The 72,089-nt window shown below is 34.7% G+C and overlaps 3 protein-coding genes across 3 annotated transcripts in view; all 3 read right to left on the bottom strand.

Moving 5' to 3' along the window:
* Positions 1 to 24,376, bottom strand: part of LOC148956330 (cell adhesion molecule Dscam2-like) — a gene marked incomplete at its 3' end in the record, with an annotated part of 359,181 nt that extends 334,805 nt beyond the window's left edge. Inside the window, exons 1-4 of the mRNA XM_089090400.1 lie at positions 24,308 to 24,376; positions 20,658 to 20,709; positions 15,691 to 15,868; positions 11,782 to 11,903 (exon numbers count right to left, since the gene is read on the bottom strand). Of these exons, the coding sequence (XP_088946526.1) occupies positions 11,782 to 11,903; positions 15,691 to 15,868; positions 20,658 to 20,709; positions 24,308 to 24,310 (355 nt within the window). The remainder of the gene's footprint in view (positions 1 to 11,781; positions 11,904 to 15,690; positions 15,869 to 20,657; positions 20,710 to 24,307) is intronic.
* An 8,115-nt stretch (positions 24,377 to 32,491) lies between these two features.
* On the bottom strand, positions 32,492 to 63,988 carry mRpL12 (mitochondrial ribosomal protein L12). Its single transcript, XM_089104573.1, has 4 exons — positions 63,883 to 63,988; positions 45,244 to 45,457; positions 38,886 to 39,014; positions 32,492 to 33,038 (listed from the first exon to the last, which is right to left on the bottom strand). The coding sequence occupies exons 1-4, from the start codon at positions 63,921 to 63,923 to the stop codon at positions 32,922 to 32,924; spliced, it is 501 nt and encodes a 166-aa protein (XP_088960699.1). The 5' UTR covers positions 63,924 to 63,988; the 3' UTR covers positions 32,492 to 32,921.
* A 7,973-nt stretch (positions 63,989 to 71,961) lies between these two features.
* LOC148956328 (uncharacterized) overlaps positions 71,962 to 72,089 on the bottom strand; it is a 7,014-nt gene continuing 6,886 nt past the window's right edge. The window contains exon 3 of the mRNA XM_089094968.1: positions 71,962 to 72,089. This exon is cut by the window's right edge and continues 86 nt beyond it. Coding sequence (XP_088951094.1) covers positions 72,015 to 72,089 — 75 coding nt within the window. The 3' untranslated portion in view covers positions 71,962 to 72,014.

Here is a 72,089-nt window from a genome sequence, read left to right as displayed (position 1 = left end):
TCGAACTGTTATAAGTTCAAGAAACAGATGGTATTTAGATAAAGGCTTTAAATTAGATAAAAAAGATCGTTAACCAAGCGAATATGCCAATAATTTGCGATCCTAGGTTAAAAATGCTAGCTAATTAAGGACACTTCATCGAAATAAAGCTAGAAAAATGGAATAATGGCTCTCGTTTTCCTGCGAGTCATTTCAAGATGTATTTAAAAAATATGCACTCTAAAGGGCTGTTAGCATCCCCCTCCCCATTTTACATAATCCCCCCCCCGTCCTTTTACAAAATGTCCTAAATATATTTGTTAGGTATTAATTTTGGAAATAACTCGTTTACCTCTTCCATACAACATAGAATTTCAGAAAGCCTGTAACCTTACAAGCTTAATCAACTTCAATGTCTTTCTGCGTAAAACTGTTTTTAATTTGACGGGGGAAAAGTATCATTTTTTTCAGCGGGAGCTTTGCTATCAAAATTCTTAAGGATTTAGCAAAGCCGGGTGCACTTTATAGGGGTCAATAGTTACACTTGTTTAAATCTTTCCGGAAATGCTCAAGTCAAGTTAGTGGCATAAATGGAAACAGTATATTAAGGGTTGACAGAAAGTTGACTGTCACTTTTAGATAGGATACAAAAGAATAAATTTATCAAAAAACAGAATTATTTCCAATGAAAGAATTAAAGTCGTAAACGGGAGGGGGGTTTACATGGTAAAAAAGAGTGTATTTTACGCTTTCTATTGACTATAAACAACACATAGTGGAGTATGTATTGTGGGGAAGGTGTATACCCTGAATTTGAATCTACTGGAGTGGGTCTACGTAAAATGATTTTATTTTGAAATAAACTAAGAAAATTTACTAAACAAAACTCACATTTTAAATCAATGTAGCCAAAGTTTCCAACTCATCAATAATCAATGCTTTATCCATGATGTCTTAAAACTTTATGATAGTTTAACCACAACGCATGTCCGTTATATACAAAATCTCAAGGGCAAATTGTAATGTAATGGGGAACCTTACGTAACTTTCCCGATTGGCTTAGAAAGAGACACGTGATCCTGTTCCCGTTAGCGCATCAATAATTCTCCGCAGATTATGTAATCAATTTCTCTGAAATCTACTTCCCCTCGAGTGGATCAATACATTGCCCCGTTCGAATTCAATGCGCATTTGCAAACTTCGTCCCGAGTCATTACGCCTGGAAACAACAAATGCCTCTACCTAGAAAAGGAGGCCACTGACCCGTTAGTGGAGATATATTCTTTTGATAACTGAATTATGTATATCTCGGAGTCGAAAGGAGTTCCCTACTCATTTGTACTCTTTCATAAAGTTTTATTTTCCATGCGTTGTGATGCTAACGTCGCTAGGTGCTGGTTGGGGTTTTACCAATATTACTTCATTTACTACAGTCTTAAGCAAACATAATAGTTATGTTTTTGATTACTTTTTTTCTTGTATTATTATTTGAAATTAAAAGAAAATATTATCTAAAAAAACCACTCATCCGTTTGGTAGAACTTAAATAAGTTTTGCACGTTACTAATTATAAGATAACGCATTGGGCCATGGTTAAAATTAAATATAAAAAAAAGTTGTTTTCAACTGAAAGTAAGGAGCAACATTAAAACTTAAAACGAACAGAAATTATTACGTATATGAGGGGGTTTGCCCTATAGTCAATACCCTGCTCTTTACGCTAAAGTTCGAATTTTGTTCCAATTCTTTAAGAATGACCCTTGAATCACAAAGGCCGTTTAGTTATAATAGGTAGTTCTTTTGAAGTACTAAAAAAAACTTTAGCGTAAAGAGTGAGGTACTGACTAGGGGGCAAACCTCCTCATAATTGTAGTAATTTCTGTTCGTTTTAAGTTTTAATGTTGCTCCTTACTTTCAGTTGGAAAAACTTTTTTGTATCTAATTTCTGATCGTTTATTAAATAATGCTTGGAAATCCGGCGCCACTTCATAAAAATGTCCCTTCCTTCATGAAAATATCCTCCATGGAAAGGTCCTCCCGCGTAATCCCCTCCACCCAACCCCCCGTCCCCGCACTAGAAAAATCCTTCCTAGAAACCTCTGTATACTTTCCAATTATCAATACTATATGTAAAAAATGGGCAGAGATCAGAGAAACAATGGGCAGAGATCCCCCGTACAGCATCTTCAAAGACACAATTATTAGATTTTCGACTATGCTGAACCGAACGGATATCTCAAAATTTTGATCGGGTGACTTTGAGAAAACCAGAGCCTGGGAGGGGGCCTAGTTGCCCTCCTTTTTTGGTCACTTAAAAAGAACACTAGAACTATTAATTTCCGTTCGAATGAGTCCTCTCGCAATATTCTAGGATCACTGGATCGATACGATCACCCCTGGAAAAAAAATAAATAAACACGCATCCGTGATGTTTCTTCTGGCGAAAATTACAAAATTCGACATTTTTGCAGATAGGAGCTTAAAACTTCTACAGTAGGATTTTCTGATACGCTGAATCTGATGGAATAATTTTCATTAAGATTCCATCAATTTTAAGGGGTGTTTCCTCCTTTTTCAAAAATAGGGCAAATATTTTCAGGCTTGTAACTTTTGATGGGTAATACTAAACTTGATGAAACTTATATATTTGAAATTGTTTTTTTTAGTTTATTTACTATTGAGCCGGGTCGCTCCTTACTTACAAAACGTTACCACGAACTGTTTGAAAAAAATACAACAGTCTAGCTACTAGTTAGTTTTTATACAGCCCCCTTCAACTGTATATCATGTCAACTTATATTTAATTTTTAATAAGCCTCAGCTCTAGCAATAAAGAGTTAAAGTTTTCAAACACATAATTTGACTCAAAATGCAAAACAGTTTTTTCTTAACTTTTTAGAGTTATAAACACTTCTATTTGTAGTGAAATTAAATTTTAAAAACAAGTTTTTTAACTGAAAGTAAGGAGCGACATTAAAATTAAAACGAACAGAAATTATTCCTTACATGAAAGGGGCTGTCACCTCCTCATTCCCCACTCTTTATACTAAAGATTGCCTCTTTTTCACAACTCTACTTTTTAAAGTAATAAAAAACTTTAGCACAAAGAGCGGGGCGTTGAGGAAAGGCAGCCCCTTCCATATACGAAATAATTTCTGTTCTTTTTAAGTTTTAATGTCGCTCCTTACTTTCAGTTAAACAAAACTTTGTTTATTCAATTTCTCAACGTTTTTCAACTAATGCAGGTCCGAATTTGGCTCACCGCATATGAAAAATTAAAACTGAATTTGCATATTAATTTGGCAAAGTTTTCCCAGGTGTAAAATTTCCTCTGGTAAGTTCACCTCCAAAAACTACCCTCCCAGTGTGAAAATTTCACTCTACAAAACCAAAGTTATTTATTATGCAAATGAGGGGGTTGTCCCCTCACCAGGAAAATTCCATTCAGAAAATTTTATTCTAGCTAAAAAAATTACCTCTGGAAAATTTCTTGCGGACGATTCCGGCTGAAAGTATTTCTTGGCCCACTTTTATTTAAAAAAGACTATAATTTCTGATTGTTTTTAAAATCATGCCAGAAATCATCTTCCGTGGAAAATACTTCTTGCAAATACCCACCGCCCCCATTAGAAATTTACTCCCGCAAAAAAAAATCCTCTGGAGAATTTATCCTGTGTAAAACTTCCCCATAGAAAATGTCTCCCGTGGAAAATCCCTCCGCCTACGGAAAGTTATTCTAGACAATTTTAACCTGATAAATATTTTCCCCGGACAATTCCCCTTAATATCTCCACGTGTAAAATTGATTCGGCAAAGATTAAGTAAGACAAATAAAAAGAATTGAGTATAGGAATCTTGGCAAAATCCCCTAGTGTCAAAATTCTCTTGGAAAGTTTACCCCCCGAGCTCTTCCCTCCCTACGGAAAATTTTCCCCCTCGAAAATATCCCAAGAAGAAGATCTCCCCCCTCCCTTCCCGGAAAATGTCCATATACTTCCCAATAAAAAATACTATACGTAAACAATGTGCAAATTTCCTGACTTACAAATTTTTTCACAAGAGCTGTGGGGTTATCCTCAAAGACATATTTACTTGTCTTTTCAACTATACTGAACAAAATGAATGTCTCAGAATTTTGATCAGATGACTTTTAGGAAAAATGATGGGTGGGAGGGGGCCAGTTGCTTTCCAATCTTTTACATCACTTAAAAAGGGCATTAGAACTTTTAATTTCCGGTCGAATGAGCCCTTTCTCGATATTCTAGTACTTTTGGCAAAAAATACAAATTCCACATTTTTGCAGATGGAAGCTTGAAACTTCTACATCAGTTTTTTCGGATACGCTGAATCTAAATGATTTGATTTTCATTAAGATTCCTTGACTTTTTGGGGATGTATCAGGCAAATTTTCTCAAGCTCGTTGCTTTTCATACGTAACACTAAACTTAGTGAATTTTATATATTCGGAATCAACATAACAAGCCGATCCTATTGATACTAAAATTTAGCTTTTTAGAGTTTCGGTTACTATTGAGCCGCATCGGTCCTTACTTAAAGTTCGTTACCACAAACTGTTTGATCTCAGGCTAAAATGTTGACTGCTATTTCTCCATTCACCGTTGTTCTGCGAACGTTAAGAAAGACTGAAAAAAGTTCCATATTATGCTTTGGCATTTTGAGGGGATGTGTTTATGTTATTTTTTTTTTAGTAATTGATATTAAAATAAGTGATTACTTACATAAAAACATAAGGCAATAGGTTACTTGAAACGCTCTTGCATCTTTCTTAAATGATCTCCCAATTCATAGCTCTATATCGGTATTAAAGTTTTTCAATCCACTTTCATTTTTACGATAAGTTGCGGTAATAGATTTAAAAAAATGTAATTGTAAAAAGAAAAAAAAAAAAAAAAAAAAAAACAAGAAAAAAAAAGCAGGAAACCTTATCACCAGTCTATCGCATGTCGGTCATGTAGAGAAACAAAAGAAGAGGATTTCAAGTGTTCTTCCAGCAACAAAAGGAAATGAATATAGATTTTTAAGATATTCCCCACATATATCATATCTATTCAAAAAAGTATAAAACTAAAGATAAGGAATACGTAGGAGACTTAAGGGGACTTACTTATTGTTCTAAGGTTTACAAAGAACAATATAACAATATTATGCTTCCTTTTTAACCATAGGTGTTGTTACAAAGAAGTGGATAGGGACCTAAGCTTAGCTTAAGAAGTTTTTTACTTATTATTTGACGAATGATAAACGCATAAATGAAGAAGCATTAGACACGTAATAACAGACATATAATGATTCAAATTTAAAATAAATATAACTTACTATCAAAGAATAAATGAAACCACATAAAGATAACAAATAATGCTTTAGAAGATTGGACAAAGTCCATACTGTACCTTCTCGACGCTAGCGTGTCATTTTTTGATCAGTATGTATTTATTCGCTATAACATCAATAACTACACAACCAAAAACTAATATCATATGGATAACCAAGCTTTAAAAACTAGTCCTACCCACTCTCTCTCTCTCTCTCTCTCTCTCTCTGTCATATATATATATATATATATATATATATATATATATATATATATATATATATATATATATATATATATATATATATATATATATATATATATATATATATATATATATATATATATATATATATATATATATATATATATATATATATATATATATATATATATATATATATATATATATATATATATATATATATATATATATATATATATATATATATATATATATATATATATATATATATATATATATATATATATATATATATATATACATATATATATATATATATATATATATATATATATATATATATATATATATATATATATATATATATATATATATATATATATATATATATATATATATAGCGGCAATGAGAATCCATATATATATAGAAGCCTGCTGAGTGCCAAATGCCGGTTGCCGCTTGTCTTCTAAACGCAGACAATTTGAGCCTTTTCTTAAAGTCATCACGTCCAAATAGACCTTAAATTAAAAGAAGCGCCTTTGTAAAATAATTTTTTTTTTTTTAATTGACCTTTAACTTTTGCCTTAGCTTGTCGTTTGTCATTATGAAAGACCTATTTCCGAACCTTTGTTTCTTTTGATTGTTCAGATGGACAAAAACTTCTTTTGCTTCCAACGAATTATCTAATCCAGGTTTTTGATTTTCAAAAGTATGGTAGGCATTGATGACCTTATCCATGTCAAAATTCAAAACCCAATCATCATTGCTATCATTTTCAATTTGTTTTGTTTTACCTTGACTTGTCTTTCGTCAATACGAAATACATATCGCCAAACCTTTGTTTTATTAACAAAAGTAAGGTAGGCATGTCTTGAGTGTCACCTGCATTTTATTGAAAAGGGATATGTATTTGGATAGTGTTATTTTTATATTTCAAAAACCCAAGAAAAAAAGAACACTTTGACCAAGACTATTGGAAAGAAGTAATGAAGTCAGGTTTAATGTTTAAAATATAATGATACTAATACCAGGAAGTCTCGGCTTCAATTTTTTTGTTGTTGTAATTAACTAAAAAAAACTTTTTACAAAAACAAACAGTTTTTCAGAGAATGTAAAAAATTATCATAAACCAATACGAGCGGAAATAAATCTATATAGTAATTTGAACTTAAAACTATCAATGAATAAATGAGACCCAAAGTAACCGAATTTAAAATGAATAATAAAGTCAAACTTAGAACTAACAGAGATAAACATAAATGTGAGTAGGGATAGCGCGCTCTATTTCTTTTAAAGGCCAAAGTGTTACTTGCACTATATTAGCAAAATTTTTTTGTTTTGAGCAACTTGTGATTTTCATAACATCAGCAGCAAAAAAAAAAGTACATCTCAAGGCTTCCAACTAATCAAGGGTTACAACTAAGAGTGGTGCTACCTGTCCCCGTCCCTCTTTCTGGAAACTTTTAAGCGGCTTCAATGTCATTTGCATTCTAATAAAAAAAAGATTTGCGCATTGAGCGCAATGGTTCTTATTTGACGAAACATTAGCAACAACAACAACAAAATAAAGAAAGAAAATCACCATTATAGCTAACATTACTAAAAAGTATTCATGAAAGTAGTCTTATCGTTTAATAAGTAATTATATTTTCTGGAATTCTCGGCAGTTTTGGATTTGTGACCTAAATAAGAGAAAAATATTTAAAATGTATTTTGTTTTGGGTAAAGCGCATATGCCGTTCTGGAGGCGTTGGCCATTCACCTGGTTGTGGTAATTTCGATTAAGTTTGACTTGACTATTCACTGTAATTTCTGTTCTTTTTGCGTCTCATTTATTGAATGATAATAATTTCGGCTCATTTGAACTTTCTATTTGCTCGTCTTCGAGTTCCTCACACTTCTTAGAAAAACTTCTTTTTTTTAATTAATATCCGTTCATTTTTTAAACTGTCTTTTACTCATTAATAGAAGAAATATTTTGAAAGCGTTTTTTTTTTTAATTATCTGCTTAAGAATAAATATCTTGGCTTGCTACACTTCGGGAAAAAAAAATTTAAACAAATTATTAAAACGGTTTTGCTATGCTCGTAGAGTTTTGATAGATGAGAAGGGGGAATATTATTCAAACGGATTGAAAATCTGCGTAGTTTTTGGTCTTCTATAGGGCTGAAGCTATCCTGACCCCCTAGAGGCGTAGCCTATTACAACGTTGAATATAAACCCACATTGACAGGCCATCTTTTAATAAGAATTGTACTGTATTAAATTTTGTTTTAGCTTGTTTTTAAATAAATGTTTTTCGACCGCATTTGTAAGAAAAAAGTTCAGTTTTTTTTAAACGAAAACAGGACGTTAACATCAATGCAACCAGATTTGCTTGCTCATAGAGGTTTCTTTGGTTCTAAAATTTGAATTAAGGTTTCTTCGTGACCTGAAATTTTAAAGCAGGTCAGCATTAGAAATAACATATTTCGCACTAAGAGTTTATAGAAACAAATTTCTATTCAAAATTGTATTGTCCTTGATATGCTCCCCTTAATCCCCTGAACTCAAAATTTAAATCTATTTGACTCCCTCCGTCCAATGTTCCTTCAAAGTTTCCACTGAGACAGACCCAAAAATTTATCCCTTGGGCTGTGGGGGTCATGTCATTCCTGGGAAATATTTGTCGAGTCTTTTGAATTATTTGAAGGGAAATTCAATCTCAAAATTTTGAATGGATGTATTTTTGTTATGGAGGGCTGGTAGGGAAGAAAGGCACAGCAGGGAGCCTGGTTGCCATCCAATTCTTTTTGACCCTTATAAATGAGACTAGAACTTTCAACCTCCCATTTTAATGACCAAATATCCTTCTGGGAATAATGCAGATATCCCGAAATATTGTCTTTTATTGAGACACTAAAGTTTCAACTTAATACCCTTAGCCGTCCAAGAGGTGCAGCCAGGGGGAAAGCTCTAACATTTTTATTGGGGGGGGGGGCTAGAGGTGTCTATATCTGGATAGTCAAGAGGCACGGGCTATATAATAATTTTTTCTCTAAGCTATAGGGGGCAACTTCCCCTCTCGTCCCCCCCGCCTAAACAATGACGCCCCTGGCTGCAGCTACGCCATTTTGTCTTCCTGGATGCACACAGTGTCTTTTGATTTAGTTCAAGATACCCTAAACATTCCGTGGAGGTTTGAACTTAATACCCTTAGCCATTCCTTAGACATTGCAGATACGCTCCTTTGAAAACCCAACATACAGTGTTAAATACAGTGTTAAATACGCTTAAATACAATCCTCAGCTATGAATATTGTCTCAACCTATTGTTGTCTCTATTTATTTCATTTTTTTCTGACAATGCAGACCATTGCGCTAGGGTTCGATGCATTTTAGTGAGCTCTAATTTTAAATTTTTATGGTGAGTCTATCCCCCCCCCCATTTTCTTACGTACTTGCAATATGCTCTTAAAATTAGTTTAGTACGGATTTAATAAGTTTTTGAAGTTTTATCTGTCAAGCATTTTATACTAATAAACAGATTTAGTTGACTTCGTCAAGAATTTGGCAATAATTAGTTCACTTGGGCGATAACATTTTTGCTTGAATTCTTACTACCAATTAATAATAGAAATACATCCTCATATCAATCAATATCTATCGATATTTGTTGAGGAATAACTAATAATTGTTAATTCGAATTATCACCAAGCTCTAGTGTAAGGTTAGATCTGTATATTTGCGCATAAGGGGGGGGGGTAAAATATTTGGACAGTTTAAATTCAGAAAACATTTCTTACTTCATAATATGCCGAATAATTGTACCTAACCAGATTTCGGATACAGACCCACTATACTTTACCCCCTCCCCTCTAATTTGCAAATATATAGCCCAAATTTGTTTCTAAGGTAACGAAGAAACTAACGAAAGGTTTGGAATGGTGACATTCCAGCAGAGCTCGGTCAACGTAGGTGATCCCTTTTACGCAACGGAGACATTTTGTTTCAAATGCGGAGATTCAACGTTCGTCGTCAGTTTTAACCACAGTTTATAGAATTATCCAGTAAGTTTATCGCAGATTATTTCTGGTCTTTATTCTCGGTGCGAACTAAAAGCTACTCCCACTTATTTCTGCATTAGCGGGTTAATCTGTTTCCGTCAATCAATGAGAAATGGTTTCAAAGTGCATTATTCGTAATAGCGGGTTTCCACTTGTTTCGCGTCCAAGAGAAATCTGACTTGTCTACCCGTGAAAAGATGTAATGCCGCTTATGTTTATATCTGCAAAAACGTTCTCTGGAGCACTCTCACCTTGGTCCGGGTTTTTATAATGGGTGAGATAGGGAATGATCATACTGCTAATTCTATAAACTGTGGTTTTAATTGACCAGGTTTCACTTGCATACATAGCAATGGGGATTATGAGAGAGTTAAAGTAAGGCCTGCAGTGAGTTTCATAGTAATTTACTTTTACAAATTGATAGTAGGCTCTTGGAGCTACTGTTTGCAAGGCCCAGTCTACACCCAATCGATTTTAAGCAATCGTTGTTAAATCTTAAAAGACTGCCGAGGTAGACAAAAGATTCTGCTTTTTCAACTTGCTCTCCTTTTATGGTTAGCTGTATGGCTCTGAGTGCAGAGTCTTCAGATACCCGCATGACTTTCATTTTTGCTGTGTTGACAACCATCCCAAGGGCTTCGGTTGCTAGCACTATTTCGTTGAGTGTTTCATTCTTGCTGTGTTGACAACCATCCCAAGGGCTTTGGTTGCTGGCACTATTTCGTTGAGTGTAGAGTCTTCAGATACCCGCATAACTTTCCTTTTTGCTGTGTTGAAAACTATCCCAAGGGCTTCGGTTGCTGGCACTAGTCCGTTGAGTGCAGAGTCTTCAGATACCCGCATGACTTTTATTATTTACTGTGTTGACAACCATCCCAAGGGCTTCAGTTGCTGGCACTATTTCGTTGAGTTTTTCATTCTTGCTGTGTTGACAACCATCACAAGGGCTTCGATTGTTGGCGCTATTTCGTTGAGTGTAGAATCTTCAGATACCCGCATGACTTTCTTTTTTGCTGTGTTGACAACTATCCCAAGGGCTTCGGCTGCTGGCACTAATCCGTTGAGTGCAGAGTCTTCAGATACCCGCATGACTTTTATTATTTACTGTGTTGACAACCATTCCATGGGCTTCAGTTGCTGGAACTATTTCGTTGAGTGTTTCATTCTTGCTGTGTTGACAATCATCACAAGGGCTTCGTTTGTTGGCACTAATCCGTTGAGTGCAGAGTCTTCAGATACCCGCATGACTTTCATTTTTACTGTGTTGACAACCATCCCAAGGGCTTCAGCTGCTGGCACTAATCCGTTGAGTGCAGAGTCTTCAGATACCCGCATGACTTTTATTATTTACTGTGTTGACAACCATTCCATGGGCTTCAGTTGCTGGCACTATTTCGTTGAGTTTTTCATTCTTGCTGTGTTGACAATCATCACAAGGGCTTCGTTTGTTGTCTCTATTTCGTTGAGTGTAGAATCTTCAGATACCCGCATGACTTTCTTTTTTGCTGTGTTGACAACCATCCCAAGGGCTTCGGTTGCTGGCACTATTCCGTTGAGTGCAGAATCTTCAGATACCCGTATGACTTTAATTTTTACTGTGTTGACAACCATCCCAAGGGCTTCAGTTGCTGGCACTATTTCGTTGAGTGTTTCATTTTTGATTTTGATGTGTTGACAACCATCCCAATGGCTTCGGTTGTTGGCACTATTTCGTTGAATGTACAGTCTTCAGATACCCGCATGACTTTCATTTTCGCTGTGTTGACAACCATCCCAAGGGCTTCGGTTGCTGGCACTATTTCGTTGAATGCAGAGTCTTCAGATACGCGCATGACTTTCATTTTTGCTGTGTTGACAACCATCTCAAGGGCTTCAGTTGTTGGCACTATTTCGTTTGTGGCACTATTTGAATTGAAAATCAAGTATTTTGCAGTAGGCATCAAGACTTGACTAAGTGTAGAAAGCAAAAGCTAAGACAGATAGTTCAAGTAATTGAGAGGCAAATGTTTAAATGGCTGCAAAGGTAAATGGCGGGAGTAAGTATGACTCTCTTATTGGACTATTATAGTCAACAAAGCAAGTTTAATAATTTATGTAGAAATTAATTCTAAATCCTAAATACGGCATGAGAGTTCTAATGATAGATTACAAATATCTTTGAGGTCGTGGACTACATAAACCATCGAATGTTTTCTTTTAAAAATATTTTGATGCATACCTGTTTTAATTCTGACAACTCTTGAGTGTACAACACCAAAGCCATTCCTGGCAGTGCATCTTGCTTTGGTCATTGAAAGGCCAGACAAGCCGAAAGTGGCACTTCCGTTGTGGTGCACCTTCCTATGGAAAACTTAGTCACTCAAAAAATACTAGTTAAATTCGACGCAGTTTTCAAAGGCATTGCTAATTGTAATTGTTCATTGTAATTGTTTAACCTATGGAGCCTCCCCTCATTCGCACACTCTCTCTTCCTTTTTTTCTCTGCCTTTTCCTTCCTCTTTTTTTCTATAGAGTTGGACATACTTTCACACTAAAACGTTTTACATTAGAATGAAGGAGCATTGTATAAGTCTATTTCCAGCTTTGATCATATTTCAGATCGTTCATTGTAATTGTTTTTTTCTTGTTTGTGCTTTGTTTATTGATTTTTTACCATTTATTTGCGATTCAGTTTTCAGAGAGGAAGAATTTATATGAGTAAAGAGAAAATGGATTCAGGAAGAAAACTCTTTGGCATAAAAATAAATAATTGGCCATGTTCTCCAAGTAATTTATGGCCAAAAACAACTGAAAAAAGGGAAAATATTTGGTTAATATATACGAGACTCCATAGCTGACAAGGTTAAAACACTAATTCCTTTATCTGTGATCTTTCTAAATATAATTATGAATTCATTCGTAAATGCACCCCCCCCCCCTGATGGTCCTTTATATAGCCTAAGAAATTTCTGAAAACTAAAGGAAAACACAGTGGAAATTTTAGTTCATAATATTCAAGAAGTTTCTACTAACCAGATTACCATGTTTTTTTTTATATTATAGGTTACACTTTTAAAAATTATTTCTAATAATATTTTGCCAAATTACGCACTCTCTCTGACACGGAGGCAGATTCCAAACTAAGGAGTTTGCCGCAGTGTTACCAGATGTTTGGTTTAGAATTGCGCCACCATGAAAGGGAAATGTGCCAAAAGCACCACTTTTCTAGTGAAAGTCATCTAAATGAACAATCCCCCATCCCAAAAAACATCTACTGACGTGAAAAATTAAATGTGTCCAATGCAACCACCTAAGAAAAGTGTCCAAACAGCGTAATTGCGGCAACATCCGGCAACTCTGGTTAAATGGTTTAATATAGGACCTAGAAGGTACGACCGCATTGATGTAACGAAGAAATATATTATTAGGGCTAAATATGGGACCACCAGTTGATGAGGGGGTGCATTTGCAAGTCAATAAATTAGTACATCTGGAAAGAACATACAAAAGTAATCGAATAGAATGTTGATCTTGTCGCTATGTCAGTTATGGAATCTCGTATATGTTCCCCAAATATTTTTCGGGTTTCAGAAATCTAGACAAACAGAAAAACGATGAATTTGCCAAACACAGGGTTCTGGAAAAGTTCTATGGCAAGTATTACTTCTATTATATCCAAATTTCCCAGAACTTCCTAGATCGCCATCTAGTAGTGTCTAGGGTTAATTTAAAGCTCAAATTTCGGAAGGGAAAAAATTCCAGGAATAATTGAATACTAAACTAGAGAGTCTAAAATTTGACACTGTAGAAGCGGGATGGAATAATTTTAAGAAAATAGTCTAAGTCGCTGATAGTGGCTTTGGGTGGAAATTTAGAAACGAAGCTAAGAATATTAGTAAAAATTCCTTATGTTTGTTAGAGAGGAGGAGGGGTTTTTATAAGAAAATTTGAATGATAGATCATACGAATAGAAGAGGAAAGTAAGGAAATTAGTGAAAGCATTAAAATATGAATTAAGGAGGTGTGAAGTAGATACCACGGAAGAAATTGCTGAAGATCTGGAGGATGCAGCCACACGGCATTAGAGAAAAAATATTGTACTAGCATGTTAAAATTGAGAGGGAACAGCCAATCGGGACTTGTCCCAGTTAACAATAGGAACGGGGCCACAAATAGTAATAAGGAAACAGTTAAAGCGAGATGGAAAGAAAATTTTGACAGCAATCTAAACAGTGATAAAGTTATAGGAAAAGATATAAAAAGATATAAAAACTTTTTGACACTATGGAAGTGAAGAACTATGGAACAACACTATGAACACTATGTGAAGAACACTATGGAAGAGATGGACAGAAAACTTCGAGAACATTCTAAACCGTGATAAAGTTATAGGAAAAGATATAAAAAGATATAAATTTTTTTGACACTATGGAAGTGAAGGAAAATTTATTTTGTGATGAAGAATTAGTGACAGTACGAAAATGATTAGAAACAAGGCCCCAGGTGGCAATAGTATGGTAAATGACTTTGTTTTTTTTTGTTTGGTTTTTTAATATCACCCTTATCAAGTTAAGAGATAAATTACTGAAGATTATGAATAAAAAAAAAAATTTAATGGGAAGTACCTAGCGATTTCAGAAAAAAATTATTTAAACCCGCCTTTAAGAAAGAAGATAAGATTGAGTGTGGTAATTATAGAGGTAATTATTCTGTATGAAGGAAATTACTTAGTATATAATGACACTTTTTGCTCTAAGAGGGCTGTAGATAAAGTTTTATTAGAAGAACAGTGTGGGATTAGGAAGGGGAGAGGATGCGTCAACCAAATTTTCACTCTTAGATGAATAAATGGCAAGTGACCCTGAGCCATCAGACCCTTTAGTCCGCAGTTTTATATATTATGAGTAAGTGTTTAATTCAGCCCATAGGAGAGCTTTAGCGAAGGTCCTATTCTTGCGTGGTATACCATATAAATGCATTAAAGTTATTAGTACTATGTACAAGAAAAACATTGCTGCGGTTAAGGTAGGAAATCAGAATAGCTTCTGGTTATATATTAAATCAAGAGTTAAGCAGGGTTGACTTCTTTCCACATTTATATGGACCAATTTGATAAACATTGTCCTAAAAAGCGCAGCAAAGGCTCTAGAAGAACTCGGAATCAAATGGGGAAGTAAAACTCCCCTAGACTTTGACTATGCTGAAGGTTTGAGCATTCTAGATGAAAATATTAGTTAACATGAACGAATTATTGGAGGTTTTGATAGTTCATGGTGCAAAATTGGCTTGAATATTTATGCTAAATAGACTAAGTTACTAAGACTGAGAATAAGTGAAAGTGAAGAAATGATGGTGGATAATGATTAGATTGATTAAGTGGACAGCTTCTCTTACACACGCAGTACTAATAGTAAAGACCGTCTCAAATAGTAAGCTTTTCGAAAAATGTGGCTCAGTCCCACTTTCTAGGGCTATGATTAGAGAAAGGTATGGCTAGACACGTTCTGCAGATGAATGATGCTAGATTGCCAGAAATCTTTTTTGTCGGCCAACTATCTAAGGGCAAACAAAAATCAGGTTGTCCTCAACTGTCGTAAGGAAAGATTTAAAGGAAAATGGAACTTTTTGGGGGTGTGTAAAGAGAGAGGCTTTGAATAGATTGGCATGGAGAAGGAGCTTGCGTAGCTTTGTGGGCCTCAGGTGGCTTGGTGCTGCAGTGGAGTGTTAGTAGTAGTTCCTTGAGTTTCTCCTAAAGAAAATTGGGCTTTCCCAAATGTCCCCAAAAATTGACGGTAACAGAAATTCACAATCCGTATTTCTTCTTAATGTCTGTGCATTTACGACTGTTAATTTATCGGGAAATTCCGAAGAGTTCAATTTTTGGGGTTGGGGGGATCCCCTAAAATTGCGGGGACAGTGGAAGCATTGGTAGCAAGTCAACCATCCTAACAAAGTTTACGTAGCAAAAAATTTAATCGAATCGGGGTGAGGTAGAAAAAAGGTAGAGGGGTGGAGTAGAGGGTGGGTAGAACAAGACTCAGCGGAGAAACTTTTCGTTTTATTCCCTGTTCGATGTGTAGAGGTGCATAAGCAGGAATAAAATTAGTCATCCGAATAGTTTATTGAATTCTACTAACATCATACAAACCTCAGAACATAAGCCTCGGCAGATTGTTTCCCCAATTCAAGTGTCCATTCAATAGTTGGTGTAGGACTTCCTGTTGCTAAACAATCAACTGTAACTTCGATGCCAGGAAAAGTGTAGACATTAGATGGTGGTTCAAATACGAAAGTAGGAGGTTCTATTTCCTGACATTCGATGAAAGCTATAAAAAGAATATCCGTTTAGCAAAGCAGGAAATAACTTTGACGAAGTGGCGACGAAGAAACATTAAGCACTTGAAAAAGTGGCAATTACTTCTTAGTTATAAGATGTTAAACGGCAGAAGTTGGCTCGGAGCTATCCAAATAAAACAGAACAAGCACCCGAGAAACATTTGTAATTAGGTTTCTTTTTTCTTCTTCTTTGTTTAGTAGATAGATACAAAGGGAGAAAAATAGGGTAGGCTTTACTTTTCTTTCCCATCACAATATCTACAATCGTAATTTAGTTTCTGGAATCGCAAAAGGGGTACTATTTAAATTTGTGTTAATATATATATATATATATATATATATATGGGAGACTGTTGGTAAGAAATTAAATATTTGGACTGTGGATGTACTTGGAATGTACATTGATCGTCCCAAATCAAAACATATTAAGCAAAAATTTGAATTTAATTATTATATAATATAATAATATAATGTAATTTATTATATTGGGTACAAAGAAAGTTGAATATGGTGTGCCACAAGGATCTGTGCTCGGACCTACACTGTTTTTAATCTTCATTAATGACTTGTACAGATCTCTGGAGGGTTTGTCGTTTGAACTGAATTTTCCCGTTAGCGATACCATAAAATTAATTATTGTGCTATTTGCGGATTATGCGCATTTTACAGTGGCAGCTAAGACGGAACTGCAGCTCATGGGGAAGCTTATTATGGGTATGAACCAAATTGGGAAATGGACTAGAGCTAACAAACTGAGGTTAAATGACAATAAATCACAGTTTCTAGTTTACGGAAGAAAACCCAATTACTATCAGTAACAATGGGTTTATTTAAAAAAAAAAAAAAAAATATACATCATCGATTCCCTGAAGCAATGCTTGTGTATCCATGAATTAATTAGCTTAGACTTGTGGATACTTCAATCCAGCGACTAAAGACTGTCAAGTACCTTGTTGTCCCGATAGATTAATGTTTAAGTTATTAACCCCATATAGAGTTGTTAAGTAGTAAGATTGCAAGAAATGTTGGGATTATGAGAATGCTGAAGAATTTTTTCCCCTGTGATGTAATAAGGTCTTTGTATTTTTCTACTGTTCACCCGTACCTTTTGTATTGTAATGTTGTTTGGTCAAGTACTTTCCCAACATATTAACTTCTGCTTCGTGCGATGCAGAACTCAGCTATTAGAGTGCTTTGTGGTGATAAAAAAAAAGGCGGATCGGTGAGAAGGAGATATGTTGAATGACATATTCTGCCTACCTCAGCCTTCCTCATAAGACGACCTCAGGCTTCAACTCGAAGATCATTCTTTTCTATGCGTCATGTGGGACCAGGGTTTTATAATGGTTTACCAATGAATTATTAGTTAAAGAAAATATTGCTAGTTTTAGGAGTAGGTTAAAATCTCTGTGTTTTGGTGAGTATAGTATTTCTTAGCGATTTTTTCTTGAGTGGTCTCTCAGTTGTATTTTGGTTATTTTTTATTGTGGTTTTTTGAGGGTGGTAGTTAGAGAACGGTGATAAGTACTTATAGTTTTTTTTTTTTTATTTTAGAAGTTGCACCAAGTTGGAGGAGGTTGTGCTGTGCTTTTTTTTTTCTCTCTTTTCTTTTTTATTTATTTATTGTTTTACGTTGTTGATAGCGATGTATATATCAGGGTTTTTTTTTGAAGGGTGTATAGCCTAAACAAGTTTGCTTCCGGTGGTGGATTTATTTATTTGTTTGATTAACTAAAAACCCTTATTACTACTATATATTTGTAAATTATTATATAAACAAAGAGCTTTAGTGAAGGTCCTATTCTTTTAGGCTATACCAGATAAAATTTACAGTGATTAGTGGTATGCACAGAATGAAGTTTCCGTTGTTAAGGCTGGAAATGAGGGTAGTAGCTGATTGAATCAGGAGGTAAACACCGTTGCGTTCTATCCCAATTTGTGTAGACCTTTTTGATGGACTTTGTTCTAAGGAGCATATCAGTGGCTATTGTAGATCAAGGGATCGAATGGGGAAGTAGATCTCTTCTAGACTTAGACTATGCTAATGATTTGAGCATCACAGATGGGAATGTTAGCAAAATGAATGTTTTTTGGGGGGGTTTGAGAGTCCAAGGTGCAAGAATGGTTTGCAAATTAATATTTATTAAGTCGGTAAGACTTGGAATAAGTGAAGGCCAAGATGTGACGTTTGGTAACGAAAAGATCTATCAAGAGGAGAGCTTCACTTACCTAAGTACTATTGTTAGTAAAGACGGTGGGAGTAGTAAAGCCAGGTAGAATGGTCAAAGCCAAGGGTGTTCTTTTCAAAGGTGAAAAAAGTTTGGATTAGTAGCAAGATAATTCTGCGAACCAAGATTAGAATATTGGGAGCTACAGCAATAACAGCAACCAAGTATGGCTCTGAAGCGTAGGCACTTCGAAAGACGAAGGAGGATTTACTAGATGTTTTCCAGGGATGTTGCCTACAGATTTTTTTAGATACCCGTCTAACTGACCGTATATCAAACAGTAAGCTGTACGATAAAAGTGGTTCAATCCCGCTTTCTGGGATATAATGAGAGAAAGGTTGAAATGGCTAGGACATGTTCTACATGACGCATTGCCAAAGATCCTCCTTGCAGACCAACCATATAGAGGGTGAAATAAAAATCATGTCGTCCCCAAATGGGGTGGGAGGATGTCGTAAGGAAATATTTAAGGACAATTTTGCTTCTTGGGAGGGTGTGTAGAGGGGGGTTGAATGGATTGGAGGGGAGGAGGAGCCTGTGCACATGCGTTTGTTTTAGGTGGCTTTGTGCTACAATGAGTTCTTAGTAGTAGTGTTAGTAGTAGTAGTAGTAGTAGAGTTTATGCGACTTACATTTAAAACTTTGTACCATATATGTAGAGTGGAGACATAATCTACGTTGCGCGTCAGCAAATTTTATTTGTGATTGTGTAATCCAGCCAGTTAATTAAATCAATCAAAGCTTAGCTTCAATAGCAGTCATAATTGTCAGTACTTTATTTTATTTTTTTATAAATCTTATTTATTTTAGAATGATGTCCAGCTATAATTTTCTTACTTCTAGAGAGTTTGTTTGTTCCCTAAGCAGTTACACCAAGTAAAACAAGTCTTTTTATCCCATTATATTTCTCATTTTACTTACTCTTTGTTTTTCGCTTTTAATTTATTTCTTTTCGCCTATTCCAAGTCACTTATGCATTCTTTGCATATTTTGTGGGTTTTTGTTCACTTGTATTTTTTTTTTTTATTTAATGTGTGACCAGCTGTTCTGAAAAGCTCCGTGGGAGCCAATCATTCTACAGCTAATTGCAGAATCTTTTTCTGTTTGCTTTCTCTCTAAACAAATGAATTAATCTCTTCTTTTTAACAATAATAGAAAAATTCCTAAGGCTTTATATTCAATAAAAAAAATTTAAGTATATCTTTCTAGTTCAAGGACACTTTCATCTAACTAAATTGTCAGAGTGGCGGACTTGATCCACAAGTGTCACGGTCATTTTAAAATGGAACACACAAGTATTACCATTTTGGACCACTCTGCTTGCGTACTGTCAATGCGTATGCGCATCTGTGGTGGGCATTAGAAGTGCCAAAAACTGCTAAATTCGAAGCATAAAGATCATGAATCTGGCTTTGACCTGATTCAAGCGTTCATCAATGGACAGAAGTGTCACGTCACATGACATCATTTTCAACCAATCACAGGTCTTTATGACTGACGTAAAGTTATTTTAAAGGGTAAGTGGTATTTTAATCCGTTTGTCGAAGCTTTACTGAAAGCCAATGAAAATCGGTTAAGTTAAATGAAATTTTACTGTCCTTCTGGTTCGAATTTGGCACTTCTGATGCATTTCCTAATACCCACCATGCATTCACATACACATTGAATCTGTGTCAGCGCATTGGTCCAAAACGGGGATGCTTGTGTGTTACGCAAATGAGATTTGTGAAACACGTTCACCACCCTGATTATGAAGTATCTGATTTCAGGCATCGTCGAGAAACAGAATTTACATTAATTTATGATTAGGAGTGTAAAAGAAAAAAAAACTAGTTTTTTGACTTACAAAAGGAAAAAAGTTAGTTTTCGGGTTCTTAAAGTTGCCTTGTACAACGTATAGTACAACAAAATACAGAAAATCTTCATAGCACTTTTTGGGTCGCAACGTTAAAAGCGACATGGAAAACAGTAAAAACTGAACCTTTTATTTACTTTGTCGGTATAACCGAGAGAACATTTTAGAAACATCAGTTATTAACACAATGTCTTTATTTAACTTTAATCTGAAATGTCTTTATCGTTACTTCTTGGTTCTTTCAAAAAAAGTTTAATATAAATATATATAGTAGAAAGTATTGGCTAATTTGTGAAAGGTAATGTTAACCTACGAACAATAATATTTTTTAAATAAAAATGAGACAAAAAAACAAGGAAAACCAGATCAAAACTATTTTTTTATATTCCTGGTTAGATTACCCAAAGTTATGCACACCAGTGTGTACATTGCTAAATAAGAAGTTTACTTTTAACAATAATGACCCTCTAAAGTATAAACAAATGAAGCGCAAACAAGAAGTTTTCAGCTTCTGTTTCAAGTTATGTGGGTTTTTTCTTTTCCTTTTTTTGACGTAGCCTACAATAAATCATTCCAAATGAGCTCGATAAATAATTTTAAACAGAACGGGACCAGAAATGATAGAGTATATAAATAAAAGATTGTGAAATCTGTTTCAAAATTATAAAGAGGGCACTCTCAAACAAACAAACTTACGGATTGAGGTGAATAATAGGATCCAGAGTGTCATAGGGAGATTCAGAACGGCCTGAAACAAATTAGAAGTAAATCGGCAAGCATCTCTTTAGAAATAGTTAAGTAAGATAGTTAAAATAGTTAAAATAGTTAGAATAGGTTAGAAATTGTTAAGAAATAGTTAACAAAACCTAATATATAGTCATGCCTAGCCTAGAAAGCTAGAGTGTAATTTGCACTCTACTGAAAACCAACAAGTCTGCTTAAACTGAAATTTTTGATTAAGTAATTTTTTTCTTGCATTTGAAAGGATTAGATCTTAAAGTAAGTTACAAAGTAAGTCTTCTGGTCTTCCTCTCAAAGGAAGACTAGAACAAAATTTTCACTTTACTAGAAATAAAATACATTTTAATGAATGGGCTTTTAGCCCATTCACTTAGCCTAAAATAAATTAGGCTTTTAGGAATGAATATTACTATAAATACACTAAACTGCCAATCCAAATTCATTTGTTTTTTCAGTAATATTGATTATGATGGTAATTTTTTTCTTTTTTATGTTATGAGAAATAAAATCACGAAGTTTGAAAGATTATTTTAAGTATCAACTAGTGCTAACTATGGTGTTGTCTTTGGAAGAGACAGGATATATCAGCCATTACTCCATTACGGGATATATCATCTTTGGAAGAGACGGGATATATCAGCCATTACTCCTCTTAGATTTGTTCGTTCTGAATTTGACTTTTTCTTTTCTTGCTATTTCTGTTTGTTTTGGTTTCATTTATTTATTGATGGTAATTTATCTTAGTCTTACACTTGAAATTATTTGACTTAGCTTTTGCTTATCTTTGATTTACTATAGATCTTTATTTTTTTCAAAAACTTCTTTTGTAGAAATTTTTTTGAAAATTAATTTTCGAAAACAAAAAACAAATTGTTAATGAGCCAAGTTTACAGGTTATCACCATCTTAATGAAAGCTTCTACAGTATTCAACTCGCATGTTTTTTTTGTTTTTTTTTTTGTAGCGGAGCCTTGATAAATCGGACTCACCCAATGGCCCTTGGGAGATTGGAGGAGGGTCACAGCCACAGAGTTAGAACTGATTATATTTGTTTTGGAAACCTTAATTTTGTTAATTCATTATAATTTCTGCTCAATTTCAGTTTGACTGCTTTATTCATTGACATTTTTTGTTCGCCTTAGGGTTGTTTCTTCATTTGAGGTAGTTCCGATGGTTTTGAGTTTGACTTCTTTTAAGTTTGAGTTTGATTAGATTTAAGGCTATAAGTTTCAATTAACTAAGGAATATGTTTCTGTTCATTTTATTTTTCAATATGGGCCATTAAGTTTCAATGAAAAAACGTTGTCTTTTGATGTTAAAATTAAATAAAAAAACAAGTTTTTTCAACTGAAAGTGAGGAGCAACATAAAAAATTAAAATGAACAGAAATTATTAAGTATATTAGGGGGCTTTCCCCCTAGTCAATACATGACTCTTTACGCTAAAGTTCGAATTTTGTTCGAATCACAAACCCCTGAATCACAAAGGCCGTTTAATTAGAACAGATAGCTCTTTTGAAAGTACAAAAAAAAACTTTAGCGTAAAGAGCTAGGTATTGACTAGGGAGCGAACCCCCTCATATAAGTAATAATTTCTGTTAGTTTTAAATTTTAATGTTGCTCCTTACTTTCAGTTGAAAGAACTTGTTTTTTTTCTGATCGTTTTTAAATAATGCTGGGAAATCCGGCACCCCCTTCATAGAAATGTCCCTTCCCCCAAGGAAACATCCTCCATGGAAAGATCATCCGACGTAATCCCCTCCTCGAACCCCCCCCCCCACCAGAAAAAAAACCTCCAACGTCTGTATACTGCCCAATAACTAATACTCGTATATGTAGGCTATAACTCGTATAACTCGTATATGTAAACAATGGGCAAAGTTCATACCTTGCAGCCCTTCCCCCAGGAACTGTGAGGGATTAAGTCATCCTCAAAGACATATTTATTAGATTTTCGACTATGCTGAACAAAATGGTTATCTCAAAATTTTGATTGGGTGACTTCGGGAAAAAAATGAGCGTGGTAGGGGGCAAGTTGCTCTCCAATTTTTTGGTCACTTAAAAAGGGGACTATAACTTTTAATTTCCGTTTTAATAAGCCCTCTCACGATTTTCTAGGAATGCTGGATCAATATGATCACCCCTGGGAGAAAAAAGAAAAAAACACGCATCCGGGATCTTTCTTCTGGCAAAAAAATACAAAATCCACATTTTTGCAGATAGGAGTTTGAGACATCTACAATAGGGTTTTCTGTTACACTGAATCTAATGGTTTGATTTTCAATAAGATTCTATCACTTCTAGGGGGTGTTTCCTCCTTTTTTTTAAAAATAAGACAAATCTGTTCAAACTCGTAACTTTTGATGGGTGCGACGAAACTTGATGAAACTTATATATTTGAAATCACCATAAAAATCTGATTCTTCTGATGTATCTACTGCTATCAAAATTCCGTTTTTAGAATTTCGGTTACTATTGAGCCGGGTCGCTCCTTACTTACAGTTCCTTACCACGAACTGTTTTTGAAAAAAAAAAAGAAAGTGACATTTCAACCTAAGCTTAGGGGGAGTTGGCTTGTACAGAAATTTAAAACTTAATATTAAGATTAATTACCCGAGACAACGGGGCTTTGCTACTCCCTCTTTCCCATTCTTTTCCCAAAGCTCAAATGTCACTTACGCTTTATTGACAACTTGCTAGAATACAAAATAGCCAATCGATAACTGTGAATGCAGTATTAATTCACTAAGTATTTAATTGTTTTCAAATTATCGCTATATTCTTAACGCAATTACTGAAAATATGCCTCGAAAGTTCAAGTAGTAGTACAATAATGCGAAGACCACTCTTCGGCTGCTATTTTTAAGTAAATTAAAGTGTATCTGGCATTTAGTTTTCAGCAATTGTTTAAATAGTTTTTTTTGTGAATTATTGTTGCGACGGAGAGGAGAGGAGGTGGAATTTATTTAATTTAAAAAAAAGAGAGAAAGCTCAGGTACCTAGCTTAATGGAACAAAATTGAGACGACTTAGGCAGGCCAGGCTCTAAAAATAAACCGACAAAAAGTAAAAAATGTTGCAAATGTGAAAAATATGACATTTTTGGGGTAAAAACCCTGTTGATAACCCGCCTCCCCTCCTTGCTTGAAATAAATTGTGCAGACATTTCCACCATCGCCAATGTTTATGTGGATATACATTCTGTTCTCACTAAAATTTTTCCATGGTGTTCAAATGAATATTTGAAACGTCTCAAAACCTGTATATTCAATTTTGCAACAATAGAAAAACAACCATAAAAATGCAACTACAGGAAAAGCAGTCCATTTTTCCAGAATAGAAAAGCAAATCTTAACAATAAAATACTTTCAACTGATCATGTACAACAATGAAAACTATGTAAAAAAAATTATTATAGATTTTTTACTGGAAAAAATACGGCTAATTCCACAATAATTCATTGCTATTGAATTATTCAAATAATTCAATAATTTAATTTTTAATAATTCAATATTTGAATATTGAATAATTAAAATATTCCATATTAGACTAAAACATAGCATTTGTGGCGTCAAATTTAATTAGGATGTTTAGTTAGTCATACATACCATCCGTTTCTAGGCTATTCTATTTTTCACGGCAAATATTCATTATGTTCCATGGGGAACCAAAATCAGTTTGCATTCAGTCACAAGCCTCAGTAATGACTGAGGCTTTCAATACTTCTTTCTTAAGCTTTCTCTATGTATGGGAGATGCGCAATATTGACGTTTAAAGGTGCTTTGTAATCTGAACACTCGGATTACACTATTATTCGTAGTGTCGGAACCGTACGTCTTTAATAATAGGTTTACTTGTACAAGTCAATGAAGTCTTGAAGTTCAATTGAACATGCGAACCTATTTTACAGCATATCATTGTTGCAGCAGTAGCTAAAACACAGTAAATAGCGAACTATGGCCCATAGCAGCCTAGATTTGAAAAAAAAATTTTGAAGAAATTGCCTAGTGAAAAATATTTTCAGTAAAAACAATTTTAGAATAGTAATTAGCATTTAGATTCAAGGGGAAAATAGTTTGTATTTACGGAAAGAACATTTTTAGAATTTCAAAATTCACGAATTAAAGGGGAAGGGCAAGCTTTCTTCGATTTTTTATGAAGGAACCAAAAAAAAGTATTGTTTTATATCTCCTTCTTTTCCATTTTTTCCCCAAGGGTGATCATAAAGACCAGTCAAGTGATCATTCATACCAGGAAATGACTTATTTGAATCACAATATCTATAGCCTTTTTAAACAACTTAAATGAAAAGAATTTCAAACGAATGTAAAGAGTGGCACTAAAACTTAAAATAAAAATATTAATCTGTATTCGAGAGACGCTGCCCCCACCCCAATTCTCTGCTCTTTGTGTTTAAAATTTCTAGTTGTTTAAAAATCCTCCTTATTTCAACTCAGCGGCCCTTTTGTTTAAGCAGTCGTTTTTACAGAATAGAAAAAAAAGTCAAATTTAGGAGTAAAGAGGGGGGGTGAGAAAAGAGGGGGGTGAGGAAATTTTATACGAAAAAATTTCTGTTCTTTTCGAGTTTTAATCTCTTTACTTTCGTATGAGAAAAATTCGTAAACTCAATTTCAGTTCGTTTTTAAAAGCATACCCAAGACTACCTTAAATTTGAGGGGTAGTATTACTCCTCAAATCCAATTTAACTTTTGCACAGCAATCCTTCGAGATAAAGAGCTCGTTTAGTTTATTCTCTTTTCGAATTAAAATATAATTATCAAAACTGAACTATAGTCTCCAGAATACGAAGGGAGTCTTTGCCCCCTTACGGATGTGAGATACAAGCAGCTTTGAGAGGTACGACCTGCTTAAAAGGTCAGAAGTAAACATATTGCTGACTAATCCCACAATCCTACTGTCTCCATGTGTCGTCATTGGTACCAGAGCTGAGCGTCGGTCATTCTTCCTGAACTCCCTTGTCTCCCACGCGACCTGCCGGCAATATCCTCTCAAAGTACGTTATGGCTGATAAGATTGTGACTGACTAGTTACACTGGTAAGGTTAGGTAATAGGCTGAGCAAGAGATGTATTTATTAATAAAAAAAAAATGTTTCGCCCGTAGAGAAAGACTATGAGCCTGACTAAACCATGTCAGCTAATACAAGGAATAACACCCTCAAAGATAGTTTAGCTCTTTTGGTATTTTCTCACAGCTCTGGTGGCTTTCTGTCTCGAGCTGTCAATTCTATGACTGCAATTCCTCTTTGCAGAATGTAAAAAGAAGTACGATTGAACATATTATGTCTGGCTCATAAATAATACTGCTTAAAAGCTTCTCCTGTTTTACTCTAAAATTTGAAAACAATAACAGTTGGTAGCCCCAGCTCCTCCGAAGTCCCTTTCTACGCAGAATGGCGCTATCGCCTCTCATAGGGCCTGTAGATTTCTTATTAGTCAAGACAGATTTTGGTAGCACCCTGCCGGTAGGCTCTGTGGGAGGCCTGAGAACCTAAAATGAATGGTTAGTACTGAGCACCAATGAAGACATGGCGACAGGCCACCGTGGGATTCCCCTGCGATTTTTCACAGCTTGCCTTTTCATATAGGTTTGGCCTCCCACTAAGTTGAATGTCAATTGTATCCCCTGCTATCAAAAAAAAGAAGAAGAAGAAAAATCAAAGGAAATATCAAAGTATAAACACATACAACAAGTACTGACAAAACTCTGCAAAAGTGACCCCACGTACCTCAGCGCCTCTAGAGGAAAAATGCTGTACTACTTAATCGCTCCGAGCCAATAAATTAAATTTAATACAGCTTTTACAGAACAAGTATAGCCTAATCACCTACGGAACTTGTGCATTTATTCCCCAGGTTCGCATAGGTATGGAATCGTCTCCGGAGACGCGGACAAAGGGTAACTTTTTTTTGTGTGGAGAGGATAGGTTTTGTCAGTACTTGTTGTATGTGTGTATACTTTGGGAAATGTCCACCATTAGAAAATGCAAGTCAGGATACCTTTATGGAAAAGGGGACCTAAGCTTTGACCTTGAATGATTTCATTCCTTCTTTTAATAAAGATTTACCAAAGGTAATTGTCTTTTTTTTAACTAAACTCTTATCATATTCATCCAGTTGAAAAGTATTGCTTGGTGTTGTGGTATTCAAAAAGCTGTAAAGTAAAGTTGTGGGTGAAAAGGATGGGTACTTCAACTTGAAAAATGGGTTTAGGTGGGACACTAAGAAAAGAACTTGTTCTGAAATGTCTTTTGAAAAGTATTGCTTGACGTTGTGGTATGCAAAAAACTGTAAAGTTGTGGGTGAAAGGGATGGGTACTTCAACTTGTAAAATGGGTTTAGGAGGGACATTAAGAAGAGAAGTTGTTCTGAAATGTCTTTTGAAAAGTATTGCTTGGTGTTGGGGTATTCAAAAAGCTGTAAAGTTGCGGATGAAAAGGATGGATACTTCAACTTGTAAAATGGGTTTAGAAGGGACATTAAGAAAAGAACTTGTTCTGAAATGCCTTTTGAAAAGTATTGCTTGGTGTTGGGGTATGCAAAAAGCTGTAAAGTAAAGTTGTGGGTGAAAAGGATGGATACTTCAACTTGTAAAATGGGTTTAGGTGGGACATTAAGAAAACAACTTGTTCTGAAATGTCTTTTGAAAAGTATTGCTTGGTGTTGTGGTATGCAAAAAGCTGTAAAGTAAAGTTGTGGGTGAAAAGGATGAGTACTTCAACTTGTAAAATGCGTTTAGGTGGGACATTAAGAAAAAAACTTGTTCTGAAATGTCTTTTGAAAAGTATTGCTTTGTGTTGTGGTATACAAAAAGCTGTAAAGTAAAGTTGTGGATGAAAAGGATGGGTACTTCAACTTATAAAATGGGTTTAGGTGGGACATTAAGAAAATAACTTGTTCTGAAATTTCTTTTGAAAAGTATTGCTTGGTGTTGTGGTATTCAAAAAGCTGTAAAGTAAAGTTGTGGGTGAAAAAGATGGGTACTTCAACTTGTAAAATGGGTTTAGGTGGGAAATTAAGAAAAGAACTTGTTATGAAATGTCTTTTGAAAAGTATTGTTTGGTGATGGGGCATTCAAAAAGCTGTAAAGTAAAGTTGTGGGTGGAAAGGATGGGATACTTCAACTTGTAAAATGGGTTTAGGGTGGGACATTAAGAAAAGAACTTGTTATAAAATGTCTTTTGAAAAGTATTGCTTGGTGTTGTGGTATTCAAAAAGCTGTAAAGTAAAGTTGTGGGTGAAAATGATGGGGTACTTCAACTTGTAAAATGGGTTTAGGGGGGACATAAAGAAAAGAACTTGTTATGAAATGCCTTTTGAAAAGTATTGCTTGGTGTTGGAGCATTCAAAAAGTTGTAAAGTAAAGTTGTGGGTGAGAAGGATGGGATACTTCAACTTGTAAAATGGGTTTAGGAGGGAGATTTAGAAAAGAACTTGTTCTGAAAAGATATAATAAAGCCTTTTGAAATGTGGGGGCCCTTCTGTGTCTCAGGTTCACAAAAAAAGTACTAAAAAATGGGGAGGGGGCTCTTTGGGGGCCCGGGGGCCGGGGGTCCCTTTGGGGTTGGGGTAAGGAACCTTAAAACATGGTTAAAATGGAGCTTGTGTATTATAACGGCCACGGAGCTTCAGCCAAATCACCTTCTAAACTTCGTCTCAAACTGTTTCGCCCAAACCATCTTCTAAAATGTCTCAAACTATTTCGCCCAAAACATCTTCTAAAATGTCTCAAACGGTTTTGCCCAAATCATCTTCTAAAATGTCTCAAACGGTTTCCCCCAAATAATCCCTAAACGTAATTTCTGCGTGTTCCTTTTGTTTTGACATCCCTGTTCTGTCACATTTGAAATTCCCAGGAAAAAATTCCCGCGTTAATCTCTTCATCTCTAAGGTGTTCTTGGTTACTCTATTAAGGCTTCGATAGAATATTAATTTATCGCTAAGCCTAAAGACCTGAGAATCCATATTTAAAAATAAAATATCAAAAGACCAAATCACTAAAGACCATTTATCCCTCAGACCTAAAGATCAAAGAAGCCATAATGTTTCCTAATTCCCCTTTCGTAGATCAATAATTCTCCGCCGATTATGCAAATCAATTTCTCAGAAATCCAGTTGCCGCCGATTATGTAATCAATTTCTCAGAAATATGTCCCCCTTTGTGGATCAATAACATTGTCTATGCGGTTAGGTACCGTTAGAATCAACTATAGATGGCAGTACGGTGTTCGTACGGGAGTTATTAGGGCTTCCCTACTTCTGTCTTGGCTTTTCTCTGTCTACAATGAGCCATACCTTGATGCAACCTATGCAACCTACTGCAAAATACTTGGTAACTTCAATTCAAAATCAACGGACTCGGTCGAGGCCTTCGACCTGTGATTCTTTTTATTGAAATCAATTAAAAAAAATTGTTCCCACAACATAAGTTTTTCAAAGAAAAGTAAAGAACTCCATTAAACAAACAATGAGCAAAAAAAAATCTACCAAGCGTGAAACTACCACAAATCAGCATCGATAAATAAATGAAACCCAAAACGAACAGAAATTACAATAAATAACCGAGTCAAACTCAAAACGAGCAGAAATTAAAAAAAGTAGGGCTCAAAACTCTGATGCCTTCCCAAAGCCAGAACATAATTTGCACTTTACTGAAAAAAAATATAAATGTTTTTACTTTTATAACTTTAATAAATCAAATAATATTAACATTTTGATTACTAAATATCAGTATATATATATCAAACTGACAATGCAGGTTCATTTCATTTCATTTCAACGCACATTTATTCAACAAATCCAAAATAAAACTGTTACACTTTTGTTATTTAATTGTTTGACTGTTCATAATAAAGATTATGGCAAATTCCGGTTGCAAGAATAGATTAGAAAATTAATGTCAAGAAAACTAAGTCGCTAAGACTAGGAATAAGTGAAGGTGGAAAGGTTATGTTGGGTAATCAGAAGATCGATCAAGTTGACATCTTCACTTACCTAGATAGTATTGTTAGTAAAAACGGTGGGTGCAGTGAAGTTGCTATAAGTAGAATATCCAAGGCCCGGGGTGTTTTACACTGCTTTTGACGAAACTTGGGCATTTTTTTTTTTTTCAGTGCAATAATAAGAACAATGGATTTAATTAGTATGATTGGTAAAATTAGGGTAGCAATAAGACTCTGATCTCAGTTCCTGTCAGAAAAATGATTACAAAGCTTGAAAAAATGCCAAATGTCGCCAGATACTAATTGGCATTGATAGTTTTTTCTTTTTTTTTTGTCGACACTAGCACCAGTTTCCACTGTAATAAGTTAACCATTCTTGGGAACTTTGGGAACACGTTAAAAAAAAAACCGTACAACGTACAGAACAAACACGTTTGTCCTGACAAAATCTCCTAGACTTCGATTAATTTGACGATTTGAGTGTCCTAGATAAAAATTTTAGCAAAATGAATAATGTTTTATTGGTTTTGAGAGTTCAGGGTTCAAGAATAGATTTGAAATTAATGTTAAGAAGACCATGTCGCTGAGATTAAGAGTAAATGAACGTGAAGGGGTGATGTTAGGTAACAAGAAGATTGAGCAAGCGGACAGCTTTACTTACTGAGTAGAATTATTAGTAAGATGATGGATTCATGAAGTAGATAATTTCGGAGACCACACTGCCTTTCCATGACCATAAATTAACCAGACTTTCCTCTGTCCAAAGGTTTTACCATTGAACGCTAATGAACCGAATCCAAGAAGGTCAAAGAGGCTAGCTTCCGCCTTTGCTTTGAAAAGAATTAGAGACTTAAAAAATATGTAGTTTTATTTGATTTCGTATATAAACTTTTTTTTAAATTGTTTTTGCTTAGTCTTACTACTGATGACGGTCAGTGTATATGTGACAGAAATATCTGGTATTTTTGTGAATTTCTATACACTGTCTATTAAAAAGGATTTTATCCCTATTTTGAACTTTTATTTTATTGTATTCAGTGAAAATGTTAAAAGTAAAATAGGCCAAGGCCCATGGTGTTTTTTTTTAGTTTGAAAAAGTTTGGAATAATAGAAGGATCAATCTTCGAACCAAGATTAGAATATTTGGTGCTGAAACGCAATCTGAAACATGGGCGATTCACAAGACGGAGTAGGATTACCACTTTTTTATATTTTTATCTCAATATTTTTTTCCCTTGACAAAATCAAGGAAGAAGGTTCGTTAAGGTAATTAAGTTGATCTAGTGAAGATGAACCAATGACAGAATTTTTTTTTTTTTTTACCAGTTTATCCTTAACCAAGTTATCTTAGCCACTTACTTGTTTAAAAGAAGCTATTGCGCTATAGAATTGAGCACCACGAATTGAAACAAGTGAATTTCTTTAGGAAGAGTGTAAAAAATGTTTTCATCCATCAATTATTTACAGAGCGACATTCAGGGGAATAGAGTACCATTTTACAAAAAGTTGGTAAAAGGTAAGGACAACACAGATAGGCAGTTGCTGAGTACTCATTCAGGCATTGGCTTTTTTCGACTACTTCGGGGTAGGTCCATTTATATTAGAGGAGGGGGTCTGTACAAGCATGGAAAGGTTTGCTTATAGCCATATATACTGAAAAAAGTTTATATTTCAGTTACGATCATGTAGGCTGTACCATATTCTAGTCACTCTCAATAAAATTCAGTGCTGAATCTTCTTAATCAGTATTGTGCTCTAAATAACGAAGCTGTATACCCAAAATAATAGTCGAGGGATTTAAGGCCTAAGAAGGTCTTAAAATTTCAGCATCCTTCGTCTGAATTCGACCCTAACCAGTTTGACAACTACTACTACTATTAACAACTCATTCCTGCACCAAGTGACTTGAGGCCGGCACAGCTACACAAGCTCTTCCTCCATCCACCCTCACAAGAAGTTCCCATTTCCTTTAAATCTTCCTTAAGACATCCTCCCACCCCATTCGTGGATGACCTGCTTTTCGCTTGGGTGACAAGGACATTTGGCAATATGTCATCCTTCATCATCAGAACGTTTCCAAGCCATCTCAACCTTTCTTTCATTATAGCCCTAAAAAGGGATACTGAACCACATTTTTCGTACAGTTTGAAAATTGTTCGTACGTTTGACAACAATGAAGCAATAAAAGAATATTACAAAGATATACATCTTTTACAAAGCTCACATTCTCCTTCCTTCTGTAAAATTCAAGGCTAACTCTATTTCTTTGTGATACTATATGAAAGACCGAATCTGGTCCAATAACACAAATACTACTTTCATTGGCGTACATGACAGATTTCAACAAAATCATACTTCTGCTAATGAAAATTCAAAGGAAAAACACTTATTAGTATATACTGGTATATTAAAATTTTTCAAGTGCATTATAGCCAAAAAAAATTATTTCACTCTTTTATAAATGGACCAGGAAGAATAATTTACCGCAACGAAACCTTTTCTCATTAGTTAGTCCTTTACATAAGGCCTATCCATTGATCTGACACTGGTAAGTAAAATAAACGTGTTTTCACTTAATCCATAGATGGAGGCAGACAAGAATGATTAAGATATAGCCACCACTATACTTACGATAAATCTCTAAGGGATTTCTAAGAGGTGACCAAAGTAGTAATTTCCAGCCATTTTAAGTGAGATATGGCTTTCTTATTTAGGAACATAACCCAAAAGCATGGCCTAAGGAGAAACGAAATATATATATATATATATATATATATATATATATATATATATACTTGTTTTTTAGGAATTGTTTAAGGATAGCTTAAAACATCAAACATTTTAATGAGGTACCAACACTGTCTTTTTTATAACAAAAGTAGTGTTTAAAGTAGTTTTTCTAATCACAGAGGTGATTAAGAAAAAGACATGAAATGGAGATTAGTTTAGGAAGAGAATACAAAAAAATCATATACTTTGGGAACTTTGGGAAGTGATCAAAGCAGGAGTTTTGATCTGAGCGGTGTGGGTATCGAGAAAGACTGTTTAACAGTGTGTTGCGTTAGTAGTAGGAGCAGTAGGGTCAAATTAGTCCTAAATATTCACCAAATATGGAACCCAATAAAATATACAGTAACAATCAAAACGAAAACACTCCTTTTGTGCTTACAAATACCGAAAGATAAACTAAAAAAAGGCATGAATATAAAACATTTTATCTATTTAATTTAACATTTAAAAAAGATTAGCTAGAGTGAAATTCTAAGAGATTTCACATACAGCACCAGCAGCTGCAAGGGCATCTTTTAGTTTCTCAGCTTCCTCCTTGCTTAAATCTGCTTTGACAACAGCTGGAGCACTTTCCACAAACTTCTTAGCCTGGAAGAAAAACAACAAAAACCTTATTGCTAGTACATTTCTCCTAAACTTTTTTTAATGCCTCTCTTTGTACTTAAATAATATTGATAGAGAGATCTAAATTGTAGTTTAAAATCATGCCTTTTGGCAGCATTCAAACAATGTACGATTCAGGTTGTAAAAGAAAATAAAGTGTAAACGAAAAGAATTATAAAAAAGATAAATATTAAAAAGTAATTGATTTATCCTTTAATATAAATTCATTAATATAAATAAGTTCATTCGGTACTTGTATGATATAATCCATTGGCGGCGGCAAGGGGGGGTGGCAGGGGGGTCATGGCCCCCCTGGAAATTTAGGACTATAAAGTAATTATAAGGAAACCAAAGGAAAGAGAGCAGAATAGGGAAAAACCATGGAAAAAATGTTTGTTGCCCCATTATTGGCTGCCTGCCAATAGATTTTGACCCATAATAAGGAAAATGTAAGCTCTAATTTGTAACTGAGTAACCCCTAACCAGTTTTCCACAAACATTTTTTTTATAATTTGGTTGGAGCAAAAAAAAAAAAAATACAAATTCTTTATAGTAATGAATGATAGATAAGTAACGATCCTTGTCGATGACCAAAGTATAAGAGCCTAACTATAGACAACATTCAGTCAAATCGGCTTTTTATAGTGAGACTCAATATATTTCCCGCTATGAGTAGTTTTTGTAGCATCAAGTGCTCGAAGACGTTCGTATTTCTATAGAAAACACGAGGACTACAAACTGGTAAAAGCTAGTAATAGCCTAAATGTAACGTCAATTTTTGCTCGAGTTGCCGAAGCGATATCGAAATGACACGCGAAGTATTTATGCACAGAAACATCTTTCATGGACAGAATGCGAGCAGATCTTGAATTTTCTTCCTGAACGGATAGGTTTTTGTGTTTTATTATCAATTTTTTTGTTTCTAGGATTGATTGTATTTATTTATTGTCACTTTGAAAAAGACTAAATTTTTTACAGTTACGAAGTATATAGATGTAAAATATACTGGCTTTTGGCATCCAAAATAAAATTAAAACTATTGAATTAAAACTTTTTATTTAATTTTCTTAATCTTAGGTTTGATGTTTTACTTTGAACAAACTACTTTGATAATGCGTTACTTTTTATAAACACTGAGTCTAAAGGCGTTAAATATTTCGGTGTTTGATAAGCAAGTTCGAAACTGTAGGTATTGTTAAAAAATATCCGTCCAACGCTTCGGCATTGCTCAAAAGAACTTAATGCTGGGAGTTTATTTGTAAATAGGCTATTGTTTTCTGTATTTTTTTAACTACTAGCTTTTTTAACGTTTCTCCTCCCCCATAGAAATATCCTCTGGACAATTCAATTCTGCCGAAAATTTATCACGGACAATTACTCTTTATATCCCCAGGCGTAAAATTGAATCGGTAAAGAGAAAACAAGACATATACAGAAATTTCGTATATGAATTCTGGAAAATTCACCTAGCGTAAAAATTCTTCTGAAAATTTCACCTCATTCAAAGTATCCTCTCCATTGAAAATTGGACCAGCAGAAAATGCGTCCTCCGCTCCCCTCTCCAGTCAAGAAATGTACGCATACTTCCCAATAACAAACAAAACAATGGGTGATTTTTATAACTTAAAAACCTTTCTCCTGGGGCTTTAGGGGGTCATTTTATCTCTAAAAACAAATTTATTTGGCCTGTCAACTATGCTAAAGAAAACAGCTATCCCAAAATTTTGATCAGACGATTTTGAGAAAAAAGTGACTTGGGAGGGGGCCTAGTTGCCCTCCAATTTTTTGGGTCCCTTAAAAAGGGCACAAGAACTTTTCATTTCCATTAGAATGAGTCCTATCCCGACGTTCTAGGCCCACTAAGTCGAAAAGATCACCCCTGGGAAAAAAAAACAAAAAACAAATAAATATGCATTCGTGATTTATCTTCTGATAAAAATTACAAAATTCCACATTTTTGCAGATATGAGCTTGAAACATCTACAATAGGGTTCTTTGATACTCTAAATCTGATGGTGTTATTTTCATTAAAATTGTATGACTTCAAGGGGGTGTAGTAAAATTGTATGACTTTAATTTGTCTGATTTTTCTGAAAATCAGACAAATTTTCTCAGGCTCGTAGCTTTTGATGGGTAAAGCTGAACTTAACGAAACTAATATAATTGGAATCAGCATAATAAGCCAATTCTTTTGATATTTTTATTGGTATCAAAATTCTGTTTTTTAAAAGTTTTGGTTACTATTGAGCCAGGTCGCAGTAAGTAAGTTACAGTTCATTACCACGAACTGTTCGATTACCCATCAAAATCCAAACAGAGATCATTGAAATGTTGATCGTTTTTTCTGCGTTGCCAAAAGTATTGTATTCATAAAACTTTAGTTTCATGACATGTAATTTAACAAGCAAACAGGTTATTCAACTAAAGTAACGAGCAAGTTTAAAACTTAAAACAAATATAAATTACTCTGTATATAAGGGGGATATTTTTTCCAATTGCAAATTTTCTTTAAAAATTTGGAAAAAAAGCCAAACTTCACAGTAAAGAGTAAGGAGCTAAGGAGGAGACAGCCCCCTTCATAAAAAACAACAAAAGCACGAAGAGCAATAGGGAAATCTTTTTGAAAGACAGTGGAGATAATTTGAATGAATATTTCGGCCCTATGTCCAAGGGCCGTCCTCAGCAAGACAAAAATATATTTTTGTCTTGCTGAGGACTTCTCAATAAACTGGCGATGAATAGTAATTTTGGGGAAAAGTCCTCGTTAATATTACTAATAAAGAATTTCGGTTGGATGAAACTTTTTAATTGACATTTCACAGTTAATTTTTTACTTATGAATGATTATCCATTCTGGTTTTTCTTTTTCGTTGTCGCTTTGGTATTCATAGCCAGTTTTCCATTTCATGTGTTTTTAATGATATTTTTGACTTCGAAATCCAAATATGGCCCTTCGGGACTTGTGATAGTGATTTTTTTTAAAATAAATATCTTATCTTTCGAAATACCCATATAAAGGTTATTTTGAAAAATTCACCTATACTGTCCTATACTGGTCCTATACTGCATTATTATTGATTCTAAGCCCCAGTCGCCTAATAAATATCCAAGGGATATATTTTTTTCAGGGATGAACATCATTGTCGAAGTATTCTCTGAATATGAAACTTAAATGTAAAAAAAAAATCCCTGCTTCATGTTTAAAAGAGCCTTGGGTCAAACTTACTGTAGCAGCAAGCTATAAGTTAAAACCAGCCCATGTCAACCCAATACTCTAAAACAGTTTCGATTATTTGTGTCATTTGCGTTTAATTTAAAACTATTCTGTATTTTGAACAGTGTGCTGTGAAAAATATCATTACAAACACAAAAATGGAAAACTGGCAATGAATAACAACGAAAAAGAAAAACCAGAATGGATAATCATTCACAAGTCAAAGATTTAACTGTGAAATGTCAATTATGAAGCTAAAAAGATAAAAACCTATTCAAACTAAACCAACTATAAAATCAATACTTGTTAAAAAAAAAGTAAAAGGACATTTAAAAAAGGGGGACCAAAACAGGCGAATAAACACAAAAACTAAAAAAAAAGAGAAAAAACATATCTAAGAAGTTAGAATGGACACTAAAAAGATGGAGGGGGGGGCAAAACAAGGGAGTAAACGCCAAACCCTGGGCAGCACCACTATCGAATAAGGACACTCGTAGAGGGGAGGCAACACCCACAAGCAAACAAGAAGATATTAAACATTGTACAAAAAAATAATAGATATTACTATTTAACCTTTGTGGAAACAATTCTGCTGATAACACTTGCCCCACCCCCAGAAATTTCTTGGCGACGCCCAAGATGCCCGTCCTCACTTTTCCCCTCGTTGCCAGTAGACATGTCAATGTAATCTTTTATCCTACATAGGACAAGACTGTCGCAACGGGAGGGGTGGTATCAACCCTAATCACCATTAGTAAAGGCAAGATCAAAATGTATTCCTCTGAATCAAAATGGAGTGGAGATCAGTTTCTGCTGTGAATGTGCCAGCGTGAGGTAGCACACTCTTTGAAACTGAAAAATTCAACATACAGTTTTTCCATGAACTAAAATGCATTTGTTATCTCGGAATTCTCGTTCGATGGCTTTTTGGCACCTGTTGGACTAAAATTGTTACTTTACACTACAAAATGGCAGTGTTGGAACCTTTGGCCCTGTTTATCAGAAAAATGGCCTTTTCGTAAATTTAACTTATTTTATCTTCAATTGTAGTGTGTAAACCTTGAGTCAAGCTATTACCACGTGACATCCTGAAAGATTTCGCTTATTAATGTAAGCCTGAAAATATAGACGGCGATGACTCATACAGCTTAAATTTACAGTCCGAGCTCCAAAGGATACTGGGAAATTTTAATTGGACTTAGCCATTCAAAAGGAGGTCCAGAGCATAGCGCGTCTCAAAGTGTATTTGTTAATTGTAAGAGTTTTTGGTTTAAGTTCTTGTACAGAGTTCAGAGTGAATATAGTAAGATTTCTTTTATTTTATATCTTTGACTTTTTTTGATTTGCCTAGGTAGAGTCGGGAGCCTAGAGAGAGGCTGAGATTATATTGGCTTGGTATAGGAAGCTAATCCTATACTAAGCAACAGATCTACCCTCGAGGGAAAGAAAGGCGAAATGAAGGGTTTAATCTTTATGGTGCTCGGGACCAAATAGTGTGGCACTTTTATACCAAGGGGAAAGTGTACTTGTTAAAGAAACCTAACGGTTGTGAAAACCCCCAGAGACGGGACAAGTAGAAATCCCTAGGTGCTTGGTAGTTACCCTGATTCCGAATTATCACCAAGTTCTCCAATAGATTTAGAGATTCCCCAAGAATGGCATAGGTTTATCTTTCCCAAAATTTATTTAAAGCAGCCATCTTTCAGAAGAATTTTGAAACCCGTAATACACACAACAAAAAAGCCGTTTTCCATAACCCCTCCCCCCGGCTTAGGATCTGTATGTACCTATACACAAAAATTACTCATTCGGACTAGATTTTACATTTGTTACTAAACGTTTATATTCGTTTGCTATTTATCTTCTTTTTTTAAACATCATCTTGTATTTCATTGATTTATTTAGATGTTTCAGTGTGCTGATGACGATTCAGCCCGAAAATAGTGGTGGCTATAGACAACTGTAACACTGGATCCATACTGTACCAAAGTGGAATATGGATTCTTGAAGGCACAGTGGATTGTATAGCAGAGCATTGCTGTAGATTGCAGGAGACCAAAAGCAGTGGGGTAATGGATACCACTCCCAAATTCATTGGTGCTAAAAAGGAGGGAGCAACGTCTGGTTCTCGCCGTAATTAAGTTAAATTAAAAGCCCATATTGAGAAGAATTTGTCATGTTCTACAAAATCTTAGAAACTAGACTGAGATTAGATTAAATATAATCTTTAGTGTTTAAACAGCAGTCAAAGATACTATTGAGGGCATTCCTTTTATGGTTAGTCTAACTGAATTTAACACTAAACTGTGTTTCATTACACTAATACAATCCCGCAATCATCGGTTTAACTTCTAATTTAAAGACGCAGATCAGTATAACGATGTATAATTTTATTCTTAAATAATTGTAAAATATAGAAATAGTTCATTCGGAAAATGAATCTATAATAAAAAAAAAAACAGGTACAAAAAATCTCTGCAACAATGAAACCCAGGTAAAAAAAAAATCTCTGCAACAATGACCAATCTACAACAATGACCAGATCTTGAAACTACAAAGACACACTTCTACTAAATTCAAGAAACAAATAACTGAGAAATCAAAAATTCAAATCGCACCTGGACTAAATTCATGCCTTCAACTAGGTTTTTCATCTCTTTGATTAGTGCCACTTTTTTGCTATCATCGTATTTCATCAATTTGACAGTAAAAGCTGTCTGCACTTGAGCTGCTGGCACCTCTTCTTCCTATGGACAAAAGAAACAGCTGTTCAAATAGGCTAACTCAACACGGAAGCTATAATAGGCTAATTCTAAATGACTGGAGATAAGCACAAATTCTACATAGGAGAAACAGTATAAAAAAATGACTGTTCTTACTGTTAATATCGGCTAGTTGTTTGAATAATTCCTTTTGTTTAGGCCTTTGAGACATGATATAGAGAATATTGATATCAGTAACTTTTGTCTCTTCCTATTTCTGAAAACAATAAAAGGAGGAAAAGAAGACCCATAACCAACTGAAAAACTAATACAATGCTGGGCAATAGATTCAGCTGCTTGGTCCAGTGTTTTCAGATTTGGAAAAGTGGACACAAATGTAATATCCAGCAAAAGTGTCAAATAATGCCTTTCCAATTACAAAACCCAAGAAAAAAGGGTTCTATTAAAATAAACAAACCATAAGTTCATTGAAGACTTATTGAGATAACATTTTTGTGAGCTGAGGCACTTATAAACAGATTAAACTTTTTTAAAGCCAGTCATTTATATATTTTTGATTAATTTTGATTTAATTTCCTTTTGAGTTCTTAACAGTTGAGAACTTAATTGGAATAAATTAAGGCAGAGTGGGCTCCATCCCCCCTGCAGAACTTTTCTAAATGATCCTTCTTTTGCCGGACAAATTATGACCTAAACATGCACCTCTTTTCGGATTTGGCCCCTCCCCCGTAAGCATAGGACTGGAGTGCATCAACGACAATGCTGTACTATCCTGGAGCAGTTATCAACTGTGTGGACCTGAAAGTAGCAGGACTAGCGTTAATTATTTTGTATCTATCTAATACGGTACTTGATATGCCACCATTCCCCAGCCCCAATTAAGAGTTCAATCAGCCAAATTCAAACCTCTTCCTCATTCTTCTCACCCAAAATTTGTACAATGGTGTCATTTACTTGCATACCTATCACTAATTCTGTATAGGGCCAGTTTCCGTAAAAATCATAAGCAAACATTAGAAAATGCTATTTTCACTAGACATTATGTTGAGTATAACGACAATCAATAACATTTTTTTTTTTTTGTATAATAGGATTAAAAAGGCTAGGACCTAAATCTTAGGGTCTGCTATATCATTAGTCAGTCATCAACCTAGGTTTTCCCCTTAGAGCTGGGCTTGTTGAATTCCTTCTAAAGGTATCAACAGACGGGTTTTCAGGGATAATATCCCTCTAAAAGACAATTCCAAATGAAGGTGCAGTGTCTTACAAAGGAATTCTTCATGTTCTTGGTTCGGAGTGTCTCCTCTTGTAGATATTCAGACTGTGTCGTCTTTCTGTGTGTTTGCCGCATTAGCTTGGCAAACGGCAGTACAAGTAGAGATAATTTGTTGGAGGGAGGATAATGGATGCGCTCCTATAACACAGCCACTGACAACACATCAAATCTCTCACTGAGAGGTTGTACAGTCGGTCGACTGAAGATACAACTCCGCTAGAGGCCGTATTTTGGATCCTCTGGAGTGGTGCCAGTAGAATTTTGGAGGCCTGTAAAAGGTGGGTAACCATGTTTGGTATTAGGCCTAGTGAGTGATTTTTCTAAGTTCTTTGATGTTTAATGGATTTCACCGATTTGGCTTTTGAACGGCTCATATACTCCTACACGGAGTTGCAATAAACACTCTGCTGAGTTTCAGGTAAAGATCTTGTACCAATGTAGAAGGATACTTGAAGAGAATTTGCTTTAATGCATGATTTGCTAAATCTCTGTTTTATTAATAAACATTTGGTACAGGAACACAATGGGTTTTCTGTAGAGTCGTATACAGAATAGTGCAATTTGTACAAAAATTTAAATAGTCTTTTAATTGCGGCAAAATCTGTAACAAGCAGAAATTTAACAGACAAGTACATTACTAAATTTAAAAGATATTTCCACAAATCAAAGTTTTACCTCCATATTATACTGACGAAGAGTGGTTGCCGAATCTGTTTGAATTAGAGTTCTTCACAAATGTTCAACAAACAACTTAATAAGCAAAGCTTAAAAATGAAGTAATACATATTACATAGAATGAATATTCTTTGAATGAATCAAGTAAAGAAAGTTAAGCTGTAGATTTGAATTAATAAACCCTGTAGTATTCTTTAAAATTACAGTCCAAAATACCATCTGGAATACAATAGAACATTGCTTCAACAGATCGAAGCTAATGTGGCATGTGAATATGCAAAAAAAAAAAAAAAAAAAAAAAAAAAAAAAAAAAAAACACGACGCCAAAAATCCAAAGAAGCAAATGTTGTTTAAAAGCAAACAAAATTTGACAAAGTAAATGTCAGGCAACAGAACCACGGTTTAAAATAACGAATAAAACACAGCAAAATTTGACAAAGTAAATGTCAGGCAACAGAACCACGGTTTAAAATAAGGAATAAAACACAGCAAAATTTGACAAAGTAAATGTCAGGCAACAGAACCACGGTTTAAAATAACGAATAAAACACAGCAAAGGAATTATGATATCGTTTTGTTCCCGAGATGGAATTTGCTGCTCTAGGAGTCTACTGGCACACTTTTAGCTTTTCTAGCATAATATTTACTTTACAATTCAGCTTAGAGAATATGGCAGAGAACATAGGACTGTGGATGTTTCCATCCAAAGTTTGTGGGAGGTTTATGGCGTCACATTTCCCAGGAAGTCAGAGGAGCAAATTCAAACCATTCTAATAAGTAGGTAAGAAAAACCCAAGAGTATTTTATGAAACCCTTTCCTGAATATCCACTATTTTAGATATCACGTTTTTAATAAGACTTGAATTCCGGATGGAATCAGTAGCAGGCTAACCATAAAAACAATATGCAGTTCTTGAGCTAACTATATGAATACTAAACAATTTAAGCTTAGAAAAGTTTCTATTAAAAAGCTAGTAGCTTAAGGAAAGAAAATGACACAAAATCACATTCTTTTGCTATTTAAAATAGCTTCAATTTGTCAAGGCTATATTTCAATGTCTTGAGTAAGGAGCCAATACTAATTTCCAGAGCAAGGGTAAAAATATGGTTCGAACTTAAAATGCTTATGTCATCAACAAACTTACAACTATGCCAATAATTAAACTCTTAAAAACAATCAGAAAGGATAAAGGACATAATTTAGCTTCTTGGTTATACCCGAAAAAAATATAACCAAAAGGAAAATTGGACCTATTCAGAAGAACACTGCTCCTAATCAGAGAGAAAACTGCATAGCCTTCTTACAATAAATTTACGTGTGCCCTGTTTTCTGGCATCGTCTACAACAACTAAACAGCCTACAACAATGGTCGCCAAAATTTTAAGGGAATGAATGAGTTCACGGCTCATAAACTTTAGTGTGTACTATCCAAAAAAGTATGAAAATAATGTGTTTTGCTTAAATTACAACATTGGTTATTACTATTAAATATACACTTCTAATTTATGTACACAATTTATGTTAACAAATATATTTTGAATCAGAAAAACATAGTTCAGCCTGAGGGGTGGCACTTTTTTGTCATCATCAATTTTATTAACGTTAGGCTTATACGTTGTAGCAGCCATTAGAATGCAGTTGTCCAAGTATTTGTCAGTTAACCAGATCCTGTAACTATTTTCAATAAATTTTATTCAAAAAAGTAAAATCTCACAGAGGTATGTCGAGTTGAACATTGTCTTCAATTGTGAAACAGCCTGAACCAGAATTGAATATTTTTGCATAGGAACAAAGGCCAAATATTTTCATTGCTTGGAATGAGTAATTGCAATGGAAAATCTTTTATCAATCATTTCCATCTTCACTGCAGGATCGTCTTCTTCAAAATGTTGCCCGACACATGTAGAGAAATCTGTAGCATGAATCTCTACAAAACATGAGATGAACAGATGCCACAATCAAAACGTTTTTGAAATTTTCAATGCGTTGTTTTTTCAGGTTTGAGAAAATATCAATATGTTCTTTGTTGTTATAAAGAGACTGTAAATGTCCTTCTTGTTAAGGGTCAGCTTCAAACAAGCAAAGTGTTTATAGTCAACTTGGGTGAGATTTTTTCCCCAAAGCTCCAGCTTTGTTGTGAATGAGACAACATTTGAAATGGTTCCACCAATATTTTTATCTTTGCCTTGAAGCTACAATTTAAGAGCATTTAGAGTTTCCGTCAAATATAAAAGAAAGTAAAATTTCGCAGCCGTTTTAGCTCAGGGAATGATTCATCTCGTTCTTTCAACAATTCCATCAAAGCAGTAAATAACTCATTGAAACGTTGGAAAATCCTGCCTCTACTAATCCAATAAACGTCTCTATTTAGCAATACATCAGCATACTGGCATTGTAACTCTTCAGTCACAGTCCTGAACAAACATCTCTGAAGTGCATGAGCTCTTACTTCATTTACAACTCTAACAACTAATTTCATCACATTGATCACACTCAAAACTTTGCTGCTAAATGACTGCTGGTGTGCTCTGCAATGATCAGAAAAAGTTTTGAAAGCTGTTGCCCTTATAAAACAAGGTAATGAGTCCTTTCTCGCCACCTACCATAGCAGGAGCTCCATTGGTTGCCAAGCCAATAATTTCAGAGTAGACGATTTTTTTTAATTAGAGTATATATTCTGCCCTCTATTATGTCCTTGAAGTGGTACAGCTTTTACAGCTCTTCTTTTACTTGGAAGTTATTAAAAATACTTCTTTAAAAAAAATGCTAAAGAAGTTGTATCAACCATATTGGTTGATTTGTCAAGTTGCAGGGAAAAATAACTGCAGTTAATCTGAGACAATTTTAAGTTGCAAAACTACATCAGGACTCATTGATTCACCCTTTCTCATAACTGTATTTGCAGACAGTTGCAGAGATTGAATACCAGACATTATCTCACCTTTGTTTTTAAAATCGTTAAATAATATATATGTAGCTTCTAAAAATACAGCTTTGATTAATTCTTTATCTTTGCAGGACTTTTTGTTTTCAGCAATAATCTCTGAAACACAAAAAGATACCTCAGTTGTCACTGTCCAATCATCTGAAAAATTAAGATTATCAAGCATTTGATTTGGATTTAGGTTGTACTAACTTCTCTCTCCTTAAGGAAAAATTATGAGGCCAATCTTTTTCAACAATGGAATGAATAGTTTTGCAAAAACGTTTTTTCTCAATTGATGCACTTGTATTACAAAGCAAGCAGGCTAATTTGTCCTTTATCTAATTTGTAAAAAAGTAATCAGTTTCACATTCAACATGGAAATGATAAGTTGCTGGAGCCAGTGGTGTCCACAGGAACCGGTTTGTAGTGATGCCTTGTAGAGGTATGTGAGGCAGATTCTTGACTGCTACTCAACCAGCAACATGTTAAGGGATGCAAATCAAACCTTTGGCTTTAATATGTCCACATATTTGTGAAATACAGTTGTAGGTGAGAAAATTCTGGTGGAGGAGTGCTGACAATTCTCAAGATATTGTGCCAAAGTTTTTTCCTCTGCCATCTTGCTTACTTTGTTTAATGCTAGTTGGTGCTTACTTGTCAAATTCATATTTTTACTCATTGTTAGGTATATATAAACAAATTCAAAATCTTAACACATAATATGGGATATTTGAAAAATAAAGGCCACAAAAATTAAGGAAAAAAAGGTGAAAATAAAAACAAAAATAATAAAAAGGAAACAAAGTGAATATTTCACCAAAATAGGTGTGTTTTTGTTACAGTTGCTTGCAATTAACGGTTTTGCAATTTCTGGTCTACACCATCAAAATTTATTGAAATATTACCAAAAATCATGAATGGAAGTGGTCCCTCTGACTCTTTAGTCAAACTTTAGTCTGACTCTGACTCTTTAGTTAAGTGCTTTAAACATGTGTCTGATTTAACATTAAGACAAAAATTGTGGGATGTACTATGTTCTTAGGTTCAAGAAATATCTAGTGTTCAAACAGTAACTGCTTGATTCACCCGTGGAAAAAGAAACAGTTCTTTATTTGGTTAATAGGACAGTGAGGTCTCTTGTACAGAACTAAGTTTAACTGTTTCTTTAGAACTGAGGAAGTTAGGCACTGTTTTCAAGAAATTACATTAAATTGTTTCAAGATTTGGGTTTAAATATGATTTAACAAAATATTTGGCAGAATAATAGTTTTTACAAATTAAATGATACTTCTTCTATGCATGGATTCTGTTAACACGAAAAAAACTAAAACAAAATAACAACAATAAAACAGGGCCTTTTCTTCCATATCCTTACCTCTTCAGCTTTTGGTGCTGCTGGACCTCCATAGGCCATAACAGGGACATCTGATATATTAAGAGTAATTTTTAATAGTTTATTTAATTCTGCTACTTCAAAAAGGGTAAGCTGTGAAATGTCAGTGACTATTTTCTGGATTTTTTCAGGAAACTGAGCAGTCTCCATTGAAGCATTTGGTACAGCTTGACTGAGACATCGCCTTAACAGTGTTCTAAAAAGAAAGAAAGGGAATAACATCCAAAATGTGAACATATAAGATTGACAGTTATGCTTATTCCAACCTTCTTTTATACCAATTATCCATTACTTTTGATTTGATACAATAATAATATCAATAAAAAGAAGTGAGATGTAAAATCACATTTCTAAATTACTATAACAGCAGTCCTGTGGTGGCACATTGGTTTATATCTCAGCTTGGTAACATGGGGTCCAAAGTTCAAACTCAGTTGTAGCAACCCACTGTAATGTGTGCCAATACATGGACCTTAATAGTCAAGATGTATCATTAATCTAATATATCCACAGATACTTATAAAGGCATACAGCCATCTGAGGCTCACACAAATTTGCAAACTACCCCTCCATCTCACCCAATATAGATTTTGAAGCTTTGCTCCCTCCCAAAGAAACTCTTTTCCTTTTAATATTTTTGTATAAACTCTTCCATCCCTTTTGAGGGCACTCCCTAGTAAGATTACCAAAAGCTCTAAAAGATTGAGATGGATATGCTATATGATTTTGAGCAGGAAATTTTTAGGCACTTGTTTGAATGGTCATATATTAAACAATAAGCAGCACAAGAATGTGGTTCAATCCTACTTTCTAGAATGATAGGTTGCCAAAAATATTGTTTTTTGGCAATCCATCTGTGGCCAAACAAAAAGCAGTAAATCCAAAAATAAGCTGAAAAAGGTCAAAAAAAGAACTTGAAGGGTATAGGAACTCCATGGGGGAGTAGCCAGATTTGGGTAAATAAAAGCATGTGCAGCTATGTTGGCCTCATGTGGCCTGGTTCAGCATTGGGCTACCAGTGGTTGTGATAGTACATTATAAAAAAAAACTTTCAAGCTTAAACAATTATAAAATGTATAATATTAACAGAACAGAATCAATCAATTTGCATTGCAATTTATACAACAACGAAAACAAAGACCAGGGTTGACTTCATTACTGAAGAAGAAGCAACATTCTTTCAGCAAGAGACATTCCAAAATTAAAGAAAAGGGGGAGGGTGGGGATGGTTGGTCACATTTTTGTTGTAAAAGGAAGTTTAGCCAAAGTATGAAGACCAGAAGAATGGTTTTGACATAGAAAGATGCAGTATTCATTGTTCTAGCTTCTTTGATTTTTTTTTTAGATTTATGCATCCATTGTTTTTTTTTCACCAATATTTTTAACAGCTGAGGTCAAAAGTGACCAATTTACCCCAGGGGTGGGCAGCTTGGTCATGGACAAGGGGCAGGTTGATCACAAAATGGGTTATCTTTGTTTTACTTCCAATATCTGACACAATTACAGTAGTAGTCTCGTTTCATTTACAAGGTGTATATTTTGGTTCAAATACAATTTTTCCCACTTCAATTATCAACTGTTCAGCTTCAAGTACAACAAAAACTGAAAAAGATATAACTTATTCAACAGAGTACTCCCCAAGATAAACATCGAACACTAGTGCTTTCACAGCACGTTCAGTCCCTCCAGAGGTTCTGGGAACTGGGAGCTTCAAAACAATATCACTTTGAGAGACTAGAGCTTCGTCAATTACTTCTGGGAAAACAAATTTCCATGTGAGAGATTTCCTACGAAGGAAGGTCACAATATATCCCTCACTCGTTTCTTCCTTCACTTGACCTGCAAAGTATTTTTTCTTCTTCTTGCTGACAAATGCCACAAGAAACAAAAGCACCCACACTGATTTCGTCCTTTTCAGTTGTAATATCATCCATATTAGCATCAAGATCCAAGTCATTATCCAAGACCATTTCTCTTCACTAACAGAGCTTGCTTCTGCTTTGGCGAAAAGTTCCCTTACTTCTGTAGTATTTTGATTGATTTACTGGTGTTTCTCATCCCACTAAAAACAGGCTTCCAAATTTTTCGTTTCTTCTTAGCTGACAGTTCTTCAATCAAGGCATTTTTAACTGGTTTATCTGTGATAACTTGAGATTTGCCCTTCTTTTGTTTGATTGCATCAGTTCTATTTTGTGGAGCTTTTGGATAGGGTCTTACTACTTCTTGACTAGTAGCAGCAGACACTAATGCAACAGGCGCGCGAGAAGTTGTCAAACAGGCTGCAGTTTATGGCTTGTATGGGGTGAGAAGGTTAACGTGACAGTGTGAGACTTTTACATAAGCTCAGGTGACTCAATGTTAACATGACTGGCGTGATGGTCCATCAGAAGCAGCACTGGTCTGTCAATACTTGGCTTGCTACGGCAAATAAAGTGCTCCAGAAAAACAACGAAATTCTCTCCAGTCATCCATCCTGAGGGATGAGAAATACCCACACTCCCTGGTGGAGACCCTTCATCATGTGCGGGAGACACTTTAACCTTGGGAAAATCATGAATGGTGGGATAACAGTACCTTCAGCTGACACAGCTGTACACATGGTAACTAGTACGCCTCTTTTTCCAGAGTTATCCTGCCAACTTGTTTCTTTCCCTTCTCAGCAACTATTTTTCTTGGATTCTGATCAAAGTGGGGCCAGTCTTGTCTAGATTCAAAACATCACAAGCAGCAAAACTATATTTATGCAACAGTTCCTCTATGTGTCAAAAAAAAGCATTGACTACAGGTCTGTTAAAAGCAGTTGCCCTTGCAATACTTGTTGCTTCTGGAGATCTGAGAGAAAGCATTGGGTTACACCGTAAGAAGGCCCAGAGCAAGTCCTTACAAGCTGCTCTAGCTTCTTCCCAATGACAAATATTCTTACCAACTTTCTCCACAAACTCAAATTCCAAGGTTCTGACTTCTTTTGGTGACAGTCTGTGGTGAAAATGGGATGCTCTGACAAGATATTGCTCAAGACTTTTCTCTTCTTCAGCCATGAAAACTATGCACGTTTTATACCGTGGCACAAACTGATCTACTGTAACATTACTAACATCGGTTGCACTTGTACAACCTTCTTCAGAGAATTTGTGGGCATAGCATTTTAGAGTTGAGTGGGGGATATCCATCTCGCATGCAATAGTGGCAAATTTTCCACCTTCCAGTACTTTTTGCACAGCTTGTCTCATGACTTCTGGGGGAATGGTCCCATTTTGTGTTTTTCTATTGTAGCCTAAGTCTGCATTTCTGTTGGATCTCACCTAGAGAGATGACATAATAATAACCAAAAATAATGATAATGGTCTGCACTTATGGAAAAAATGTGACTTTACTGTTTTTTTCACCCAGTGGGGTAGGTTGGACAGTGCACCTTCAGAATGACTAACCTGCCCCCCAAAAACATGTCCAACCTGCCCCACACAGGACGCACAAACAAAAACATGGTTCCATGAAAAACTAATAATGTTGAGAGCTTGCTTCCAAGTCTAAAAGGAAACCAATTAATAGGCTGCTATATCCTGGAACCATTTCTAAGATTGGCCTTCTCATTCTCTCTCAAAACAACGTTAAGTCTAGCAACAATTCAGAAAAAAAAACTCAACAAAAATGAGACAAGTTTTGTCCACTTTTTTCATATGGAGGCTAATGCTGCCATTTTTTCATGGCATGACTGCACTGTAATTCCTCATATTCAGTAGCAGTTTCCAATTTTTTTCCAACAGATGGCAGACAAATATCCAAGTGTTCAACCTGCCCCACTGACCAACCATCCCCACCCTCCCCTATATTTGAGCAATAAATTGAAACTTAAGAAAAATTTTATGTTGCTTTAAAATAAAGCTTATTGGTGAATCTGTTTTTGAGGACTAAGAATACATTCTCAACCCTAATTCTGGAGGTTTTCTGAATTTTGGTAAATTGTCTTTCATTAGTTAGCCTGAAAGCAAACAAACTTAAATAATTTTATAAACTTAGGAACCTATAAGCACTTGTTTTTACTTTTAAGGTTTGATGTGATATTCACACTGGATGGAGAGATAGCCACCACCTGCTGCCCCAGACAACATGGCTGGAGGTGCTGCAGCATGGGGACTCCATAGCTGGGGCTTTTCTTCTTTATATTTGAGCTGGGAAGCTGGCAATGTTATTAATTTGGTAAAATTCTAAACAAGCTACTTTCAGCCATCTTGCAGTGTGGTTAAATTAAGAAAATACAAATTTCCGTACTGAAACCAGGGCCACCAAAAAACACACTCCAAGAAGGTACTGCCAATCTACTATGTTAACCCTCTTCTGATTTCTATGTCTTAGAAATTCGCCTACTTGACATATCTGTACCTACTGGAATTTGGACAAAACTCTCTGGTTTTAGTTCTCTTTCTCTGGTTTTAGTTCTGAAAATGCAATTCCTGTTATTTAAGTAAAATTTCAAGCCATATGAGAAGGTTTTGTCTAAATTTAGGAAATGTATTTGCAAATCTTTGAGACCTCGTAAATTAGAACTGAGCAAAGTTGTTAAGCTGAAAATACTTTTTTGCACGTCATTTAAGTAGAAGATCTATTTTTCAAGGTTTCACTTTTATAAACATACATTTTTGAAGTTTATCAAAGGTCAGTGCCCACTAGAGGGAGAAGGAGTGGATGTAGTATTTCAAAATATCTTCCCGGGACCCTGAAAATTTCATTTTCCTAACCTAACTACTTTCCAAGATAACACAAAGTAGCTTGTCTAGAATTTTACCATTAATTTTTCCTGGGTACCACCAACCCTAGGAAGGGCCCTGTGCATTGTCAGAGTTGGTTACTAACTAATCTAGGCTATTATAACCTATTGAAAAGAAGCTTGAAATAAGGAATATAATGGTACTACTTTAAGTTGTTATGATGTTGGTATTTGCCTAAAGAACTAACTGATTCAATTTACAGGTACATGGGCTGAAACAACTCGAACACATTGGGAGAATAGATAGGAAATATATAAATTGGGCTATATATTTGCACATCAGGGGGAGGGGATAAAATATAGCAGGGCTGCATACAAAATGTGTTAACTATGATTATTCTGCATATTATGAAGCAAGAATTGCTTTCTTAAGATAGAAAATATACAATTTGGGATATATATTTGCACATTAGGGGGGTAAAGTATAGCGGGGCTGCATGCAAAATGTGTTAACTAGGCTATGATTATTCTGCATATTATGAAGTAAGTTTTTTTTCTTTAAGACAGGAAATATATAATTTGGGCTACACATTTGCACATTCGGGGGGAGGGGGATGAAATGTAGCCAGGCTGCAAGCAAAATCTGTTACCTACAAGCAAATTTGGTAAATTTCTAGGTGGTGCAATAATTTAGCTAGGATGAAAGTAAAAACATCACTTGATGCCTTTTTTATGCTTGTTCATAATTCAATAATTGCTTCTGGGGCTAATCGCATCTTGAGGCCTTAAAGGGTCCCAAAGGTTTTTCATTTTTGTAACCACATAAAGAAGTTATGACCTAACCTAAGGAGTTTTTTCTGCCATCCAATTGTTAGCTAACAAAAACATCACTTGATGCCTTTTTTATGCTTGTTCATAATTCAATAATTGCTTCTGGGGCTAATCGCATCTTGAGGCCTTAAAGGGTCCCAAAGGTTTTTCATTTTTGTAACCACACAAAGAAGTTATGACCTAACCTAAGGGGTTTTTTCTGCCATCCAATTGTTAGCTAACAAAAATTTGTTTGGACAGCAGAAACAGAATTGTTAGCTAGCAGAAATAATTAGCTCATAATTTGCAGAAACAAGATATTGGGCAGGAAATTCAAAGAAAAATCATGACCAAGATAGTGTTGCTGTCAGTTTATCTCAGCTTGATAATACCCAACTGACACCAAAGATTTGAAATTCAATTAATAGAATATGTCCAAGAAACAAAGATACAAAAGATTTTATTAATTGGCAAAGTACATTGAATTTAGGCAAAAATTAAAACACCAGTGCTTAAGCTTTCCTAAAGTAACTGTTTAGTGCATTTACATAAATGGAAGTGGATCAACTGAGTAAAAAATATATTTTGATTGCATAAGTGAAATTGTTAGATTTTTGATTATATCAAATTGCTATGACTACATGGCAATTTTGTTGTCTTCCTATTGTTCAGCAGAAGAATTGATTTTTTTTTTCAACAAAATTACCAGAAAAGATATTTCTAAAAAAAAACTGGAAGGGGAAAGGAATAAAAATAAGAAATAGTAGCAGTTCTTGATTCTGTATCAATATTGTAAGCATAAAAAGTACCTATCCTGTTTATTTTTGAATAGGACTATTTTGCTTTAAATTCTCCAACAATTTTCTTCAACAAGTATTTGATTTGTTAGAAATCCTCTAACAATTCAGTCTTCATTCAGCCTTTGGAGAGTTAACATCTCAAGTGAAAATTACATTTCACGGATTACTTGTTTATGTTTGATAAATTAAATCTCACGGACAACCTGCTTATATCCGACAAACATAATTAAGGAGCCAATTGATGTTTGCGTGGACTGAAAGAAGTATGTTAAGGTAATATATGATTACACAAGTAATGAATGACCTTGAAAAAACTTTACCTTTATTTTGAAGATTGTGGTTATGCAATTATTCCGTTAATATAGTTAATGAAGTGGGTTAGTAGTGGCCAGTGAAATGAACGAATAAATAATAACAAAATGTCACAGTAAATATAAAAATATAAAGAACTTTTGAACCGTGTGGCATATATTGATTGAAGATTGCCTTTTTTTGGAAATTTATTTTGCCGTAATCGTCCATTAAAATGGGGAGAAAGAGAAATAATAAGAAAGTTAAAACTGATGGTGGTAATGAGAGTGGTGATAAATCAAATGAAAGACTAGCGTCAACCCCAAAATCTCTAACAGGGAAGAAAAGGCCTTCGCCAGAAGATTCTATTCTGGATTCGAGTGGCGAATGCTTACGACAGGAATGTGAGAAAACAAATGCAGAAAATATCGTAAGAATTTTGGAGCTGTTGGAAATTTTACAATCAGACGTAAAAGAAATTAGAGATTCCCTTCATAGCGTGAAGACTGATGTGCAAAATATACAAAAAACTGCTCGTGAATTGGGAGAAAGATGCACGCGTGTGGAAGGTGATGCAAGAGAAACTAATAATCGGGTAGATAGTTTGAAGTCTAAGATGGAAAATCAGGATTAACTCGTGAATGATTTATTTACATAAGTTACATCATTAAAAAATCAGTCTCTTGTGTTGCAGTATACAGAAAGAAAAAACAACATATTGTTTTGGAATGTGAGGACTGATTCATTGTCAGATGCAAAAAATACCATTAAAAAAGTGCTGAATGAGGGATTAGAAATGGAAGTGAAGGATATTCCTCCATTTTCAGTGGTACATGCAAGTAACTTTATCAAAATCAAAGTTACTGACTATAAGGACCGATACGGCATAATCAAAAATGCAAAGAAATTAAGAGGAAAAGACTTGCAGTTTGGAAAACCAGTTTTTATTAGTGATGAGGTTAGTAGAGAGGTGCGCCAAATTAGAAAGGAATTGGTGGTGAAAAGAAAATATTTGATGGAGAAAGGTGTTGAATGCTGGATACCACCCGTGGTACCGCCGGTTCTTTCTATTAAATCTGCAGGCAATGTTGAAAAGGTTGAATGGTTCAAAGCGTTAAAAATGTAAATAGCGGTTTTGAGCTAGTTATTTATAGTGTTTGGAAAATTTTTTTTTTTTTTTTTTTTTTATGAAAAGTTATTAATTATGAAGGTTATTAAATTTTGGTTTGCTTATAAATGAAGTTGTGAGCCATTATTAAGCCCACTGAATTTTATTTTGGGAGTTGATATGCGTATACATATCCACCGGTTTGTTTATTTGTTTTGTTTAATTTTTGTTTCTTATGTCCTCTTTAACGGAATATATTTTGTTATTTTTTTTTGTATTTATCTAGGTCTAGATATATGTTTAGTAGATAATGATTTTTTTCGCCACCGCCACCCTGTACTGTCACATACATTAGCTTTTATTGATAATGGTTAGAGATATCGTTTTACCTTCCGGGAACAACAATGTCATGCAGCTTGAAAGTCGAAGGGTTGATTTTTCCAGCCAGTTTAATGAAATAATAAATGTAAATTTAGATATTAATGCTACTGAGATTTTCAAAAATGAACCATCGAGGTATATTTTTAAAGAGTACTACCCTTGTATTGTGATAGGGGCCATTTTGGCCTTAACATTTTTCATTTGAATTGTCAGGGATTGAATTCTGCGCATAATTTTTTATCGGAATTAATAAATACTAATGTCTTTGAGGTGATCGCTTTAACTGAAACGTGGTTAAAGGATAATAACTCGCAATTACTGCATATCCCTGTTTATAATTTATATGTAAGGAATCGCGAGTATTACCAACATGGAGGCCTAGCAGCTTATGTTCAGGCTGATTATAAGGTTTCAATAAGAGAAGATCTTACAATATATAGAGAGAAAGTTTGCGAGTGTTTTGTTTTACATATAACTAGAGAGAATTTGAATTTTTGTATTGTTGTAGTATATAGACCTCCACAGAGCCTGCTCCAAGACTTTATGGACCTATTTGAAGAACAATTAATGAAACTTCTAATTAACTCTATGCCATGTTTTATTATGGGGGACTTTAATATTGACCTTATAGATCAGTCATCTGCTAGCACTGAATTTATTAATAGAAGTTTATCTAATGGGTTTCATCCTTGTATAAATATCTCTACAAGAATTACGGGAACATCAGCTAAGCTTCTGGATAACATCCTTTCTAATGTACCCTTGAGTCTTCCCAGGGTCCTTATCAATGATGTATCTGACCACTTTGGAGTTTTAGCTAGCTTTAGAACTGTCATGAAGGTGGTTAAAGGCAAAAAATCAAGGATTCCAGTGATCAGTAAAAGTGCGATGGTAAAACTTAAAAATGATATAGAAAAGGTGGATTGGTAAGATATTCTAGGTGATGTTCAGGACGCTAATTCAAAGTTTGTTTTATTTTATGAAAAGTTGCAGAGTTTGATAAGTCAAGTAGTCATATTGAAACCGTTTAATAGAAAGCACTCAAGTAAAAAACCTTGGATTAGTCCTGTGATTTTGAAGCAAATAAATGTAAGAGATAAATTGTTTAGAGCTCAAATAATTAACCCGACACAAGAAAATAAGCAATTATGTAAAATTTATCGAAATAGGTTGAATACAATTTTAAGAAATAAAAAAAAGAAATATTTTGAGAATAAGTTTAGGGAGGTCGAAGGATGCCCTAAGAAAACCTGGGGACTAATAAAAGAAGTGATTGGATTAAAAATAAATAGTGTATCTGATGAATTAGTTAGTGTAATGGTAAAGACTTTGAATTCTGAAAAGGACATATGCAATGAATTTCTGAGTTATTTTTCGAATATTGGTCTGAATTTAGCTATGTCAGTTGTACCTGATAGTGGTGATCCAACGTCCGAGTCCTTATTGGGGGACCCCATTGATGTGTCTCTTCACCTTAGACTTCTAACAGTTGATGAAATTAAAAAAATTATTTATGGGTTTCGTAGTAATTCATCTGGTAGCGACCATATTACTCTAAAAACACTTAAATGTATTTTTCCTGTTATAGCTGAAGTTTTATGTGGGTTAATTAATGAGTGTTTTCGTCAAGAAAAATTCCCAGACTGTTTTAAAGTTGCCCGTATAACCCCAATTCATAAGGGTGGTATTCAAAATGACCCAGGAAACTATAGACCGATATCTGTTTTACCCATTATTTCCCATGTTTTAGAGAAGTGTTTTAGTATTAGAATGATGAGTTTTTTGGAGGATCATAAGTTACCGGTAGAGACACAATTTGGGTTCCGTAGAAAAAGGACAACGGAACAGGCAATGATTTATTTGACAACTATTATTAATGATGTATTAGATAAAGGTTTCAAAATAGGTGCTATATTTTTAGATCTGATGAAAGCTTTCGACCCTGTAGATCATGAACTTCTACTTAAGAAGTGTGAGGTGTATGGTTTGAGGGGTAAATCATAAAATTTTTTAAGAAGTTTTTTAAGTAATCGATATCAGTATGTCCAACTAAATGATTCTTCTTCCGAAAAAAAGCGTATTGAAATAGGTGTTCCGCAAGGATCAGTTCTCGGTCCTATATTATTCTTGATATTTATTAATGATTTACCAAATTGTCTAAATAATTTTTGCTATAGAATAAATGAACTAACGGTAAACCCGACTAATGAAACAGTTTTACTTTTTGCTGATGACACAACATCCATTAGCACAGCTAAGACAGCGAAACTGCTACAGATTTCCATGAAGGAATCAGTTAATAGAATTGTAGCATGGCTGAGGGTAAGTAAATTAAGGATTAACGTGGCTAAGTCTAACTTTATTATTTTTCTCGATCACCTAACTTTTACCCAGGGATTAAGGAATTAGATATGCCTAATGGCGTTACAAAACAGACTGCGTTTTTTAAATACCTTGGGATTATAATAGATGAAACTCTATCTTTTAAGGAACATGTCACTTTAACTAGCAAAATTCTGGCAAGAAATCTCGGTATAATGAAGAAACTCCAACATTATTTTCCTACGTCTGTCCTTCGCCATCTTTATTTTTCTTTAATACACCCGTATATACTTTATTGTTCAAGTATTTGGCTCTCTACTTTTTCTTCTACCCTAAAACCAATAAGAGTTCTACAAAATCCTGCAGTAAGAATTTTAGCCGGTATATCTCCATGTATGTCTGTTCGAGAAATTTACCCAACTTTAAAAATTTTGCCGGCTGCAGGCCTTCGTGAATTCTATGTGTTGTGGTTTATTTTTGGACTGCAGCAGGATGTTCAGCCTCGTTGTTTTGGTGATTTATTGTCCATTAGGTCTACTGTTCATTATCATGATACAAGGGGTAGCGCGGACTTCTGTGTACCTATTGGTATATCTTCCAGTTCATGTTTTTTTCTGTTCTTTATTGAGGTACGCGGAAATGGAATAGTTTGAATAGTGATATTAAGACTATTGGTGACCCCAATATTTTTAGAAAAACCATTAAGGAATTGCTTTTTGCTGAATATGAGTTTTGACTGATTAAATGATTTATTTATTGTGGGGGTTTTGTTGATATGTTGTTCCCAGAGGATGTATAATATATGATATTATTTTGTATTTATTGTTTAGTGTGTTGGTACTAGTGGTGTTGGTGGCCAAGTGTTCTTTGTTTTAAGTATTTTGTTTTCTCTGCCTCCCCCACAGACAAGCTTTGCTTTTTAGGGGAGGCAGTAATAATTTTTTGTTGCTATGTTTTTTTTTCCAATAAATTGTTCTTCTTCTTCTTCTTCTTAATGTTAGCTAACAATTTTTAGCTGGATGGCAGAAAAACAATTGTTGGGGAAAATGTTAGCTAAGAGTTTTCTGTTGGATGGTGGAAAAACCCCTCTAACCTACAAAACACTTGATTTGCAATTCAAACCATTTTCCAACCATTTCAATTTTTCAAGTGCCATCAACAAAAAAAGTGCTTAATTTGGTGAAATTCTACTTTATTTACTTTTGGCTATCTTGGAAAGGGGTTGGGTTAGGAAAATGAAACTTTCAGGGATGGATCTACATGCTAAGGTATGTCCCGGGAAGGTACTTAGAAGTACTTACCTCCACTCCTCCCCCTCTATATAATGGTAAATTACTGCACATTACTAGTTGTTTTAGCTCACATTTCATTCTATGTTACTTATCATAATTAAAAAATTACTGCTTACTTTACACAAATTCAGCTTTTAAACTTGTTCACTAAATTATATTCCAAAATCCTATTTTCATTTAATATTCATCCCTTTAACTTATTTACTATCTAGCTGACATTGCTTATGGAACCCATTTGTGATGGCACAACTTTGCTTATCATAACCCCTTTAACTGTAGCATGCAGGTGCCATGGGGTAGAAGACAACTCTGTGTTGATAAGCCATTTAAACTTTGTTAATTAGGGAAAGGATTTGACAAGAGATAGACCAGTAAAAAATCCAAATTGTTTTTAGAGGACAAATTATGTTATGAGAAGATGTTTTTATTTTTATAGGTCCCTGCACTCATGAATTTTTTTAAGTATTTCTAAAGCACTGATTGATAGAACGCTACACATATCAGAATTGACTTTAAGAGAAAATTTATGTCATGGGAAGATGTTTTTGAAATCCCCCCTTCTCCCAAATTAAAAAATTTCAAAAATTCTATTTCAGAATCTTGTTAAATATTTCTAAAGCACTAATAGATAGAGCACTACAAATATCAGAATCGACTTCAGAGGACAAATAACGTTATGGGAAGATGTTTTTGAAATCCCCTTCCCCCCAAACTCAAATTTTTCCAACATTTTACTTTACAAGCTTTATTAAATATTTCTAAAGCGCTAAGACCTAGAGCGCTAAAAACATCGGAATCAAATATAGAGGACAAATTATGTTATGGGAAGATGTTCTTGAAATCCCCCTTCCCCCCAAACTCAAAATTTTCCAAAATTCTACTTTAGAAGCTTTTTTAAATATTTCTAAAGTGCTAAGACATAGACATAAGTGCTACAAACATCAGAATCGACTTTGGAGGACAATTTATGTCATGGGAAGATGTTTTTGAAATCCCCCTTTGCCCCAAATTCAAAATTATCCAAAATTCTACTTTAGAAGCTTTTTTAAATATTTGTAAAGCGCTAAGACATAGAGTGCTACAAACATCAGAATCGACTTTAGAGGACAAGTTATGTCATGGAAGAATGTTCCTGAAATCCCTCTTAGCCCCAAACTCAAAATATTCAAAAATTCTACCTCATAAGCTTTTTTAAATATTTGTAAAGTGCTAAGACATAGAGCACTACAAACATCAGAATCAACTTTAGAGGACAATTTATGTCATGGGAAGATGATTTTGAAATCCCCCTTTGCCCCAAACTCAAAATTTTCCAAAATTCTACCTTAGAAGCTTTTTAAATTTTCTAAAGCACCAAGACATAGAGCGCTACAAACATCAGAATCGACTTCAGAGGACATGTTATATCACGGGAAGAGGTTTTTAAAATTCCCCTTCCCCCCAAACTCAAAATTTTCTAAAATTCTAGCCTACTTTAGAAGCTTTATAAATATTTCTAAAGTACTAATTGATAGAGCACTACAAACATCAGAATTGACTTTAGAAGACAAGTTATGTCATGGGAAGATGTTTTTTAAATACCCCCTCCCCAAAACTAAAAAATTTCTAAAATTATACTTAAGAAGCTTTTAAAATATTTCTAAAGCACTAATAGATAGAGCGCTACGAAATATCAGAATCGACTTCAGAGAGCAAATTATGTTATGTGAAGATGTTTTTGAAATCCCCCTTCCCCCAAACTCAAAATTTTCCAAAATTTTAGGCTGTTTTAGAAGCTTTTTTAAATATTTCTAAAGTGCTAATACATAGAGCGTTACAAACATCAGAATCAACTTTAGAGGACAAATTATGTAATGGGAAGATGTTTTTGAAATCCCCTTTCCCCCCAAACTCAAAATTTTCCAAGATTCTACTTTAGAAACTTTTTAAATATTTCTAAAGTACTAAGACATAGAGTGCTACAAACATCGAAGCAACTTTAGAGGACAATTTATGTCATGGGAAAATGTTTTTGAAATCCCCCTTTGCCCCAAACTCTAAAATTTTCCAAAATTCTACTTTAGAGGCTTTTTTAAATATTTCTAAAGCGCTAAGACATAGAGCGCAAAAAAAAAATCAGAATCGACTTTAGAGGACAAGTTTAGTCATGGGGAGATGTTTTTGAAATTCCCCTTCCCCCCAAACTCAAAATTTTAAAAAATTCTACTCTAGAAGCTTTTTCAATATTTCCAAAGCACTAATAGATAGCGCGCTAAAAAACACCAGAATCAACTTTAGAGGCCAAATTAATTCTACAATAATTCCCCCTTCCCTCCAAACTCAAAATTTTTTTGAAATCCCCCTTCACCCTAAACTCAAAATTTTCCAAAATTCTACTTTAGATGATTTTTTAAATATTTCTAAAGCGCTAAGACATAGAGCGCTACAAACATCAGAATCGACTTTAGAGGACAAGTTATGTCATGGGAAGATGTTTTTGAAATCCCCCTTTGCCTGAAACTCAAAATTTTCAAAATTCTTTTTAAATATTTCTAAGGCACTAATAGATAGCGTACAAACATTGGAATCGACTTTAGAGGCCATATTAATTCTACAATAATTCCCCCTTCCCCCCAAACTCACATTTTTTTGAAATCCCCCTTCGCCCCAAACTCAAAATTTTCCAAAATTCTACTTCAGAAGCTTTTTTAAATATTTCTAAAGCGCTAAGACTTAGAGTGCTACAAACATCAGAATCAATTTTAGAGGACGAGTTATGTCATGGAAAGATGCTTTTGTAATATCCATTACCCATTGAAATTTTGAAAAAACAACATTTTACCTTAATTTTCAATTATCAGTTTCTTTTTGTCTGGCTTTAGTTCTGAAAACGCAATTTCAGTTATTTGACCACAATTTTAAGCCATATCAATGTTACAAGTTATGTCATGGGAAGATGTTTTGAAATACCCATTACCCATTGAAATTTTGACAAAACAACATTTTACCTTAATTGTCAGTTATCAGTTTCTTTTTCTCTGGCTTCAGTTCTGAAAATCATTTGAGCAGAATTTTAAGCCATATCAATGTTTTATTTCCAAAATATAGGTAGTGTATTTGCATATATATAAAACCTTATAAGTTAGGATGAGTAAAGTTTTGAAGCTGAAATAATTTTTTTGTACTTCATTTAAACAGAAGATCTATTTTGCAAGGTTCCATTGCTATAACTCACAGATTTTTAAAGGTCATTCAAAGTTTTGAAATCCTCCTTACCATTCATACCATTCCCCCTTCATACTCTAAAATCTGGTTGATAATTTGAAATTTGAGAAGCCTTATTTTCCACGGGGGTATTTTTTTTGGGGGGGGGGATTTTCCGTGAGGGTTTTTCCCTTGGGGGGTTATTTTCCGGGGAAATTCTCCGGCGGGTATTCACCAAGAACCACAAATTTGATGGTATGAGTTTTATTAAAGTCTTTGACTTTTAGGGGTTGTTTCCCCCTTTTATGAAACTCAGACAAATTTTTTAGACAGGCAAATTACCAACCAGATTTTAGAGTATGATTTTGGTGCAACATGTTGCAACGAAATGGTCAGCTTAGATTCGTATAAGCAGGGGTACCGCGAGCAGGTTGCTGACCACCGCCCCCACCCTCCCCCTCCCATCAAATCCCCTTGCAGCTAACCTTTCCACCCTCAAAAGAAAATTGTTATATAAGTTCCAGCAGTTTTTACATATTTTAAATCGCGGATGTAAAAAAGAAAAGCAAAATTTTTCAACATTATAGGATTACGCTATTTGAATATGTTTTATGTCTTTGTCTAACAAATACCCATTTGTCTGGTTTATTTGTCTAACAAATACCTGTTTGTCTGGTTTCCTTGTACAGTCTATAGTGGTGGGTTATTTATAGTGCACAAGTACCAAATGATCTATATCTTAGCGCTCTATGTCTTAGTGCTTTACAAATATTTAAAAAACTTCTAAAGTAGAATTTTTAGTTTGGGGCAAAGGGGGATTTCAAAAACATCTTCCCATGACATAAATTGTCCTCTAAAGTTGATTCTGATGTTTGTAGTGCTCTATGTCTTAGCACTTTACAAATATTTAAAAAAGCTTCTAAAGTAGAATTCTGGAAAATTTTGAGTTTGGGGCAAAGGGGATTTCAAAAACATCTTCCCATGACAAAATTGTCCTCTAAAGTTGATTCTGATGTTTGTAGTGCTCTATGTCTTAGCGCTTTAGAAATATTTAAAAAAGCTTCTGAAGTAGAATTTTGGAAAATTTTGAGTTTGGGGTGAAGGGGGAAAAAAATTTGAGCTTGGGTGGAAGGGTGAATTACTGTAGAATTAATTTTGCCTCTAAAGTTGATTCTGATGTTATTAGCGCGCAATCTATTAGTGCTTTAGAAATATTTAAAAAGCTTCTAGAGTAGAATTTCAGAAAATTTTCAGTTTGGGGGGATTTCAAAAACATCTTCCCATGACATAACTTGTCCTCTAAAGTCAATTGTGATGTTTGTAGCATTCTATGTCATAGCGCTTTAGAAATATTTAGAAAAGCTTCTAAAGTAGAATTTTGGAAAATTTTGAGTTTGGGGGAAAGGGGGATTTAAAAAAATTTGAGTTTGGCAGGAAGGGGAATTATTGTAGAATTAATTTGGCCTCTAAAGTCGATTCTGATGTTTTTAGCGCGCTATCTGTTAGTGCTCTGGAAATATTTAAAAAGCTACTAGAGTAGAATATTAGAAAATTTTGAGTTTGGGGGTAAGGGGGATTTCAAAATCATCTTCCCATTACATAACTTGTCCTCTAAAGTTAATTCTGATATTTGTAGCGCTCTATGTCTTAGCGCTTTACAAATATATAAAAAAGCTTCTAAAGTAGAATTTTTGAAAATTTTGAGTTTGGGGCAAAGGGGGATTTTAAAAACATCTTCCCATGACAAAAATTGTCATCTAAAGTCGATTCTGATATTTGTAGCGCTCTATGTCTTAGCGCTTTAAAAATATTTAAAAAAGCTTCTAAAGTAGAATTTTGGAAAATTTTGAGTTTGGGGCAAAGGAGGATTTCAAAAATATCTTCCCATGACAAAATTGTCCTCTAAAGTCGATTCTGATGTTTGCAGTTCTCTATGTCTTAGCGCTTTAGAAATATTTAAAAAAGCTACTGCAGTAGAATTTTGGAAAATTTTGAGTTTGGGGTGAAGGAGGATTTCAAAAAAAGTTTGAGTTTGGGTGGAAGGGGGAATTACTGTAGAATTAATTTTGCCTCTAAAGTCAATTCTGATGTTTTTAGCGTGTTATCTATTAGTGCTTTGGAAATATTTAAAAAGCTTCTAGAGTAGAATTTTAGAAAATTTTTAGTTGGGGGGAAGGCGGATTTCAAAAACATATTCCCATGACATAACTTGTCCTCTAAAGTTGATTCTGATGTTTGTAGAGCTCTATGTCTTAGCGCTTTACAAATATTTAAAAAAGCCTTTTAAGTTTTTGAAAATTTTGAGTATGGGGCAAGAGAGATTTACAAAAACATCGTCCCATAGCAAAAATGGTCCTTTAACTTCGCTACGGCCGTTTGTAGCGCTCTGTGTCTTAGCGCTTTAGAAATACATAAAAAAGCTTTTAAAGCAGAATTTTGTAAAATTTTTAGCTTGGGAGCGGGAGGGATTTTAAAAACATATTCCCATAATATAATTTGTCCTCTAAAGTTGATTCTGATGTTTGTAGTGCTCTATGTCTTAGGGCTTTAGGAATTTAAATAACTTGTATAGTAAAATTTGAGTTTGGGGGAAAGGGGGATTTCAAAAACATCTTCCCATAATATAATTTGTCCTCTGAAGTTGATTCTGATATTTGCAGTGCTCTATCTACTAGTGCTTTAGAAATATTTAACAAGCTTCCTAAGTAGTATTTTAGAAATTTTTGAGTTTTGGGGAGGGGGGATTTCAAAAACATCTTCTCATGACATAACTTGTCTTCTAAAGTCAATTCTGATGTTTGTAGTGCTCTATCAATTATTGCTTCAGAAATATTTAAAAAGCTTCATGAGCATATGGACCTATAAAAATAAAAACATCTCATAACATAATTTGTCCTCCAAAAACAATTTGGATTTTTTTACTGGTCTATCTCCTGTCAAATCCTTTCCCTAATTAATAAAGCTTAAATGGCTTATCAACACAGAGTTGCCTTCTACCCCATGGCACCTGCATGGTACTGTTAAAGGGGTTATTATAAGCAAAGTTGTAACATCACAAACGGGTTCCATAAGCAATGTCAGCTAGATAGTAAATAAGTTAAAGTGATGAATGTTAAATGAAAATAGGATTTTGGAATATATTTTAGTGAACACGGTTAAAAGCTGAAGTTGTGTAAGGTAAGCAGTAATTTATAATTATGATAAGTAATATAGAATGAAATGTGTGCTAAAACAACTAGTAATGTGCAGTAATTTACCATTATATAGAGGGGGAGGAGTGGAGGTAGGTACTTCAAAGTACCTTCCTGGGAAATACCTTAGCATGTAGATCCATCTGAAAGTTTCATTTTCCTAACCCAGCCCCTTTCCAAGATAGCCAAAAGTAACTAAAGTAGAATTTTACCCTTGGTTTTGTGATTTGAAGTATAGCAAGGCTGCATACAAAATGTGTTAACTAGGCTATAATTATTCTGCATAGGCTAGGCTATCAGGAAGTAGGCTAAGACTTGTTTTCTTAACATGTTTCCTTCTCTCCAGTTAGCTCTCTAGGCAAATACCATGATGTTTCCTTTAAAACAGTTCCTCTCCTGCAGTGATGACCTAGCAATTTCCCAAGGTCAAAATGATTTTAGTACATCATAGCCTAGTAGGCCTAGCAGAGCCATGGGCCTAGAGCATGCCCCAAAAAAATGGAATGCAACATATTATCTTGTTTTAATAAATACTAACACATTTTTTGTGGCATGTCGAATGATTTTCACTGCATGCATTTTAGATAGCTCAAACACTTCTGTTAAGAAATATTATTTTCTTTAATAATAAGTCACGTTTTCTTTTTTTGAAAAATTTAGAATAATTAGCGTCACCTAAGAAAAAATAGTATTGTTATTCTGAATAGCTAGGGGTGACGATAAAACATTTCAAAACGGAAAGGGATTGAAGGACTTCAATCCCTTTGCTGTTTTTACTTTTATAACTTTAATAAATCAAATAATATTAACATTTTGATTGCTAAATATCAGTATTTGTACATTAAAGTGACAATGCATATTCATTTGTATTTTTTACAGTAAAGTGGAAATTTTGTTCTGGCCTTGGTAAGGCATAGGGGTTTTGAGCCCAACTTATGTCAATTTCTGCTCGTTTTAGTTTGACTCGGTTATTTATTGTAATTTCTGTTCGTTTTGGGTTTCATTTATTGATCGATGCTGATTTGTGGTAGTTTCACGCTTGGTAGATTATTTGATTTTATTTTTGCTCATTTTTAGTTTAACGGAGTTCTTTACTTTTCTTTGAAAAACTTATTTTGAGGAAAACGTATTTTTAATTAATTTCTGTTCGTTTTATATTGACATAGTCTTTTCAGGGAAAAAGAAAATAATACTTTAAATGTTTTCGTTTTCTTAAGACTTTATAGTTTGGCCTGCTATTTGTATGCTGGAGAAAAATTTTCAGCAATTTTTAACAACATACACCCTTTTAAAAATCTAGACACAAATAGTAGTGTTTAATTTAGTTTCATACCTTCTCTAGTTGACCTGAAATGGAAAACTTGATACCATTCGCAAAAAAATATATTTACTTTCTTTGATAGCTTGGATACACTTACGCCATTTTGATTTGGTTAAATTTTAAGAGCAGAAGTAGCCCCGAAAATTTTGAACATAATACCCTCAGTCGTTCTTGGGATAATGCTGAGATGCCTAATTGGGAATTAGGATTAAAACAGTGCATTTTGATTTAATCTTAAGGTAAAATTTAGTTTTTTAACATAATGGGCAAATGGGAGGGTGGGCCTGGGAGGGGGATTAGTTGCCCTCCAATAACTTTCGACTATTAAAAAGGGCATCAACCCTTTCTGTTTTCAATAGAATGAGCCCTTTTCGAAATTCCCATGGCAACTCATTCGATACGAAGTGGTCTGGTCTAACACAACAATAACAAAAAATAATACTTTATACCCACATCGATCTTTACTAAATAAATGTCAAACCTTCCAATCACTTTCGACTATTAAAAGGGACAGTAGGCCTTTCGATTTCCAATCGAATAAGCCCTTTTTGAAACGACAACACTTTCGATAAACACCTTATGTACCCCTAGGGCATAAATTACAACCCTTCCCCTAAGGGCTGTTAGGGTGGTTGTCATCCTCTAAGACCTAATTTCCAGAACTTTCAACTATGCTAAACAAAATGGCTATCTAAAAATTTTGATTGGATGTGTTTGGGGAAATGGTGGGCGTGAGAGGGGCGTTGGTCACTCTCCAATCACTTTCTAATATTAAAAATGGCACTAGTGCTTTCAATTTCCGATCAAATGAGCCCTTCTGAAGTTTCTACGACAATACTTTCAATAAAATCCTTATATGCCTCCAGGGAATAACTTACAACCCTTGCCCTGAGGGCTGGAGGGGATGTCATTCTCAAAGACCTAATTTCCTGAACTTTCTACTACGTTGAACAAAATGGCTATCTGAAAACTTTGATTGGATGTGTTTGGAGGAATGGTGGGCGTGAGAAGGGGGTTAATCACTCTCCACTCACTTTCGACTATTAAAATGGGCCCTAGCCCTTTCAATTTCCAATTGAATGAGCCCTTTTGAAGTTTCTACGACAACTTCTTCGATACGAAGTTCCCTGCTCTAAAGGAAAAAAATAATAAATAATACATTGTGCAATAATACAGGGCTCATTTGCAAACGAGATCCCGGCGCCGACGCCGGCGGATCGACCGAACGCCGCTGACGAGAGGCCCGGTCAATTGCCACTGCAGTGTCGCAACGCCACAGGCGCGCCACGGCCGGTAGTGGTGGCGTTGTTCGGTTGACTTTAAATTAATTTTGCGGCAATTCTTTATTGCGTCAACCGCAAAGTCGGAGCTTTTCCTTCTCGTGTGGTTTAGTATTTTGATTTCCTGATTAGAAATCAAGCAGGGCTTGCACTACCCCCGAATTTTCGGGTATTTCAACGAAAATCTATGCGTCACCCCGAAAAAAAATTTTGGTTCCCCGAACCCCGAAAATCACGCAATCACGGTGCCACCGCTAGCGATTTAAAAGCAGTTACTTTTCCTGTCAAATATTACTTTGCATACCATAATTCTTCACTACTCTCTTGTTCGTTAATTTTCGTCTCTTTTGTTACTTTGCATAAAAACCAGACAGCTGCAATATGCAATTGCAAATATTGCAATATACACAGTTCTTCATTTGTTGACAAAAAAGTATCGTCTTTATGAAATGAGTTTAAATCATTTCGAATGCAGTTTCCCAACCACTATTTCTTACATCACTTGTAGTCAAGAATTTTATTTTCAAGTTGAATAGAATTATAGAACGCATTCACTACTATACAGCTTCAGCCTTCAGTTGGATTTTGAAATTAACAGCCGACAGATTGTTTTTACAGCTGAATTGTAAGTTTGCAGATTTGTTTTTCTTTTGCTGTTTTTAGATAAAATTTTCTTTATGTTTAATACTCAATTGTTGAACGCCTGATAGAAAATGCAATCTTCTTTCTGAAACATTTTTACCCTCCCCCCCAAAAAAAAACTTCTATTGAGAGAAAATTTAGCTATAGACTAAGCTATGTACAAGGTTGGGGAATTAAAGATTGAAACGGGATCTCGGAATCTACCCCAAAAATACGATTCATAAATAAATTGTAAATTATTGCCTATAGGGGGAGGGGGTAGGTGCTATCCTTTTTAAATGATAATACCTAATTTTTTTGTTGAAAGCAGGGATGCCAAAAAGATAATTATTTTTTATTTAAAGTGGAGACAGAAGAAAATGATATCAAATTCCCTGGAAAACCACTGAAGTATTTTGATAGACCCAGGGCCCCTATTGGGACTTGTTCATTGTCGTGGGTATTTTGCAATTTCTCATAGGCTACTGGTCTAATTTGGCTTTTGTGTGTGCTCCCTTTTCATTAGTTTCTTTGGATCTTATTGAATGCCAGGGCAGATCCATAACTGAGTTTTCCAATAGTTTGAGGTATATCTGAATAATTTCGACATTTTTGTTGTTGTCTTTGTACCCCTTTACTCATACCCTCAATTTTTTTATCAAGGAACACTAAGCTGTTTAACGTTATTTCGCGCGTTTTTTTGAACCATATAATGACCTAGTTAATTATTAAGTAAATTATTTTTTTAATGTAAAGCTGAGACGGTATCCTATCAAGGTGGTATCCAGAGGGGGGGGGGGGGTCGGGAGGTATTACATTTAAATGAATTTTGTAAAATGAAATATCTCGAAATTTTTTTTATTGAAAGCAGGAATGCCAAAACGTATTTTTTTTTTAATTTAAAGCAGAGACGCCATCTATCAGGGTGGTATCCAAAGGGGGGGGGGTAGTGAGCTATCATATTTAAATAACAATACCTCGACTTTTTCTTAAGCAGGGATGCCGATAAGTTAATTATTTTTTTATTTATAGCAGAGACGGTATCCTATCAAGATGGTATCCAGAGGGGCGAGGGCATAGGGATTTATTATATGAAAGTAAGATTACCTCGATTTTTTTTTATTGAAATAAGATGCTCCAAAAACTTGAATTGTTTACACACACTAGTAAGGTTTCTTATGGTTGTACTTTATGCAACACTTGAACGTTTTTTTTGCCCGGAGAGGACAAAGTACATGTATTCAAACCATCTTAGTTTATTTTTGAAGAAATGGGTTTAATTTGAAAATATTCATTTATAAGTACCACGCAGATTCACACTAAAACGAATTGGTGTGACGAAAGCGATATCGACATCCCCACCTAACATTGCGCTCGAGTGACAATGGTGCCCTTGGTCCAGCGCCCAAGTTACATTAAAAGGCCAGGTCATAATAAAAGCTTTCAATTTGGGAGGTTAAGGAGGAGTCTTTGACAGTATTATGACCTTAGGGTACTAGATGTGCAAAGTTCTTACGTATCTACAGTGGTTTAAAAAATTCGATCACCCCACAAATGATTACAAAAATATGCACAAAAATATAACAAATGTAACATTTCGAATAGTATAACACTTTTTTCCAAACTTTGAAGAAAAGCAAAAAAGGCTAAATACCCCTAACTACGCTTGAAATCTATTTTAAAAAGAAACTCTTTGTAGATTTCCATGGATATGATCATAGCAGAAGCTTTGAGCCTGGGTGGGGATCAAAGAGGAGTCTTTGAGTATTTTGACCACAGGTGACTTATTGTTGCGATTTTCTTAAATTTGGTAATTTTTGTGAGCATTTGGAAATCAAAGCTTAAACTCAATAACTGATACTAAGTGTCCTAACATTTTGCTTGGATTAAAAGTGACGACCTAGGAAGAAAATCTCAACATCTTCCTGGAGCTACTTCAGTCTGCCTATTATTTCATTTAATTACATTTAAAACGGATGAGCTTTTCATTTTTTACCAAAGAAAATAGCTGGCACTTCATTTTCTTCATACCGAATAAACCACTAAGTTTTTTTTGTTTCATTGTAATTGAAGTGTTCTCATGTGAAGTGTTCATCATGTATTTTTCAATTTGATAAATTTAATCCTTTTAGATGCAGTTTAGAATTTGACCGATATTAGGTATCTATGAGTTTATAATTTGGAATGAATCCCCAAAAGAAAAAATGAATAATATTCAAAAGAGCAGCCAAAAGCAATAATAAAGCAGCAGTTCAGCCTTAGCCTACATGACATATATTCTATAAAGAAGTAAAAAAAAAACTTTTGAATGCATTTTTTTTAAATTGTTATTAAAAATTAGTTTTTAATATAAGAAGGTTTTTGGGAATTCAAAAGAGCAAAAAAAAAAAAACAATCAATATCAAAGTCACCCATTTCAACTGTTTTAAAGGTGACAAAACGGATATAGGCAAAGGGCATTATGAAAAAATTAAGCTTCTAAGTTGAAAGTTATAATCAAAGTTCTTATTCAGATAACTGACGAATTTTGTGATATGGTATTTGAAGTTTTCTATGCAATAACGCTCGATGAAAAAAAGCTTCTAATTTTGATAATTATTTATGTTAAGAATGCATAGCTAATAGATACTTCAACTACTCGTATTATGCAAGGGTTCTGAAACGCCACAGCCATTTCGTTTCTACCAGATATCTACTTCTCTTGATGAAGAACGAAGAAGACCAGTTTCCAGCCAGCGACTTGTTAATTTTTAAACGCATGAATAGGCTCGAATCTGTTGTAAATTTAACCTGTGATTTGAGAAATACTGATGAAAACATTAATGTTTGCGGTCAACATTGATCGCGCCGGCGGCGCACCGCCGACATCTTACCGGTGGCGCGGCGGCGGCGCGCTGTTTGTGCCCCGTTGCTGCCGGTCTTCTGTCATCGGCGCGGTGCCGGGGTCTAGTACCAAAATCGTTCTTATATGCCCCAGGGCATAACTTAAAACCCTTGCTCTGAGGGTTGTGAGGGAGTGTCCTCCTCAAAAATATATTTTGTATCTGGAAATCAACTACGCTGAATAAAATGGCTATCTCAAAATTTTGATTGGATGTGTTTGGGGAATGATGGGCGGGGGGAGGGGGCTAGTTGCCCTCCAATCACTTTCGACTATTAAAAAAGGGCAGTAGCCACTCCAATTTCCAATCGATTGAGCACTTTTTGAAGTTTCTACGACAACTCCTTCGATACGAAGTGCCCTGGTATGGAAAAACCAAAAACCAAAAACAAAAAAATAAATAATACATTGTGCCAACATTGTTTTGACTTAGGCAGCGCGATTGCGCTGCCTATGATACTGCCTAGGTAAGAGAAGCTGTCCACTTGATTGGTTTTCTCGTTCCCTAGCATCATTTCACCTTCGCTTATTCCCAGTCATAGCAACTTAGTTTTCTTAAAATTAATTTTAAAACCTATTCATGCACCCTGAACTCTCAAAACCTCCAAAAAATCATATATTTTGCTAACATTTTCATCCAGGATGCTCAAATTATCATCGTAATCTTAGTATAGGAGACATTTACATCCCAATTTGAATCCCTTGCTCTCCCATTGATTACAAGGTGCTCCATAGGACAAAGCCCATAAAAACGATTCCTATAATTGGTAATATAACGAAACCCTGCTTAACTCCTGATTCAGTACGAAACCAGCTACTAACCTCATTTCCTACCTTAACCATAGTAATATGAACAATATAAACATTGTAACTGTCTGCGCAATACTTCCAAAATGGAAAGGGACTGAAGCCCCCCGAGGGGCTTTAAAGCTCTTTAATAAAACTTTTCCAATATTAAGAATATAGCTATTTGTTTTATCATTTCGTACAAGATACCTTAAAATAATAATATAAAAGAAGAATAAAAATTAAAAAATTAACAATTATATTTATTAAAAACTGTTTTAAACAGAGTAGACTTTGAAATTTATTTTTTTCAGCGATGATACCACAGGAGAGCTTAACGTTAGCTGCATGATGTGTGGGCAAAGCTGCACGAAGGAGTACAAATACACACTTTGCCGATATACCTAGTTTCAAGCTAATGCACAAACAAATAAAAAAAAAGAAATGAAAAAAATGTCTGCGTTTTTTCAATTTATTTGTGATCCGGCAAGAATTTTCTAGAGCCTGTTGCAGCATTGTGACCTATACTTTGATAAACGTGGGTCCAAGGCAAAAGATTCGTCCTAGAAAAATTTACCTCTAACAAATTGAAGAGGCTAGATATTCTTTTGGTTTTGAGAGGTCAGGATGCAAGAACAGGCTTTAAAATAAATATTTAGAAAACTAAGTCGCTAAGACTGGTAATAAGTGAAGGGGAAAGGTGATGCTACGGAACAAGAATATCAATCAAGTGGACAGCTTCTCTTACCTAGGAAGTATCATTAGTACAGACAGTGAATTCAGTGAAGATGTTAAAAGTAAAATAGCCAAGACCCACGGTGCTTTTTCACCGTTGGATTAAGTTTGGAAGAATAGGAAGTTAAGTCTCTGAACAAAGATTAGAATATTGGAAGCTACAGTGTTGACAAAGTGTCAAGCATGATTCTGGAAAGTAGGTGCTCTGAAAGACAGAGGAGGATTTACAACATATTTTCCAGAGAAATTTGTTTACGGCCTGTTTTGGTTACCCGTCTGGCTAACCGTATTTCAAACAGTAAGCTGTGCACAAAATGTGGTTCAATCCCACTTTCTAGGGTTGTAATAAGGTTGAGATGGCTAGGACTTCCAGGGAGGGTGTAAAAAGGGGTACTTGTCCACTTGATCAATCTTCTCGTTTCCTAGCATCACCTGGTCTAGCCCTGGTCTGCCCCCCCCGGTCTAGAGCCTCCTTTAGTCTTGTTAATAGTAATTTTAAAACTTAATCTTGCACACTGAACTCTCCAAACCACCAAAAATTAATTTATTTTATTAATATTTTCAACTAGGGCGCTCAAATTGTCATCGTAGTTTTATTCTAGGAGACATTTACTTCCCCATTTGAATCCCTTGCTCTTTCATAGATTGTGAGGTGCTCCTTAGTACAAAGCCCATCAAAACGACTCCTATAATTGGTGACATAATGAAACCCTGCTTAACTCCTTATTCAATACAAAACCAGCTACTAACCTCATTTCCTACCGTAGCCACATCAAAATTATTCTCGTACATGGCACTAATCACTTTAGTATATTTATCTGGTAAACCACACAAGGAAAGGACCTCCGTTAAAGCTCTTCTATTGACTGAATCAAAAGCTTACTCAAAATATATAAAACTGAGGGCTAAATGGGGGTGATGACTCGGTCACTTCTCAATTATTAATCTAAAAGTGAAAATTTGGCCAACTCACTGAATATATCCAGATTTCATAATCTTCTTATTTATTAGCCATAGAAAAAAAAAATATCAATGTACATTTTTTTTCATCGCAAGGTGAGAGCTATCGGAGATCTAATTTCTTGGTTTTGCTTTTTCGAAAACTTTGGCCAGCACTTCCA

The sequence above is a fragment of the Artemia sp. Qi Xiang Cuo genome, chromosome 1, assembly GCF_049724085.1.
Source record: "Artemia sp. Qi Xiang Cuo chromosome 1, ASM4972408v1, whole genome shotgun sequence".
NCBI lineage: Eukaryota > Metazoa > Arthropoda > Branchiopoda > Anostraca > Artemiidae > Artemia > Artemia sp. Qi Xiang Cuo.
Note: the sequence above shows the minus strand (reverse complement) of the source record. Positions and strands in the feature narration are given on the sequence as shown.

Excerpts from the sequence above, each read along its gene's own strand:
- mRpL12 (XM_089104573.1), bottom strand. The coding sequence starts at position 63,923 with ATGCATGCAGTGAAAATCATTCGACATGCCACAAAAAATGT. Across the intron at positions 45,458-63,882 it reads CGACATGCCACAAAAAATGT|AACACTGTTAAGGCGATGTC; the intron begins GTTAGTATTTAT and ends CTTTCTTTTTAG. Across the intron at positions 33,039-38,885 it reads AAGGCATGAATTTAGTCCAG|GCTAAGAAGTTTGTGGAAAG; the intron begins GTGCGATTTGAA and ends TTTTTCTTCCAG.